The sequence below is a fragment of the Clarias gariepinus genome, chromosome 1, assembly GCF_024256425.1.
Source record: "Clarias gariepinus isolate MV-2021 ecotype Netherlands chromosome 1, CGAR_prim_01v2, whole genome shotgun sequence".
Lineage (NCBI taxonomy): Eukaryota > Metazoa > Chordata > Actinopteri > Siluriformes > Clariidae > Clarias > Clarias gariepinus.
The window spans coordinates 15,915,621-15,976,568 of record NC_071100.1 but is presented as its reverse complement, the minus strand read 5'-3'; the positions used below and the strand labels follow the sequence as shown (position 1 = coordinate 15,976,568).

General features: G+C 37.5%; 1 protein-coding gene and 1 pseudogene across 3 annotated transcripts; one reads left to right on the top strand and one right to left on the bottom strand.

The window, feature by feature from the left end:
* The first annotated feature begins 428 nt into the window (after positions 1 to 428).
* LOC128522377 (carcinoembryonic antigen-related cell adhesion molecule 5-like) lies at positions 429 to 23,620 on the top strand. Of its 3 annotated transcripts, XM_053495605.1 has the most exons (20): positions 429 to 555; positions 1,428 to 1,463; positions 6,966 to 7,259; positions 7,751 to 8,008; positions 9,165 to 9,428; positions 9,723 to 9,992; positions 10,742 to 11,035; positions 11,520 to 11,795; positions 11,889 to 12,206; positions 15,872 to 16,138; positions 17,210 to 17,458; positions 17,546 to 17,653; positions 17,774 to 17,827; positions 17,907 to 17,948; positions 20,161 to 20,229; positions 20,821 to 20,889; positions 21,260 to 21,337; positions 21,518 to 21,577; positions 21,900 to 21,969; positions 22,445 to 23,619. In XM_053495605.1, the coding sequence occupies exons 1-19, from the start codon at positions 525 to 527 to the stop codon at positions 21,962 to 21,964; spliced, it is 3,102 nt and encodes a 1,033-aa protein (XP_053351580.1). In that variant the 5' UTR covers positions 429 to 524; the 3' UTR covers positions 21,965 to 21,969; positions 22,445 to 23,619. The 3 variants fall into 3 exon arrangements, with proteins under 3 accessions (XP_053351580.1, XP_053351579.1, XP_053351578.1); XM_053495604.1 differs by lacking the exons at positions 429 to 555; positions 1,428 to 1,463 and adding an exon at positions 4,858 to 6,180 and having other exon boundaries at positions 22,775 to 23,620; XM_053495603.1 differs by lacking the exons at positions 429 to 555; positions 1,428 to 1,463 and adding an exon at positions 4,858 to 6,180 and having other exon boundaries at positions 22,445 to 23,620.
* Positions 23,621 to 29,380: 5,760 nt separating this feature from the next.
* LOC128522476 (NACHT, LRR and PYD domains-containing protein 12-like) lies at positions 29,381 to 44,840 on the bottom strand (annotated as a pseudogene).
* Between the last annotated feature and the right edge of the window lie 16,108 nt (positions 44,841 to 60,948).

Below are 60,948 nucleotides of genomic sequence, written 5' to 3'. Positions count from 1 at the left end.
AGCATACCAGCACCATAACACAACATATGCTGGTATAATTACTGGTCTATGCTATGTCTATTTTTATTATTATTACAGTATATATATATATATATATATATATATATATATATATATATTTTTTTTTTTGTAGGGTAGTGAACCTTAGATTCCTCATTTGTTTGTTTGTTTGTTTTGTTTGCCCATGTTATTTGGATTATGGATCTGCTTACTTTGCTGATCAGATGTTATTTTTAGTCTAAGCAGAATCTTTACGTTCCTGTACAGGAACCACAATAGCTCAGTCTCACAACACTTTCTTAGTCTCTACTTCCTGTTTTCACATTTTTCATTTTAAGAATAACACTGTAGTTGTTTTTAGCTTAAAATCCCCATTTTACACTTGAATTCACATGATTTCACTTCCTTTTTTTTTCTCTTTCTCTCTCTTTGTCTCTCATGGGTTTTGAGAAGCGAAGTTTTGTAGTAAGTGTTAAAGCTTTAACACAGACCCTCCTCGTTCTGTCAGTCATCAGTAGGACAGGATGGAGCTCCATCCACTCAGTGTGATGCTCTGTGAGTAAATGTTCTCTGTCTTCATTACAGTGGTTTGTGGTGACTTACATTTATAAATAATAGGCTGAGAGTCCAGAGATTGTGCTATTATTTAATTTACCTGTAGCTAATGTTTAATGCTAAGTTTAGCAGTGTGTTCTGTTTTTGTCTGTCTGTTGTGTTTATATCAGTTGTATCATGGGGTCCCTCACTCATATATGACATTAAAGCTGATTATTTTAACTTCTGTTATACATTATGTATTAACATGTAACATTTTGTACTATATTTCACATTTGTTAGATTTATTTATTTATTTATTTATTTTTATTATTTTTATTTTTTGGCAATCATCTGTAAGGTGAAAAAACTTGCTCTTGTAGATAGCCTGTATACTGTATCTCTGCAGGGGTCTGTGCCGAGCAGACAGGAAATCAAATTTCTAAATGAGAGGTGCTTCTATTTAAAGAGCCATGGTACGGATCTATTAGTGGGTGTAAGATCATTATGGGATCGTAGGTGTGAAACAGACACAGCTTGATTGGAGAACACTAGTTTATAGTCTCTTTAACATACAGTGATCATAACAATCAACTTGAAAAGTTAGAAGTAATGGGGGGAAAACAACTAATTATACTGAAGTTCATTAATAAACTTAAACATTGTAATTGTTGGTGATCTATTCTGGTATTAAACAGAGGAATAAAAAAACTACAGGCTGGATAGATATACAGTATATACAGTACTGTAGGTAATAGATTTATCATGATAAAAGTTAGCTTACTTCACAGTTGTCCACGTCAGACCTTCTTGATTATTTTCCCATAACAGCATTGTGTTTTATACCTTAATAAATCTGTCAATCATTCTTGTTTTACGTTTACTGCCTTTAGTGATGACTGGACTCATTCATTCTACACAAACAGAAGGTGAGTATGTTTAGTGCATTTACTGGAGTTTTACTTATTGTTTTACTTTAATATACAATATGCATGTAAAACATGTTAATTTAATAGATGATCCTGACAGGTTTATAGATAATAAAATTAACTAGAAAAATCACACATGCATTCTTGATTTATGACCAGAGGAAAGTAATTAATCTTTCTAAGGTGTACCAATTGTGTAAATCAGAGATAATTTTTAGTTTTGGGTTCTTACACAAGAGCTAAATCCCACACTCTGTGAAGTCTGGTTGGACAGATGACCAAAACTTAAATTTAAATATTTACATACAGTTAAACCTTGAATTGCAAATAACATATGGTTTACGAGTGTTCCACAAGATGAGCAAAGATCTTTAATAAATTTTGACTTGAAAAACGAGCAAGGCTTGGTTTACGAGTACGGAGTATCATGTATTACCCATGCGCTTCTTATTTTGACGCCGAGCGTCACGTGATCACAACTGAGCCAACTTTTTTTTCTCTCTCTTGTGCTGTGGAATTGTGGGTAATTGTCTCCCTTTCTGGGTCTTAGTGCGTGTCTCTTACTGGCATAATCAACATCCATGCACGCGTGTACTGTTTACTATGCATTCTTAATTTATAACCAGAGAAAAATAATTAAAGCAAAAAAAAAGTCTCATTAGTGAGGTTAAAAATAAATTTTCTCCCTCAGCCTCTTGTTATGTGTGTGCATTATGTGTGTGCGCGCGCGTAATTTGGCACCATGCCGGGTCACACACTTTCTCATCTTTAGTATGTGTGAAGCACCTCCTCTCTGCTTCACACACACACAGACACACACAAACACACACACTGTGCTCTTCACAAAAACTCTGCTCTGTCGTGATTCTTTTTAAAGGTAAAGTGCAGGTTTGTTTGTTTGTTTTACTTTACAGCAGTTATTCCGTTATTAAGCGCTTACATGAGTGTCATTAGCGATGTTCCTTGCTAAATTTTCAGACAAAACAGTCCTTCCGTTAATGTGTTTATGTGAAATTTAAATAAGAGTGGAGAAAAGTTTACTGTGTAAGAAAGTCTTATTAAAATGTTAAAAATCAATTTTTACCCTCAGCCTCTCTTATGTGTGCTTGTGTGTGTGTGTGTGTGTGTGTGTGTGTGTGTGTTTGTGTGCGTGCACGTAATTTGACACCCTGCTGGTGTTTTGCTCTAAAATATCCCCGCTGCCACAGATTGCCCCCCTACATAATCTCTATCAAATATTATATTAGAACATTCATAGATTTAATATTATCAAATATATTATTACTAATATAATGAACCCTAGGCATGTGACAGCCGTCAAGACCATTTATACAAATTCTCATATAATGTTTTTTTTTTATAGTATTTATTTTGCAAGGGTTTGTCATGGTACTGTATACAAAAATAACACTTTATTAAAAATAATCACAAATTACTAAATAATTATTGTTTATGATAAAAAATTATACGAAACGATTTTATTATAAAATAACCAATATAAAAAATAAACATGTTGTATATGAAAAAATATATAATTTAAATTTTTTCCACTATACAACATGTTTTTTATACTGTTTTTTATGATCAAATTTGTTTTTGTAATTTGTAAAACATATACCTATGAATTTATGTATTCATAATACATAATGGGGGGGGGGGGGGGGGCAATCCGTGGCAGGGGGGCATTTAAAAGCATAACAACAGTTCACACACTCTCTCTCGGGACGGGAGGGGCTTCACACACACACACACACACATACACAGAGAGCGCCTGCACGCACAGACGGAAACACTGGAAAATCTGTCTGGATTTATTATTATTATTATTTTAAAAACTTTTTAAAGGTAAAGTGCTGGTTAATTTGTTTTTTTTTTTACGTTATATTTTGTGTTAATTATTTTTATGTATTAATTTTTTTGGGTTGTCGAACGAATATTTTGAGTTTACATTATTTCTTATAAGAAAAGTGTGTTGGAATACGACCCCACTTTCAGAGCAAATTATGCTCGTTATTCAAGGTTCCACTGTATTTTTCAATCAGTCAGTTTTATATGTGTATAGATTCAATAGACTGTTTTAACTGTTGTTTCAACTTCGATATGTTAACATGGTTTATTTAAATAGCTGTAACTTGGTGTATTTTATATTTTCAGCCGGTGAATCTCATTTTACAGGTTATAGATGCATTGATGGGTGTGTGTTAGGGTGTGTGTAAAAGATCTTACAGAATAGACACAGAACATTACTTCACTAACAATAAAGGCAGTGTCATTAAAAATGGTGCTTGGTTTGTTGTGCAGATGAAGCTGAGTTGTCATTAATTCCTGTCTCAGTGAGAGCAATGGTGTCTCTATCTCGTTTTACATGTGTTTTTGTTTTGGTTTCAGTCTTGTCCCTGTCTTGTCATTGGTTGATTCCTCTAATGTGTTCTGTGTTGCACGTTGATTAATTTGCCTATTTATATTCCTGCGTCTTTTTTTTTTTAACCATAAGTTATTACCATGTAGGTTGTTTAGTGATGGCTGGCCAAGATACAGTGCCTTGCAAAAGTACAGTATTTATACCCTTTGAACTTTTGCACATTTTGTCACATTACAACCACAAACATAAATATATTTTATTTTGATTGTATGTGATAGACCAATACAGAGTGGCACATAATTATGAAGTGAAAGAAAAAAATTAAAATGTTGTCATGCGTTTGTATTTAGCCCCCCTGAATTACAGCTGCAAGTCTTTTGCGGTATGTCTCTACCAGCTGTAAACATCTAAAGAGTGAAATTTTTGCCCATTCTTGTTTGAAAAGTAGCTCAACCTCAGTCAGATTGAATTGAAAGCATTTGGGAACAGCAATTTGCAGGCATAAAATTCAAAATGAGTGAATACTTGCAAAAGACAATTAAGTTTATCAGTTTAAACATTGCATATCTTATCTTTGTAGTGTTTTTAGTTAAATATGGGTCAATAATAATAATAATAATAATAATAATAATAACCTGGTCAATTACATGGTTGAGGTTATTGCTGCCAAGGGGGTTAACCAGTTATTAATTCACTTACTTTTTCTACTTCCATTTTAAATGTTAAATCAGTGTGTTTAATAAAAACATTAGGATTTTTTTTGTGTGATATTTTTTTTGGTACATTATATTTGTCAACACTCTTGACTCAGATCCCATTTTATAATAAATTAATGCAGAAAACCATGAAATTCTAAAAGGTTTACACACTTTTGGCTATAGGCTGCTGGTTAATTTTTACTAATGGATTTCGTGCTTCTCCCTGCACTATACAACATTGTGGGGAGTGTAGCTCAAGGTTCTGTCTTTTTGTCTGGATCTGGAAAGCGATGGAGAAACAAAGACCTGGTTGCACAGCGAATGCTAAAAGGACGAGTAGCATGAGAGAGGCGCATTGCTATGCGCACGGGAATTCAAAAGGTCCAAATAAAATGATGTCTTTCAGCTAATGAGCCATACAATGAAGCTGTGGGAAAGAGTAGTGGAAGCTAGATTAAGGGCAGAGGTAAGCACTTGTGAGCAGCAATATGGTTTCTGGCCTAGAAAGAGTACATTAGATGCAGTATTTGTTTTGAGGATGCTGGTGGAGAAGTACAGAGAAGGTAATAAAGAGTTGCATTGTGTCTTTGTGCTGTAGATCTAGAGAAACCATACGACAGGGTGCCGAGAGAGGAGCTGTGGTGATGTATGAAAAGGCCTGGAGTGGCAGAGAAGTATGTTAGAGTGGTGCAGGACATGTATGAGAGCTGTAAGACAGTGGTGAGATGTGCTGTAGATGTGACAGAAGAGTTCAAGGTGGAGGTGGGTCTGCATCGGCTCTGAGCCCCTTTTTGTTTGCTTTGGTGATGGACAGGTTGACAGATGAGGTAAGACAGGAGTCTTCATGGACTATGATGTTTGCAGATGACATTGTGCTCTGTAGCGAGAGCAGGGAACAGGTGGAGGAAAATTTGGAGAGGTTGAGGTACGGCTCTGGAAAGCAGAGGAATGAAGGTTAGCCGCAGCAAGACGGAATACATGTGTGTGAATGAGAGGAACCCAGGAGGAACAGTGAGGATACAGGGAGCAAAGGTAAAGAAGGTGCAGGACTTTAAGTACTTAGGGTCAACGGTCCAGAGCAATGGAGAGTGTGGAATGAAGGTAAAGAGGCGGGTACAGGCAGGTGGGACAAGGTGGAGAAAAGTCTCAGGTGTGTTGTGAGATAAAAGAGTATCAGCGAGAATTAAAGAAAAGGTGTACAGGACAGTGGTGAGACCAGCGATGCTCTACGGCTTAAAGACAGTGGGCACTGAAGAAAAGACAGGAGGCAGAGCTGGAGGTAGCAGAGCTGAAGATGTTAAGGTTCTCCTTGGGAGTAACAAAAATGGATAGGGTCAAGAATGAGTTCATCAGAGGGACAACCCACGTTAGATGTTTTGGAGAAAAAGTCAGAGAGGCCAGATTGAGGTGGTTTAGACATGTTCAGAGGAGAGATTGTGAATATATTGGTAGAAGGATGCTGAGGTTGGAACTGCCAGGCAGGAGGTCTAGAGGAAGACCACAGAGGAGATTTATGGATGCAGTGAGAGAGGACATGAAGTTAGTTGGTGTGAGAGAAGAGGATGCAGAGGATAGGGTTAGATGGAGGTAGATGATTCGCTGTGGCGACCCCTGAAAGGGAACAGCCGAAAGACAAAGAAGAGGAACTTAGAACCAGGTAGGTGTGGACACATTTTTTTCCCTAAATGAAATGAATAAATGAAAATAACAATTTAAAAACTGCATTTTGTGCAGTATTTAGGATATTTTTGTGTAATACATTTCTTTTAATGACCTTAAGCATTTAAATGTGACAAATGTGCAAAAAAGGGGAAAAAATCAGAAATGGGCAAATTTCCATGGCACTGTATGTAGTAAGAGAGTTTCAGTAGGCGTTTTAAATGCAAGAAAAATATCTTTTGAAAATTATTGCTTGATTGGCAACTACAGTATTTCATTTAGCAATATCTATTTACACCTAATATAATGTACAGCTTACATAATGCTGCACTTACATAAAGGAAGGACTGGTGCACTTTTATGTGATTAAGGTTCACTGGAAAATATAAACCTTTATTTAGACCCTCTACTGAGTGTACGGAATTTTCTACTGTGTTCATGTAATTTTAGTAGTATGTTTGCATGTGTAGTGGTGCATGTTGTGGTTCCTCATTTTTCATGTCCAACAAAATGAATTAATGTGCAGGTGGAAGAGAGACTGATAATCTGCAAAACCATGTAACATTTATTGTACACTATATTAAATATGGTGAAGATTTACATTTAATATCGCAATTTTCATTCTTATCATTTGTCAAGTGAAAAAAATTGCACAATCAATGCAAAGCAGTTGAAGATCTAAAAGAAATATCATTACAGACACAGTAATACTGTTATACTATTAATTAATTAGTACGGTTTAAAACTACTTCTTTATCTTTAACTGAGTTTCACTTCTAACAGAAAATAAACCTGAGCTCACATCAAACCCTAAAGGAGCTGCGCTGACTGGAGACTCAGTGACTCTGTACTGTACACTGAAGCCGCAGTCTGATGGTTGGACGTTTAACTGGCTCAAACAGACAAAGAAATCTGAGAAAGAAGCAGACTACCGTTCCTTCACCACCAAACATGACCATTCCTACACCATCAGATCAGTTAGAGTCTCTGATGGAGGTCAGTACAGGTGCAGAGCTGAAAGAGGAAACCCAGTCAACTTCACAGACTACAGTAATGCACTCTGGGTAAATGTTATTGGTGAGTAAGAGACTTTCTGTTAAGTGATTCTGTATAACACTGAACAAATAAAGAACATGTGATCAGGGTCAAAATATAATAGGTTTTACACTGCTTTCTACGAACTCTTTTAGCTAAATTATCAAGAAACTTAAAGTAAAAAGGTGATCAAATTGTACTCAGTCAGTGTTTTACTAGCACAGCTCTGTATATATTATAGTCAATTTCTTTTCCCCTTGCTGACATTCAGCATTTATATAGATCTTATGAAGAATACACATAATAGGCAACACATTGTAATTGAGACATGAATAAATAGTGTAGAACATGTGAATTTTCAGTACAGGAACCTGATTATTTTTAGTGGTGTGTCTTTTTTTAAAATTGTGATCTTCATTTATTTCATCAGTAGGAACTGTTGTCTGACAAAGTTTAATCATTTACATGTGAGCAAACTATATTTATACTTTAAAAATTTAATAAATTCTGTATTAAATTTAAAAATCTTACAGAGAGTCCTAAACCTGTGGTGATTATAAACCCTGATACACGGGTAATCAGAGGAGAGAGCGTGACTTTCAGATGTAACATGCAGACAGGAGGAGACACCGAGTGGACGTACAGCTGGTATAAGAATAACACACAGCTACAGAACACAGCACAGGAGTTTACAGACACAATTGATTCCAGTGGTGAATACACCTGCAAAGGGAGGCAAGGTGACTCTAAGAGCTCACAGATGAGTGATCCTGTTATGCTCTTTGTATCAGGTGAGTGTGTGAGTTTATCTTCCTACTCATGTACACTATAGTGCCAAAAACATTTGCTTGTTGCTGTCACATGTATATGAACTTAAGTAAAATCCAATTCTTAATCCATAGAGTTTAATAGGATGTTGGCCCCTCCTTTGCAGTTGTTTTGTGCACTGTTGCACGGTCATGATGGTACAGGAGGGGGTCGTCCCCAAACGGTTCCCACAATGTTGTGAGCATTGTATAAAATGTCTAAAATGACCTGGTATACTGAAGCATTAAGAGTTCCTTTCACTGGAGGTAAAAACAACCCCACACCAGTTCCAATATGACTGCGCACCAGTGCACGAAGCAACGGTCTATAAAGAGTTTGGTGCGGAAGAACTTGACTGACCTCAACTTGATACAAAAACTTTGAGATGAGTTAGAGCGCAGACTGTGAGCCAGGCCTTCTCGACCAATAACAGTTTTTGACCTCACAAATGCGTGTCTCACACTCCTAAACCTTGTGGAAAGCCTTTCCAGAAAAGTTGATGGTGTTATAGCTAAAAAGGGGGTGGGACCAACATCATATTAAACCCTATAAATTAAAAATTGGATGTTACAGAAGTTCATAAGCATGCTAATATTATTATAATATTTTCTGTAGATTCTTTTCTGTTTATTTACTTTTTCACCTTCCTATTTTAAACTAACCAAATCATTTGGTTGTAATGAATGATTACTATTTACAAGATTTTCTAATTGATGTGACAAATTATTTTCAACTATTCATTTTATTGTTAGAAAATAATTGACCTTTATAATAAACACATTCTTTTACCCCCAAAAACAAAACTATGTTACTATGTTAGAAAAAAATAAATAAATGAATGAACAAGTTTTAAAGTATTAAAAGAATTAGAAATAATAAAAAACAACACTAATGAATAGACGATTCGGTAAACATGAATCAGAATTTATAAAGCATCATATGGAAAAGTTACTTCACGGGATTATTACAGTGATCTATACACTTGTGTAGGCAATTTTAAAATATAAAATGAATTTCATCACTGTAACCTCTTACAGCAAATTCTGTACAGAAATGATAAATTATGCACAAATACTAAACTACTGTTTATGCTGTAAAGGTAAAAGCAGCTCTAATACCTTTATAATTTCACATCAACAGAAAAACCCAAACCGACTATGAAAGTGAATCCTAAGAGCATCTACACTGGAGACACAGTTACTCTGAGCTGTGATCTACAGTCTATTGGATGGACTTTTTCCTGGTATGATCATTGGGAAGCAAAATATCTGACCCCTGGAGATTCACACAGTAACACACTCGATGTGATAATCTCTAATGAAGGACAAACAAAATACTACTGTAAAGCACACAAGGGAGACTACGAGTCAAAGTTCAGTGATCCAGTTACAGTTACAGTGAGAGGTACGTTATGATTTCTCCTTTTTCATTACAGATTTTAAATTAGGACTACTGCACAGTAAAATCCTCAGTCATGATTTAACACATTGAAGTCTAGCTGGAGCTATAGAAACACTCCAAGGAGTTAATTTATCATTGAGAATTTTACTGTCTAAAAAAAAGGTTTTTCATTAATAAAGACATTTAAATAACTTTTAATGAATTTTAATAAAATCACAGCGGTGTTTTTACATAAAAATTTTCAATGAAGTTGAGATGCAATATATTTTTACAAGATTTTTTATTATACTTCTCTAGCCAGACCGCAGCCTGTAGTGAAAGTCCATCCAGCTGAGAGTGTGTTCATTGGGGAAAGCGTCACTCTCACATGTGAGATACAGACTGGAGGATCCTGGCAGTACCACTGGTATAGAGATAATACAGAACTCAGTGATGCTGCAGGAAAGGAAACATACAGAATAGCTGACGTTAAAGAGTCTAATAAAGGTGATTATACATGTAAAGGAACACAATCATCAGACCCAAAATACACAGAGACCAGTGCTGCTGTTACACTGACAGTATCAGGTGAGTGGGTTTTATTTCACATATTGGCTGTATTAACAGTGTAGAGAAAAGTGTAGATGTGTATTTTGAATGAAATTCAGAAATTCAGCTCCACTGCTGTCAGTGAGCTCGCTTTTGGAAACACTGGCTGCAGAAATAAAGACCCACAACTTATTATAATACATTTTAGGGAAAAAAATATACAATAATTAAGTGTATAATTGTTAAACATAAAAGACGTTTTCTGCATATATATACATAAGTAGGTAAATAAGTAACCTCTTTTTATTTTAGACAGACAATACTGTATAAAGCATAAACTGAGAATTTTCTTTGTCAACTAACAATTTAAAATAATTTAATAATTGAACAAGATATTTTTGTCATATTTTTATATTTTTATTCACTATAAGATAGATGTGTATGAACCACATACACAAGACTATAGGGCCATCTGAGCACTATTTAAAGAGAAAGTCATTCATTTATGTAAACATTTTTTTAATTATGATTTACTTAAAATAAACTTATCACAATGAAAATGAACAGAATGATCATGTAGAGATGTGTCTTTGGGCTCTTCTTCTTTTATTAGTAAATAATTGTGAATATTGTAACTTTATATCTTATACTGAAAAAGTAATAAAGAAGAAGATACCAGCCTGAAACCCCAGACAACATGGAGATATTAATAAGATGTTTTCCTCTGTAGAGGTGATTAGTGTAGTTAAGAGTAATTCACATCCTGAACTGTGTTTCATTTGTAACAGAAAAACCCAAACCTGAACTCACATCAAACCTTAAAGGAGCTGTACTGACGGGAAACTCAGTGACTCTGACCTGTATACTGAAGCTACCGTCTGCTGGATGGAAGTTTTACTGGATTAAAGACACACAGAGCACTGAGACTAAAACTCACGACCACTATGACTACTACTCCTCCTTTCACTACACCATCACACCAGTTAATGTCTCTAATGGAGGTCAGTACAGGTGCATAGCTGGAAGAGGAAACCCAGTCTACTACACACACTACAGTGATGCACTCTGGGTAAATGTTATTGGTGAGTAAGAGACTTTCTGTCAAGTGAAAGAGACCTACCTTAGTCCACAACCTTCTATCTACTAAAGAAAATGCTAAACAAGTATAAATCCTACACAAACATATTCATAACTGGCACACTGTTTAAGATGTACAGTACTATTACACTTGTCAATATACTTAACATGTAATATATCCGAATACTCTATAGGGCATGATAATAGGTCACATTTGCATGTGTGCATTAAGGATCCACAAACTATAGCATATGAAACTCATTATTATTACATTTACACATTTGCTCCTTTTTTTAATTGTTTTATATTTAAATGAAAAAGTAACATTACCCTGTAGGAAATAAACTGTTATATCAGCATCACGCTGTTCATATACATGTGATTTATATGCTCTGAATGGTGTCTAATCTTAAATCCAAATCCTGTAAATGCTGCTTTTGAGTGCTGAAATATATTTTCTGTATAACAGTAGGTTGAATTTTATTGCAGTGAGTCCTAAAGCTGTGGTGAGCATAAACCCTGATAAACATGTGTTCAGAGGAGAGAGAGTGACTATTAGATGTGAAATACAGGAAAGAGGAGACACTAAGTGGACATACAACTGGTATAAGAATAATAACACACTCGACCCAAACCGCACAACACAGGAGTTCAACCTCAGCCCAGTTACAATTGATAACGGGGGTAAATACACCTGCAGAGGGAGGAGAAGCAGTGACTCTCAGAGCTCAGAGATCAGTGATGCTCTTACACTCACTGTATCAGGTGTGTGTGCGTTTTCATTTATTTATAATATAACAAAATTTGCCAACCTGTGTGTATTCATATTGATTAATTTTTTCCTGTATTGTCCATCAGACCCAGCAGAGACAGTAGTGAGTGTGTCTCCACTGAGCTGGCTGACTGAAGGAGACTCAGTGACTCTAAGCTGTGAGGTTAAACACTCCTCTACAGGCTGGACATTCAGCTGGTACACAGATGTTCCCTACAGAGACAGTCAGGGTTCCCTCAGGTACAGGACAGCGCTCCTCTCAGACAGCAGCAGAGGATCTGGAGGCTCCTACACTCTCAGTCCTGTTACTCTGAATCACACAGGAGTTTATATGTGCAGAGCAGAGAGAGGAGAACCAGTCTTTCACACACACTACAGTGAACCACGGCCACTGTGTGTCACTGGTGAGGAAATACATCAACAATAATTTTGTGTGTGTGTGTGTGTGTGTGTGTGTGCGTGTGTGTGTGTGTGTGTTGATGAAGAGAGAGTAGATCAACTGGTAGCATATTTTAATGATGAAACATTTTATCATGGATTCTCTTGTGATGGGCGTGCACCCAAATCTTTTTTCTGCTCGTCCCTCACTCCCGAGGGGTCACTTGGCATGTGGGCTCACCTTCAGCAGGTGTTAAGGGGCGTGGATTGCTGGCACAGCAACCGTGTCATTGTAGAGGCTGCAAGGGCCACTTTCTATGTGAGTCCACAAAGGAGAGTAGCATGTGAAAGAGGCCACCCCATGCACCCCAGGAACTCTAAATGTACAGTACAGTATATGGATTGTATACTGCTCTTTAATCAGGTGCTGAAGGACTGCACTGAGTTTCACTGAGGCAAGCCATCAGGATCCAGTCACTTAAAGGAAAGGGCTGCTGACTCAATGTTTAGGCTTCCCTCCCCAGTCAGCATTTACACTGCAGCCACTAGAGAAGTGTCAGCCACGCTGGCCAAAGTTGTGTACCAGTGGCCACACCGAAGGAGGATTGGGTGGGGTCAGCAGGCCACGACTCTAAACGTGGTGCTGAGAAGCCGGCCAGAGTCACCGTCTAATAATGTCAACTTTGCCTCTCTGTTGCCACCATCGCCTGCCAGCCATGTGCCTACATGCCAGCTGGGCACTGCTAATGATTTCTTCCTTTCCTCCCTCCTTAAATTTCTTTCCTTTTCCCAATTTTATAATAAAAAATACCCTTTTCTAGACCTCGCCTTGTGTCTGTGGTGTGAGTTAAAGATCTTACACATTCAGAAAAAGCTATAGCTGTGTTAATTATAACTATACAATAGAATATATATATACTATAACCAGGAAATCTGATTGGTTGCGAGGCTTTACATGAATTGTGATAATAGACAGTGACATCACTGGGATGCTTAACTATACGTATCACATCCCAAGTGTTTTAATAACCATTTTTTACCCCAATTGTCGGTCGCAGACAGGGTGAAAGTAGGTTGGTACAGTCCACAATATTGAGGAGAGAGCGGCTGCCTGCCAAAACCCACATTTAAAACCAGCCACAGAATCACTTTCAGCAAGGAAAACATATCTAATAATGTTATGTCTCCCTAAACAACACTTTGTCTACTTAGTAATTGCTTCTAAGTCAAATCAAATCATATGAATCATATCTGAACTATCTGTGTTTACACATGTGGACAAAATTGTTGGTACCCTTCGGTCATAGAAAGAAAAACTCACAATGGTCACAGAAATAACTTTAACCTGACAAAAGTAATAATAAATAAAAAAATGTATAAATGTTAACCAATGTAAGTCAGACATTGCTTTTCAACCATGCTTCAACAGAAATATTTAAAAGAATAAACTCATGGAACAGACCTAGACAAAAATGATGGTACTCCTAGAAAAGACTGAAAATAATGTGACCAAAGGGACATGTGGATTCAAGGTGCGTCCACTAATTAGCATCACAGGTGTCTACAATCTTGTAATCAGTCAGTGGGCCTACAGTATTTATATATATATATATATATATATATATATATATATATATATATATTTATATGTATATCAGTCAGTGGGCCTACAGTGTATATATATATATATATATATATATATATATATATATATATATGGCTCCAGGTAGTCACCGTGTTGTTTGGTGACATGGTGTGTACCACCACACTCAACATAGACCAGAAGAAGCCAAGGAAAGAGTCGTCTCAGGAGATTTGAAAGACAATTATAGACAATTATAGACAAGCATGTTAAAGGTAAAGGCTATAAGACCATCTCCAAGCAGCTACTGTAGAATTTACAGGTGCACATATTATTCAGATCCATGGGACTGAATGACAAATCAAAGAGACAGATAATCCGAATGGTAACAAAAGAGGCCAGAAAGACTTCTTAAGAGATCCAAGGTGAACTTTAGGCTCAAGGAACATCAGTGTCAGATCGCACCATCTGTCGTTGTTTGAGCCAAAGTGGACTACATGGGAGACGACCAAGAAGGACACAATTGTTGAAAACAAATCATAAAAATGCCAGACTGGAATATGCCAAACTACACATTGACAAGCCACAAAGCCTCTGGGAGAATATCCTATGGACAGATGAGACAAAAATAGAACTTTTGGCCAAGGCACATCAGCTCTATGTTCACAGAATGAAAAATGAAGCATATCAAGAAAAGAACACTGTCCCTAATGTGAAACACGGAGGAAGCTCTGTTATGTTCTGGGGCTGCTTTGCTGCATCTGGCACAGGGTGTCTTGAATCTGTGCAGGGTAAAATTAAATCTCAAAACTATCAAGGGATTTTAGAGAGAAATGTGCTGGCCAGTGTCAGAAAGCTTGGTCTCAGCCGCAGGTCATGGGTCTTGCAACAGGACATGGACCCAAAACACACAGCTAAAATTACCCAAGAATGGCTAAGAGGAAAACATTGGACTATTCTAAAGTGGCCTTTATGAGCCCTGACCTCAACCCTATTGAGCATCTTTGGAAGGAACTGAAACATGCCGTCTAGAAAAGGTGCCCTTCAAACCGAAAACAACTGGAGCAGCTTGCCCATGAGGAGTGGGCCAAAATACCTGCTGAGAGATACAGTACCTGCTGAGAAGTCTCATTAACAGTTACAGAAATTTTTTGATTGCAGTGATTGCCTTAAAAAGTTGTGCTTCTGTTGAAGCATGATTAAAAAGAAATGTCTGACTTTCATTGGTTAACATTCATACAATTTTTATTTATTACTTTAAATTTATTTTTCTGACAATTGTTTTTTGGTTTTTCCTTCATTTCTGTGTGTGACAATGGATTGTAGACCCTACTGTACATATCTCACTTTCCATTTGAAGTCATTTAAGATTAACCTTAACCCGCTAGTTAATGAAGCTGACATTATAAAACAGATCTAGTGTAAATATAAAGAGAACATTTTGGCTACATAGTTCCAGTAAAAATTTAAAACTACTTGTTAATTACACTAACTATCGATTGCTATCTGTCAGTCTCAAGCTCTGTTAGTGGCAGTTAGTTTGTCCCACCAAATGCTGTGGGATATGTGTTGGCACATCAAAATAACTTGTTAAATAAACAAAATTTTCATAATCTTTTCACAATAAATGCTGTTTGTGGAACTGTTGTATAAAAGCAGCATTGCACTACATTGTGCTATATCCAAAAGTAAAGCACTCATTCTCATGTGAAATTGCTTAATTACATGATAGCAATGTTACATGAGCATATAATAAGCTGAAGTAATGATCAATGAAATAGAAAATCTAATTTATTTTGAATGTTAGTCGGACAAAAAAAGAGTTAGGTAATTCTGAATGTATAGTTTTGTTTTGTTTTATCATCAATAATATATTCATTAATTAAATACATCACCAGATTTAATCCTTTTGGTTGCATTCATAATTATATATTGTCTGTGTTTCCTGGTGAATCTCTACCTTCTCTATGTGTAGTTTAATCTGCTATCTTAGCTAAATAATGCCCCAAACCCATTTTAATGGCTTTTTGTTTTTTCTTACATTTTTACCAAAATTAAATACTAGTGACATAAATGTAAATATATTAATATTAATATAACTGTTAACAGGTGAATCTCCTCCAGTGTCTCTGATCATCAGTCCCAGCAGAACTCAACACTTTACTGCTGACTCTCTCTCACTGAGCTGTGAGGACCAGAGAGTCTCTACTGGATGGACAGTGAGAGGACACACACACAGCGAGACACTGTTCAATTGTTCATCAGTTTTAGGATCTACATGCAACATCCAAAGCCTCTCTATATCACACACTGGAGTTTACTGGTGTCAGTCTGAATCTAAAGGATGCAGTAATCTTCTCAACATCATAGTGCACGGTGAGTTATTTTATCAGTTCTCACAAGCAGACAGCATATACTGTAGGACTATATGACCGAAATATTATCTTTAAAACCTTGATATATTCCACTACATGGATAAAATAATCATTTTTTATTTAGTATATTCTGTTTATAAGTTTTCGTTTCATTTCCATATAAGTATGTTTTGATTAAAAACATAAGCATTAAGTCCACCAATAAAATAGAAATCTAGAAAAAAGTAAAAAAAATAATAATAATAAAAGTACCTGTTATAATCCACTTACAGGAAACTTATATGGCTCAACATGTTAAATAGCTTTTAACAACAGCGACACTGTACATGCATTCTTCAAAATATGAGAAATGCATCAAAGTATGTATGTATGTAAAGTAATGCCTGTCAAAAGAAAAATGTTGAACTTGCCAAAATTTTATGTACCACCTTTAGCTTTGATTATGGTTCAGTGTGGTGAATTCATGTGTTGCGATATAAACAGCGTAAATGATTTAATCCCGTAAATGATTTCATCTTGCACCCAAAACCATTCTGTCGCAATTTGAATCCTGGAATATGCCCGTGCCATTAGGAAAGAAAAAGTCCATAGATGTGATAACCTGGTCATTCAGTACATTTAAGTTATCAGTTGTCTTTATTTTATTGTTATAACATTGTTAAGACTAGCCCTGAGCAACCAGATCATAGCACTGCCTCTAGAGGTTTGTACAGTTTGTAAGTGTTTAACTGATTTCCATTATTTTTTCTGACCATATTTGTCTTATGAAGTCCTTACAGGTTTGCACAGTTCCTAACCTAATTTAATTTATTTCAAATATCTTTAAATTGACTCTTCATAATGTAAATGGTGACTTTTCACTATTGGTGGCACGGGTGGCTGTGTATAACATCTCAGTGGCAAGGAGGGTTAGAGTTCAGTACTAGAGTTCAGACAGTGCAACAATAATACAAAATACTGCATTTTTTTTTCAGGTCTTATGAAGTTTAGCATGTTATAGTAATAATAGAATTATTGCTTTATTTTGCATAATTTATGTTTTTAGTGAATTCTTTCTTTCTCTTTCCTACAGGTGGTGATGTGATCCTGGAGAGTCCTGTCCATCCTGTAACTGAGGGAAATCCTCTGACTTTACGCTGTTTATATCGCAACACAAAGATCTCAGACTCTGGTGTCAATTTCTATAAAAATGATTCAGTTCTCCAGGAGCAGACTAAAGAAGAGATGACCATCAGTAGTGTCTCAAAGTCACATGAAGGTTTCTACCACTGTACACACCCAGAGAGAGGAGAGTCACCGAAAAGCTGGGTTTCAGTCAAATGTGAGGAAATCAGGTCTTCTTGCTTTAGTTATATTTGTAATAAGATAAGTTCAATAAATGGATACTTAGGTTCTTGTTTTTCGTTAGTTTCAGCTTCTGGGTCCTCTGGTGTAGTTGTAGGACTGAGTTTGGCCTTTGTGTTTATCATCTTAATCATCTTATTGATCATTTTGCTACGCCACAAGGAAACAAAAGGTTTGATAGAAGACTCCATGGTGTATTTGCTTTTTCAGTTATTGTCTTGTATTTTACTGCAAATATACCATGTGAAGGCAATTTCTTAACTTTGCTTTATTGTTTTACTATGTTAAAAAGGTATAGGATATCATATTCCTTCCACAGTAAATCAGAGCAACAATCATCCTGCAGGTCAGTCTCCATTAACAATAAACACATCAGCATTTCTTTTTATTCATGATTTAATCTTTAGTGTTTTTTTTCTTTTTAGATGGTCACCCTATCTATGAAAATTCTGCTTTGAGATCTAGAGGTGTAGTTTATTTGTGTTTAAAATATAGACAAAGAATAAAATATACAGTGGTGTGAAAAACTATTTGCCCCCTTCCTGATTTCTTATTCTTTTGCATGTTTGTCACACTTAAATGTTTCTGATCATCAAACACATTTAACTGTTAGTCAAAGATAACACAAGTAAACACAAAATGCAGTTTTTAAACGATGGTTTTTATTATTTAGGGAGAAAAAAAATCCCAACCTACATCGCTCTGGAGGAATTTTGGCCCACTCATCTTTGCAGAATTGTTGTAATTCTGCTTTATTTGAGGGTTTTCTAGCATGAACCGCCTTTTTAAGGTTATGCCACAACATCTCAATAGGATTCAGGTCAGGACTTTGACTAGGCCACTCCAAAGTCTTCATTTTGTTTTTCTTCAGCCATTCAGAGGTGGATTTGCTGGTGTGTTTTGGGTCATTGTCCTGCTGCAGCACCCAAGATCGCTTCAGCTTGAGTTGACGAACAGATGGCCGGACATTCTCCTTCAGGATTTTTTGGTAGACAGTAGAATTCATCTATCACAGCAAGCCTTCCAGGTCCTGAAGCAGCAAAACAACCCCAGACCATCACACTACCACCACCATATTTTACTGTTGGTATGATGTTCTTTTTCTGAAATGCTGTGTTACTTTTACGCCAGATGTAACGGGACACACACCTTTTCAAAAAGTTCAACAATTGTCTCGTCGGTCCACAAGGTATTTTCCCAAAAGTCTTGGCAATCATTGAGATGTTTTTTAGCAAAATTGAGCCTTGCCTTAATGTTCTTTTTGCTTAAAAGTGGTTTGCGCCTTGGAAATCTGCCAGGCAGGCCGTTTTTGCCCAGTCTCTTTCTTATGGTGGAGTCGTGAACACTGACCTTAATTGAGGCAGTTCTTTAGCTGTTGTCTTTTGTGGCCCCTCGGATGAGTTGTCTCTGCGCTCTTGGGGTAATTTTGGTCGGCCGGCCACTCCTGGAAAGGTTCACCACTGTTCCATGTTTTTGCCATTTGTGGATAATGGCTCTCACTGCTTTAGAAATGGCTTTATAACCTTTACCAGACTGATAGATCTCAATTACTTTTGTTCTCATTTGTTCCTGAATTTCTTTGGATCTTGGCACACTGTAAACCCTAATGCTCAAAGTAATTAAACATATTGAGTACTGTTAACTTAAATAATTACAATTAGTTCAAATAAATAGACCTTTATGAGTATTTAGAACTTTTTGGTATTTATGAGTTTGTAAAAATGACACTTTTCAAGTTAGCTGAACCAATTTTATTTTAAGTATCTTTTAAGTACTTAAGTAACAGTAACTGTCACCTTAAAGTTCCACCAACTTAAAATCTTTCAGACTAGCGATTTTGTGTCTGACGTCATCAGGGCAATGGGGCACTGGTGGCTCAGTCGTAGATGTTTTGCCCGGCATGTGAAAGGCCCGGGTTCGATTCCCAACAACTGGATGAAGTGCCTGTCCCAAGCCCAGATAAAATGGAAGGGTTACGTCAGGAAGGGCATCTGGTGTAAAACTTGTGCCAAGCTTGTGTGCGGGACGGATTGTCTGCTGTAGTAACCGATTACCAGGAGCAGCCGAAAGACCAACAACAATTAATTTGATTTGCAACAACTAAAAAAAATGAGTACAACAAACTCAAAAACTCATAGTTCCATTTACTTAAAACTGGAAAAATCATTACTTAAAAAAATTGATGTAACTGATTACCTCAAATTTTTTGAGTTTTGCCAACTTATTCGGGTTTACAGTGCATGATGTCTAGCTTTTGAGGTGCTTTTGGTCTACTTCTCTGTGTCAGGTAGCTCCTATTTAAGTGATTTCTTGATTGAAAGAGGTGTGGCAGTAATCAGGCCTGGGGGTGACTACAGAAATTAAACTCAGGTGTGATAAACCACAGTTAAGTTATTTTTTAACTAGGGGGGCAATCACTTTTTCACACAGGGCCATGTAGATTTGGAGTTTTTTTCTCCCTTAATAACGTAAACCTTCATTTAAAAACTGCATTTTGTGTTCAATTATGTTATCTTTGACTAATAGTTAACGGTTTTTGATGACCAGAAACATTTAAGTGTGACAAACATGCAAAAGAATAAGAAATCAGGAAGGGGGCAAATAGTTTTTCACACCACTGTAGATAAAGCTATCAACATAACATTAGCTTTCTAAAGCCTTAATTTTATTTTGTTTTAGTTGATTATGCAGCTGGTTCCAGCAATACAATGTACTCACAGGTTGTAACTTGGAAAAAGTATCATAAAGGTAACAACACAGCATCAACCATTAACCTTTATTTTTACTTTGCCTTCGCATTATTCAGAATTGATTTCTATAGTAGATAATGCACTGACAGAACCAGATAATAAGATGTATTCACAAATTGAGATTTAGAAAATTTACATTTCATGGTAAAGGTGATTGCCTGCACAGTGTATTAAAACAACAAACAAACAAAGTGTTTAATATGTCAACTTTTTTCAAGCTTACAATTCCCGAAAAGTTGATTAAGAAGGAGAGGTGACCGTGCTTTTTCTGTGTCCGGGCCCACCCTTTGAAACAAGCGCCCTTTACATCTCCATTCAGCTCACAGTGTTGAAATTTTTTAATCGAACTTAAAAACGTACATATCTGTTTAACAAAGCTTTTAAACATGTCTTATAGTGGTTTTGTATCAGTAATTTAATGGTTTTGGTGTTTTTGAAAGATTTTTTTTTTTTTGGCTTTGTTATATAAAGCACTTTGGTCAACTATCGGTTGTTTTAAATGTGCTATATAAATAAATTAACTTCATTTAAATTAAATTAACTATCTACAGCTCTTTATTATGCAATCAGACTTTTTTGTTCTTATCAGATGACTCTGCATTGGGACAAAATCATACAGTTTACTCCATGATTGAAATGAAAAACATGAATTCTAAAGGTAACTATAATGAAGATCATAATGTTTTTTGTTGTACTGAGTGATTTTTTTTATAAGAGGATACAGAGCTGCACTTTATATTTAGCTTACTACAATTTCAAAAAACAAAGTAAAGAGAACTTCATGACATGAGCACAAACTGAAAATAGTGTCAATATGAGGATTGGATCTTTAAAGGAAGAAAATTAACTTGTATAACAAAAAAATTGGCCAGTGCCATTGGAATGTATGTGTGAATGTTAAACAGCATTGAGCGTGGATGATATTCTAAAAATTTTTTGTAATGTTTTATTAATTATTGTTTTATTATTATAATGTTATGCAAGCATGAAAAGTAAAAATAGAAAGCTGTGTCTATTCTTCTTTATAGATTCTGCCACCGACCTGAGTGATGTGACTTATGTCGAACTTGACCTGACAAACCAAAAGAGGCCAAAAAGAAAACAAGGTTAGACTAAAATTTTTTCATTTGTATTTGTGGATTTCTTTTAATACTAATTTTTTTTAAAAATCCGTAAACTTTTTAAAATATTTAGCAGTTGTTGATCTTAAACATATTCTTTTAAAACTAAAATACATTGGATGGGTTAATATGGCGAGTTTTAAATCTATGAATGTTGCTTACTAGAAAAGCGCAGTGAGGAAGCAGACACTGTTTACTCAGAACTGAACCAGAACACAGATCAAGGTAAGATGAGTTTAAAGAGTATGTGTAATTTCTCCAGACCACATAACGCCTATTTCTCAGACAAACAAAGGGCACCGGCCCTTTCCTGCACACACAGAAGCTGTCAAATGATCTACGGGACCTTGTGTTGGGTTTGAGCACAGAGTTGTCTGATGTATTCTGGTCCTTACTTTTAGCCCACTTTCACAAGTTGCTCTTTTTTAAATTTACAAATTTAAGTTTATAGCTCAGAAATAATATAAAAATTGCCAAAACACCAACCCTTTCTGTAATTCAGTTTCAATGCTCTCCATCATTTCCATGTCTCTATTTAATTCTTCAGGATATTTCAGTGAAACTGCGGGTGCAGCTTATGGCCAGGTTAACAAAAAGGGCAAAAGGGGATAATGCAGGTAGGAGCAATTCACTGGCTTTCCATATCCATGTTAATAAATCACAGCTTATGCGTGTATAAAAATAATACAAATAATAACTTGTTTTCAGTTATTGTGGTTGTGGATGTGAATTAAACTGTAAAAAATAGACAACAGTTTATTTAATTAAGAAACACAGTCGTATACAATATATTAATTATATTGATAAAAGTAAATTGAAACAAATCCATAAAAATAATAAAAATTTCAATAATGACTCACTTAAAACACAAAATCAAGGATAAAGATACAACATAAATATTGGGTTGAGATTTTCCCCTGATTGATGGTTACAAAACCTAATACAAAGGCAGCGAGGATTTATAAAACTATTATAATAAGTTTTCATTTGGTTTGCATCAAACTAAACAAACAAAAATATTAAATCAAACTTAATAGCAATTTGTATCATTAGTGTATAAATTTCATAATATGTCTTTTCTTTTTACTCTAGGTTCATAAAGAAAGTCCAAAGTGTCCTAAATGTACATTATAAATGTTGTTTTAGAATTTACTATTATTCACTTTAAGGTGTGTTTATGTACTTACTATAGTTTACTCATGCTGTTTATCTTTTAGTAAAATGTAAAAAAAAAAAATTGATAAGCTTTTTTTTATCTCACTGCTTTAAACAGTGAGTGAGTGATGGCGTATTGTCTGTCAGACAACCTTGCCAGAAGCTGTACTCTCTTGTTATGGAAAAGATGTTTCTGTTTGAGCTGATGTTTCCTTTATAGCACCCACTGTATATGCTTTGGTGTTATAATCTTCAATTACTATACAGGTGCAATAAAATGAAGTCATCTGACTACCCGAATGTACTGAATGACCAGGTCATCACATCAATTCTTTTTTTTTTCTTTACTGATGGCATGAACATATTCCAGGATGACGATGCCAGAATTCTGGCTCCTGTATGGTTTCTAATTAGAATGTGTATTGATACTAAGTTTATACTTCTTCCAACTCCTTTTTGAACTTTTTTGTTTGTTATATTGTTTTATGTTCCAAATAAAATATTCAAATATTTAAAGTAAAAATCAAATTAATCAATATTCAATTTAATCTTGCAATCAATTAGTCACCCTAGTTTAATGTTAAAAAAAAGTCACTCAGCTGTTCAGTATCGTATACCTCACTGAACATGAACAACACCAGAGAAAGCTAATGAGGGAGTCATTTGAGAAGATCAGAATGAAAATATTGACTAGCATATTAAAGGCTAAGGTAGTAATATACCATTGACAACAGTTGGAATTATTATTAAACGTTTAGGGTCCAGGGTTCAGTTGTTATTATTATCATTAGTATTATTATCATTATTATTATTAGGACCTTTGTTTTTTGCTTTCCTGCTTTAGTAGTTTTTATCACTAGTGTCACTTTGTTTAATTGCACAGTTAAATGTTTGTATATATGTATTTTTTTATCTATTTATTTTTCATGTTATGACTTGATTCTAAGCGTTGGCAATGTGAGTGTATGCAGGAATCAAACACATATTATTGTGTGTGTTCTGTAGGATTCCATCTAAAGTGTGTGTTATCCCATGTTCTGATAAATATACTGTAAATAGTGATATACTGTTTTGTGTGTGATTAAACTCGATGCAGATATTGTAATTTTATCTGGCTTCTTAAAATATGCACAATCCAAGGCATGCAGGGTAAAGTATATGGTGTATGCACACTGGGGGCATCAAGTACGTATGTGCACAAAAGCCATGCCTTTATTTTTAAAGTCTTACTTCAAACTTTTCTAAAAAGTTGCCAGCTATATCACATATATTGTAGGAATAAAAATTATATGGTAAATTTGTCATCAGACTTTACAGTGGAACCTCGGATTATGAGCATAATTCATCCTGGAAGTGGGCGTGTATTCAAAAACACTCGTAAACCAAATTTAATTTTCATATAAGAAATAATGGAAACTTAAATTATTCGTATATAAAAATAATTAACACAAAATTAAATTTGTACAAAAATAAAACAAATTAACCTGCATTTTACCTTTAAAAAAAGTACAAATAAATACTGACAGACAAGTGTTTGTTTGTGCACGCAGGCACTGTGTGTGTGTGATGTGCGTGCAACTGTTTTATCGGCAAAAATAGCGAGGAACATCGCTAGTCACACTCGCGTTAACACATACTAACGGAATCAATGCTGTAAAGTAAAAAAAATAATTAACACGCATTTTACCTTTAAAAATAATTGCGACAGAGGGGAGTTTCTGTGTAAGGCAGAGTGTGTGTGGTGTTGGTGTAAGTGAAGGAGCATGGTGTCAAATTACGTGCGCGTGCACACAAACACACACACACACACACACACACACACACACTCCCACCTTTAAAGCCCCCCTACAACCCCCTCCTCCTCTCGGCTTCCCACACACACACACTCTGCCTTACACAAAAACTCTGCTCTGTCGCAATTCTTTTTAAAGATAAAATGAAACACGACAGGCTGATACAGAGAGGAAGGGGAAAAAATAATCTTTACCCTCTAATGAGACTTGCTTTTGTTTTATACGCGTGCACACACATGCACGCTGTACAAACACACTTACAAACACAAAATAAAATATGTTTCACACAAACACACACACACACACGTGGTCACAGTCTTATAGTAAACAGTACACGTGTGCACAGATGTTGATTATATTAGTAAGAGACGAGCACTAAGACCCAGCAGGGGAGATGATTACCCACAATTCTACAGAGCAAGAGAGAAAAAAAAAATTGGCTCAGTTGTGATCATGTGACGCTTGGCGTCAAAACAAAAAGCGCATGCGTAATACATGATACTTAGTACTTGTAAACCAAGACAATGCTCGTTTTTCAAGTCAAAATTTATTAAAAATCTTTGCTCGTCTTGCGGAACACTCGTAAACCGTGTTACTCATAATCCGAGGTTCCACTGTATTATGAAATGTTCCTCCTAATATTCCTTTGATTTTCCCCTTGATCTTATGCCACTGACAAAAATGACAAAATTTATACAGAGCCCAAAAGGGGCTGTAAGCAGGTGTTACCATCATCTACCACAGTCTCCAGTGATCATACTGAATTTGCATTGGTATACATTTGTGATAAAATTTGGCTCACAAGGGGCCCATATTTCATTATTAAGTCTATTGTGATTTAAGTTATTATAGAATTCAGTTGCATAAGGAAGGAAAATGAAGTTAAGTCTAGAACATATAAAGATATACCTCAATTTGATCTCTATTCTAGTAGAGCTGTGCGGCTTCATTCAGTAAAAAATGAGGAAATGTTCCATTCTTCACTCTCTTAAGAAAAGCTAAAATTAAATCCACCACACATACAGTAAATGTTTTCACTACTACTGGTTACTGTGACATGAGGCATGGTTTCAACCACAAGCACTGCCAGCACACAACAAAAAGAGCTAATTAAATAAAATAGAAAACTTGCAGTAAGAAATTATTGCTATTACACAAGTTGGATGTGTTACCGGTTTAATGCATGGGTGGCACCACAGACACATAGGCACAATGCGAGGTACTGCGGGAAAAAAGGGTGATTTTATTTGGAGGCAATGTTGGCATTGTGTTGGCAGAGTGACAGGATTGTCCTGTGTGGGCAGTGGCTCCTGCATGTTCCCTTAAACAGCGTCTTTTTGCTGATTGGCCAATTGGCTGCCCTCCCAGCTTTCCTTGGGCACAGCCACAGTCCTTTGTGACATCAGACAACTGGGTGGCTTTCCCGGCTGAGAACGGGGACCTTAATGTGAAGATGCAGTGGCCCAGCCCTTTCCCCGGCAGCATCACGATAGCTGTCTCTGTGTGAAAGTAAAAGTGCTGTTGGAGCTCGTGCAGTCTTTTCATGGCTGTTTACCACATCGAGATCAAATGACCGCATTCAGTTTCATGCCTTGAAGTCCCAGAAGCACATTACATCACTCCAATTGCATTTCTTCCACATTCAGTGTTTGCCATGCAAATATGTTTATTAGATCTCCAGGACCTCCAAGACCTCAACCAAAATGACCTGCCTTGTTTTATAATGCAAAGAAAGCCTAAAATACATTAAATATGATCATTAGACAGCCATGCACAGCTATGTTTCCAGTGGCCCCACCCCTTTACACACCTGCGAAAGGGGAGCCTGCCTACTTAGTAAGCCTACAGAGTGAACGAGGAGTGACAAAAGATTGAGGCACATCACCGGTGCACAATGTGGTGGTGGTGGTGGTGGTGGTGGGGGGGGTTTAGGGGCGTGAGAAATGTGAAGGGGGCATTATGTGTACACATCATGTTCGAGCACTGTTTTCCCCCTGTGCTTATAGTAACAGTATTATCCTTGTTGAATTGTGTTGTTAGCTGCATCCAAAGGCTGGAGAAGTGGATTGCACTTTGTCAGGCCTCTACCTTCAGACCTGTCCAACTTGGGTGTCCCACTTGAAGACTAAGCTCCTGCTGGTATAGATCTTACTGTCACTGAGGCACGCAAACCCCCTGACCACAATAAGGTGGCAATTTCTCAGGGGGAAAACTAAAAAGAAATTAAATATAAAAATAAAAACAAAATAAAATAAAATATCCTTAATCCAGATTTTATCAATCAACATCATAACATTTATCTTAGCTGGATGGCCAAATTCTCAAAAACGTTTAACCTAAAGTAAGACTTAACACACTATAACTAGAATATTTACAAAACTGAAAGGTTGTCTTATGAATAATAAAAAAACTAAGTTAAAGCAGATGAGCTATAGAACAGATTATATGTTTTTTTATATTTTTTAATGTTTTGTTATTTTTTTATACAACAGTCTCCTATTTCCCTTTGGAAAAACTTTCACAAATTCATAAACTACAGTGCATACAGTACAGTGTGTGTGTGTGTGTGTGTGTGTCCATTTTATCATAGGTCTGTCATGTAATGTTTACACTCCAGTGCAAAACTGAGCATTATTTCCTGTGTAATTTTAATTCTCAAAGTCTTTCCACTTAAAAAATTTAAATTAGATTGAAAATAAATTTTAACACTTGAAAATATTTTTGAACAGCAGTTAGTAAGGTCAATATTTTTGCATTGACGTTTTAAATGTTTGAATTCAATTACATCAAATATTTGAAATATACAACCACAATAAACTGCAATGCCGAAAATTTCACGAATTACAAATGCTGTAAGGATTTTTTCCATTTATAATAAATTATAATGCAGAAAAAATAAAAAATTTTGCAAAAAGCTTTCGCTCAGTTCATGTACTTCAAAATTTTATTTGCTTTGAGGAATTTTAGCAGTGTTATATTTCCATATGTGGGAGAAAACAGGAGAAAACCCACTAAGCTAAGGGAGAATGTGCAAATTATACATACTGTACAAAGAACAAAGGTGGAAATCTAACCTTTTACACCGAGATGCAGGGCCACAGTGTTAACCACTATGCCACCATGCTGCAGAAAATAAATTTTAAAACCCTCAGCAGCACCAGAAACCTGTGGGGCACAGACAAAAATTTCCTCACTGTCATGTTTTTTTTGTTTGTTTTACTTCTCCATTTTATCATAGGTCTGTCATGTAATGTTTACACTTCAGTGCAAAACTGAGCATTATTTCCTGTGCAATTTTAATTCTTACTTGGTTGGAAGACTTTTTGCTATTTTTTACCTTTGCAGCTCACTGGGTTCCAACAAGTTGTTTAATTATGCAGTTTCAGCCACATTTCAGCACAAACTGGGTGGGTTTAACGAGACTCTCAGGCCATGCACCTACAATAGAGCCTTTCTGCCTGATGCCTAAAGTACGACAGGCCCACCACAGTCCTGTTTAATGCCAGCAATGAAGCCCCTATGCTTCTGCTCCTTTCATTTATCTTATCCCCTTTCCCATTGTCTCATCAGCTTCTACATTAAACAGACATATAACACACATACAGCAGACCATTAGATTGTGAATTAAATATTATATTTGCTCTCTACTACACACAGCGTAAAATTGTCCTATTGCAGTTTATTTACTATCAACTCTAAGCCCTAGATTTTTTAAAGCACACAAAAAAACTAAATATAACACCATGTGAAAGATTACATGTTGATTTGTTGCTCTTATTAGTCTCAGGAACACCAAATGTTTTTAGCACCACAGAAATAAACCACAACCCCTTTCCATCTCTGTACTTCCTCTTTCCTTCTTTATATACAGATATTGTTTTATGATGCCAAATATAATGTGCAGTCATATGAGTTCAGTCATGGTTATTACAGCTGGTAAGAGCAGATGCTGCTTTGAATAAATCTATTAGAAGATTATGGATCGTATTTGTACAAAGTGTGATGTTCATTTAGAACAGACACAGATTGATTTAAATTGTTAAACAACTTTCACGTTGAAGAACACATTTAAATTGTATGTGATAGCTGTTATTTATATATAAGTATATATGTGTATATTACATTATATATACAGTATATATATATGGGGCGTGATGGGTGTTAGTAAGTACTGGAGAAACAGATATGTCCTGAGTCGTCGTTTAAAGATCGTCAAAGTCTCTGCTGTACGAACATCTAGAGGAAGTTCGTTCCACAACACATTTTGGTCGGTCATCTGATAGAGTTAATACAAGGTATGCTGCTGATTTCAACTTTATAGTGTCAGACTTGATTGAGCTGGATAGGTTTATTGAACAGAACAACACCGTGTGTACTTTTTCATACCAAATCCTACTGTTGATTGAATATAGGGTAAAATAAATAGACATAATGACAGCTGGGATAGGCTCCACCCCCTGAGACCCTCAACAGGATAAGCAGTTCAGATAATGGATAGATGGATAAATAACCAAAGTACTAGATTAACAAGATAAAGTCACATTTGTTTGATTTTTTTAATATACTTCGCTTAAATTTATATTATATTTATTTCATTTATATTAATCACAAAAAATCATGGATGTTTAGTTAATAAAAACTCAGTACATTTATCAAACATTCACCATAATTCATGAATGCTCTTCTCATTTTCCGACCTGCCGTAACCAGTGTCTTTTCTTCCTTAATTTTATGTTCCACTGCTGCCATCTACAGTATCATTCACTACATGTTACATAACATCCACTTTTCTTCATGTTATAATAAAGAAACATTTAAACTCCATAAGAACAGTTATGATAACCCTTGTTTGGTGTTCATGTTCTTTTTACTCAGCCAGTGTTCACAGGTTTAATGGACCCACCACATTTTTATGTTTTTAAATCCTATTTACCCCTGTTAGATCACATTTATCAATAAAAGTGCTATTCATTTTATAATAACATGAAGTAAACAAAACTCTCAACACATTTATGTCGGTCTAATTGTAGCTGAGTCAATTTTATTAGGCTTATTTTGGGTGAACATCCTCGAAACTGCCTGTTTTTGTTATGAAAATGTTCTTATGTTGTATATTGTTCATTTTAATTTAGGGTGAATGTGATATACCTATTATTGTACAATAGTTCCAGACTACCTGTTGTATCAGGGGGCCATTAACTACAGTAATACACGTTAAACACACATGTGGTGTAATAGTGAACGCCTGGCAGAAGCAGGAAGGCGCTGTTACAGTTAAGATGTGTCCTGATGCTCTCAATTAATCGTGCAGCTCCACTGGACATAATGTTTTGTATTATAATTTTATGGCTGATAGGTGCACACTGCCCAAGAAATGATATAAATATTACTGCTCTGGTAATTCAAGTTGATTTCTTTTAGATTGTGCATTTTTACAAACAACTAGAGAAGTAAAAGTCCTGACATGTTGTAGACCATCTGATTATTACTGAATGAGAAAAGGAAGACATCAGTTTCAGCTCTCACAGCTGTTCTTTAAAAGCTTTGAGAGTTTATTCGCATCATTCTCTGTGTGTGAGACTCGCATCAGATCAGAACTAAAACCTCCTGAATCTGTAAAGAAAGAGAAAAGGACAAGATGATCTAAATTAATTAGAATCCGTCATCAGATTCCTTACAAGAAACATTAGTGTCACACAACATACGAACAATAACAGATTAAAGAGCACAAACTTAAATATCTGAGTAAATTAGGGGGCCATTATTTATGAGTGAAACATGGTGGCCTGATACAGTTACCAGGTTTATTACTGTACAAACATATTAAGATACCGAATCTCCTCTGAAGTGTTTAAAAAGATATTAAACCCCCAAATCACTTTTACTGTGTGCGTGTGTGTGTGTGTGTGCGTGTGTGTGTGTGTGTGTGTGTGTGTCAGTAACTCACTCTAGTTTCTCCAGTGTACAGTGTGGATCCTTCAGTAGATCAGAGAGCAGCTTCACTCCTGATTCTCCTGGTTGATTGTCGTTCAGATTCAGTTCTCTCAGGTGTGATGAGGGGTTTGACCTCAGAGCTGAAACCAGAGCAGCACAACCTTCACCTGTAATACTGCAGCGTATCAGCCTGTAGAGAGATCAACACACACCCTGGTGTATTACTGTATATGTTCTGTGTGTGTTAGTCCCAGTCTATATTAAACATTTATGTCCTGATGGTCGTTACAGTGTCGATCCTGTATCTGTTTTTCAGATTCCTGCTCCTGTCTCACCCTGATGATGGTGTTTGCTGATCACCCGAACCTGACCTGTTTTTTTTTTTTAATCATCTATGTGATGATTACAGGCAGAAATATACTTGATTTTAATTACGCATACATGGTGGCTGTTTCACATATCTTGTGTTAGTTTAGTGTGTAGCTCGTGAACGCCCTCAGAAATTAACATGACGTGTCCACAAAGATGCAATATGGATGTAAACAGTAGGGGGCAGTGTAGTCAGCAGGCAGGTCAAAAATGTTGAACAGAAGTCATGTGACCAGGTATATAATTACCCACCTGTGTGATGTAGCTGTACCGCTGCACACTGACTAATATTCGGGTCAAACCGGTCCAGATGGAAACTTATCTCCTTCGTGTCACCTTGTTTGTTTACTATATGCAAAACTGTCTGATTGAATTCTCCATTTCCACCCTTAGAAGTTCTCTAAGTTGTACAAGTGTATAATTTAATTTAAAAACAACCCACAATCCACCTGTAGGGGGCGTAAAACATGCTCTAATTGATCTACTGTACCCAGAATGCATTTGAAAGTAAAATAAATGAAACATTTTAATTTTTTTGTTCAGTTTATCCTTTTTAATAACCGTCCTAACATTAGTATAGAGCAGGAGTCGGCATCCCTCGGCTCCGGAGCTGCATGTGTCTCTTTTCATCCCTTTGCTGCGGCTCCCTGTGGCTTTGGAAAATAAATTATGAGTATTTCATTTAAATCAAGTTTATTTTAGTTTGTTAGATTTTTAAATGTAATTCTAAATTTGAAGATTATGATGATCTTGTAACATTAAAATAAAAAGTATTAAATGTTTTGTCACTCAATATGCGTCACAACCACCGATGTGTGACACCCGCCAATACATGATTTAGTGAGCTTTTCGAGTCTAGATTTTATTCAGATTGACACTGACTGCACACTCCAGTACATGCCATAAAAACAATGACGGCACACGGACACAAATGGAATTTTTGATTAGTTGATAATTTAAGTTTGACTTTTTATTTCATAAATACGAGGAGGACAAATAGGCATTCAATATATATTTTGAAAGTAACCTTTAACGCAGCGTCTTTTTTTCGGAGTTCAAAAGGTTTTTGTTGCAGGCGTATTCAGAGAAATGCACAGTCTATTAATCCACGCGCTCAGTTTAATAATCGTGTGCAGTTTAATAGTGTGCGCGGTTTGTTATTTATTTTACCACATGACCCCTGGGGGGCTTAATACAAAAGGGTTTTGTGGCTTCCAGTGTTTTCTTTTCATTTATCAACCCCTGGTATAGAGTGAAATGTATCACTGATAATTTCTATGAATTTATGAGTTTTCTATAGTGTTTATCCTGTACAGGGTCATGAGAAGCCTGGAGTCTATTACAGGAGACTTGGGGCAGGACGTGGAGTACACACTGGACAGGGTGCCAATCCACCACATGGCACACACACACACACGCACACGCACACACACACACACGATGGGCAAAATTGGGAATGCTAATTATCCTGATCTGCATATTTTTGGGAGGAAACCAGAGTACTTAAAAGGTTTAAATCATATTTAAAAAGTTTAAATAATTAAGTATTTGATATTATCTCAGTCTCTTGTTATACATCAGACTTCCCGCTCTACATTTTACTATTATTAGGTTTATACCATAATAATGACAATCAGATAAACAGAATGTGAAAGTGATGATCTGACCTCAGTGTTTCCAGTGTACAGTGTGGATCCTCCAGTCCAGCAGAGAGCAGCTTCACTCCTGAATCCTGCAGGTTATTGTAACTCAGGTCCAGTTCTCTCAGACTGGAGGAGTTGGAGCAGATGAGGACAGAACTCTATAGCTTTCATCTGTGAGATCACACCCACACAGCCTGGAGGAGAAATTATGATACATCAGAACACTGACATACCCCCCCCCACCCCCCCACCCCCCCACCCCTCTCTCCCTCTCTCACACACACACACACACACACACACACACATACAAAACACATAGGAAGGGAGGGAGCGCTGTGACATAGTATATCATTAAAAAAAAAGAAATTATTAAAAGGGAAAATTCTGACCTTACATTTATATCCATGATCTTTCTCCCCTTTCTCTCGCTCCCTTTCTCTGTCTCTAAGTTTGTGTGTGTGTGCGTGTGTGTGTGTGTGTGTGTGTGTAAACGTCATGGGACAACATTATCATTATTTAATGATAATCTAAAATAACAAATGATTGTCCTTGAGTTAAAGGAGGACAATCAATTGTACACACACACACGTGGTGGTCACAAGGTCACAATATGTACGTATATATATGCAACATGCATCAGTGCAATAATACCAACTATTTTAAATAAAAAATAACATTAAATAAAATTGTTTTTGTACCAGTTGTGCAAAAAGATCCACAATTATCTGTAAAATTGCACACAAACAGAACGGTAGTGGACCTCTATTCTGCTGCTGCATGTAAGCAATTATTTATATACATTTTAATTTGCTGTGCAAAACAACAGTGCAAAAACAGCAATAGACCTTAACTCAAGACTGTAAACAACACAGCCTATGTAGCTACTGTATGTAGTTGTGCAGTTCTACACAGATTTTTATGTTACTGCCAAACGTGGCAGGGTTCTCTTTAAGAACAAGTACTGCTCAGCTTTTTGTCTGGAGAGTCGGTTCCTCTTCTCATTAAGAACATGAGACACTGCACTGAATAGTCTCTCACTGTCTGTGCTGGTGCTTGGGGCAGATACGGTAAATACCTGCCTGAAAGATTTCAACACACTGAGCAGACCTTATGTGAGCAGGTAAATCATTCCACAACTTCGGTCCCACCACTGAAAAAGCTCGGTCATCTTTATTTTTCAATCTGGCTCTTGCAACATCCAGGAGCAACTGATTAGACGACCTCAGTGCTTTAACGGGAGTAAAGCTAAGACCGGGGGCAATGTGCTCACGGATGGTAGGGCTTGACTTTCGCCAACAGTCTCAGTTAAAAAAAAACTGGCTTTTATAACGGAACTAATTTGTTTATCAAGTTTAAAAGCACCATCAAAAATCACACAGAGATTCCTGGAAAATGGACAAATATACATTCCTAAATCATCAAGTGCATCTATACAAACACCCAGATCACCAGGACGACCAAACATAACAATATCAGTTATATTTTTGTTAAGACAAAAAAAATTCCGATCCAATCATATTTTTAATTCTCTCAGGCAATTACGTAATGACAAAAATAAAGCTTTGTCATTTGTTTTGACAGGCAAATAAATTTGTAGATCATCCGTATAACAATGAAAGGATATGTTGGGAGTATATACAAAGACAACAACATAGGGCCCAATATGGCCCCTTGGGGAATGCCACAAAAAAGAGGGGCAGTAGATGAAAAGAATTCACATAAATGAAGAGAAAAACTTCTGCCTGTTAAACATGACTGAAACCATTTATGGGCTATGCCCTTAATTCTGTTTCCTGTACATAACCTACAAAGATTTTTTTTGAAGATTTGCGCATGTGCGCCCAGTAGAAAACGAACAAATCACTTTCCAAGACCACTCGTTCTTCTGAGTCACGTTAAAGGCTTGTTCAAAAAGAACAAATTATTCATGAGCGACCCCACATTATTATAAATACACAGACTCCTGTGGTGAAGCAGCAGCTCCGTGTGTTGCGTGTTTTTTCAATAATATCTCCCCTCATCAGGCGGTGAGTGTGCTACATTTACACACACTCTTACTCAAACCTATGCGTGCGCACACACATACACAGGTGCACATACACAAGCACACACACAAAATGCTGGGTGAAGAAACTAAGTAGTGTGTATATAACAGTGAAAAATGATAAATAACACACAGCAGAAGTCTAAGTCCGCTCTAAAAATTATTCTGTGGTCTTGTAAATTTCACAGTAATAAAAAGGTTATGTTCCCTTAATAAGATCTCTGAAAATCACATACCTGATTGTTTGAGTGTGACATATCTAAATGCCAAAAAAACTATTAATTTTGTCTTAAATTTTAGTTGTAGTCTAAAAAACTACAATCATCACTCATTCCAACTCAATATTCTTTATGTTTAACAACAAAAACTTAAAACATTCAGTAAATTGCCCCGTGCAAAAAGCAAGTGCTCATGGCAAGTATGTAACATCAGAGACAAGTAATGAGGACACACTGCTGTGGGATCGGACAAGAATCACATTCCTTATAAATCCGGATAAGTAAGTAGCTAGTACAAATAAGTAAAATAATGACTGCATACACAACTTTATGGTAGTGATGGGTCGTTCATGAACAATTCGTTCTTTATGAATGAAGTAAAAGAACGAAACAGAACAAAAGAACGAGTAGTCTCGAAAAGTGATTCATTCATTTTTTATGGGTGTGCATGTGCAAAGCATCTCAAAACCTCTGTAGGTAAACAGAAAACAGAAATGAGTAATAACCTCTCAAGTCTTTTTTTTTTGTCGTGTGACTCTTATAGACGCTATGCAGTGCAATAGATTCAAAAGAACGAACGATTCGGACTAGAAGACTCATGAGAAGAACCGCTTAATTCTGTTTCCTGTGTAATGCACTGCACAGTGTCTATGGGAGTCACATGACAAAAGAACAAACAATTCGGACCAGAAGATATGAGAAGTGAGCTGCTCATTCTGTTTATTGTAATATGTCCTTAGCTGCACTGTAATATTTTCAGTACTGGAACTAGAGCCAAAGTTTATGTATGTAGATGTGTTGGGGGTCTGTTTATTGAAAATGTAACATTTAATTATTTATATATATCATACATTTTTCTCACGCAAGAACAAAATGCCTTTGGTGATCAAATAAGTCAGTTTTTCCTAAGATTATTCCATTGAAATGTTCACTGGAATGACTTCAGTGGGCTCCGATCTATTCCAGCCATGATCGTCATTCACAGACAGTCTTCTTTATAAAGTTTACACCATTCAAATGTTTTATTGTGTGTATGAGTCTCATCACTGTACTTTGCTTGAAGTCTGCTGTAAATGTCAAAATCAAATCGGTTTTACTATGTTCTATGTATATTAGTCCAAAAAGTATGCATTTTAATGGAAATACTATTTTACCAGTCTGCTAGACTTTACAGTAACAGTCACACTTGTACTTACCTGCACACTTTCGTTCCTCTTTTAGGTGCCAGCTTATGGCAGTGTAAGCTCTGCACATTTGTCATCAAAAGAAATTTCAAGCATTATCACATAAAGCATGGTACCTTTGGTCATGAATATTCACTGTCCTGTCTTCATTTAGACTGTCATTCCTCCTTTAAGACCTGAGAAGGCCAGTACACACACTTGTATGGATTCCACAGTTTGCAGCAAACTGAGTGTGACGGTGTGCAATCTTTCAGTTGTAAAATGTGACTCAGTAGATTCTAATACAAAAGTCTACATTCCACATATTAACTGTATAATGTCTGTGGGAGAGTATTGATTAAGAGGCTGTTTACTAATAAGATCAATTTAGCTCACTGTTTTTATGATCTTGTTATGCGTTATTTGCAAAGTAAACCAGATTGAGTTTAGACTTCATGTCTTGTTAAATTTAAATGGTAACGTGTGTATCTAGTCCTGAACTATTGAGCGACTGCAGTCACAAATCCTCAAGGACAGATAACCAACTACACAAACTAACCAGATACACAACCAACAAAGAGCACACACACACACACACACACACACACACACACACACACACACACACACACACTTTACATAAATAAAGCTTTGCCTCCCCCAATGTGTTTCCTGAGAATTGGAATTCTCTTGATGAGACATTACACATAAGGGCCTGACCGTTGGTTTCTGATTTTAAGTATTTACAGTATTTGAGGATTTAGTATTTTTCACCAGAGTGTATGAAATAATCTAAAGACATCCCACAATGCACCCGTAGGGTGCGTACATGCACTCTACTTGATCTTCTATATCCAGAATGCATTTTCAGATAAAATGAATAAAGGATGTGAGTTTATTGTGTAGGCTAACCTGATTATTAACCATTAGAACATTAGAACAGAGTTAAATATATAATTGATCATTAAAAATCATATTTAAAAGGTTTAAATAGTAAAATGTTTATTACTTTCTCAGTCTCTTGTTATACATCAGGTTTGTTGCATAAAGTGGTATCGAAGGTGGGTGAGTGAAGTTTATACTATAATAATGACAATCAGATAAACAGAATGTGAAAGTGATGATCTGACCTCAGTGTCTCCAGTGTACAGTGTGGATCCTCCAGTCCAGCAGAGAGCAGCTTCACTCCTGAATCCTGCAGGTTATTGAGACTCAGGTCCAGTTCTCTCAGACTGGAGGAGTTGGAGCTAAGAACTGAGGACAGAACTCTACAGCTTTCATCTGTGAGATCACACCGACACAGCCTGGAAGAGAAATGATGATACCACCCCCCACCCCCACCACACACACAGTTTTATATCATACAGTTTAAATAAATAGAAAATCAGACAAATTATCACAAGATTTAGTTTATTTTGGACAGGCTTAAAGAAATCTTTAAAAGGGAAAATTTGGGGGCAGTGTTCATGGTCAAGATGTGAACCTCTGACTGCAACTTTGTGTGTGTGTGTGTGTGTGTGTGTGTGTGTGTGTGTGTGTGTGTGTGTGTGTACAGTTTTAAAGTTTCGTAATTAAATAAACGAGTCTCTCGATCTGTCCGCTGTGCTCGATAATCTTACTGACTCCAGGAGAGACACAGTCATTTACATACAAACACACACACACACACACACACACACGCACACACACTACAGGCAATTCGGTAATTCCAATTATCCTAATCTGCATGTCTTTGGGAGGAAACTGGAGTACCTGGAGGAAACCCACCAAGAACATACAAACTCCACACACACAGACCTGAGGCGGAAATTGAACCCTCAAACCTAGAGGTACAAGACCACAGTTCTAACCACTACATCACCATACTGCATTCAAAATTTAATTAGTATTTAAAAGGTTGAAATACTTAAAGTGCCCCATTATGCCATTTTAAAGGTTGCTAATGTTGCTTTATGAGTCTCTTAAAACAGGTATACATGTATGCAATGTCAAAAAACACTTTAGTTTTCTCCAAAAATAGATTTAATTTTACATTATGCAAATATGTTACTTAGTGACGTGGATCCGTAACAGAAAATTTTTTTAATCGCTAACGACTCGTTCAGGCATATGTGAGCCGACTCTTTTTTTTAATAGACAAACACTTTATTTATCGTGCACTGTCGGTGTCACAACTTTGCAGATAGTTTATGTTTACATACAGCTACAGTAGATGACACACTGCATGAAAGATCATATTTGAAAACGCATAATAGGGGTACTTTAAGTGTTTAATATTATCTCAAACAATCAGATAAACAGAATGTGAAAGTGATGATCTGACCTCAGTGTTTCCAGTATACAGTGTGGATCCTCCAGTCCAGCAGAGAGCAGCTTCACTCCTGAATCCTGCAGGTTATTGTAACTCAGGTCCAGTTCTCTCAGACTGGAGGAGTTTGAGCTGAGAACTGAGGACAGAACTCTACAGCTGTCCTCTGTGAGATCACACCAATACAGCCTGAAGGAGGAATTATGATACATCATACCACTGACATCCCTCTCTCTTTCTCTCACACACACACACACACACACACACACACACACACACACACACCATGTAGTCCAAATCTGCAGTTAAACATCTGAATATTTGTGTTTGTAATAATTAAATCAACTGTAAATATTGTCTAATTATGTTTTAACATGTTTAATGGATAGAAAAACAATCTGAAATCTGACTTTTCTTATATATTTTCATTTACATTTATGCACATTTTATCGTGTGTGTGTGTGTGTGTGTGTGTGTGTGTTTAGGTGTGTGTCTTTAAATTAATATCATAGAGTGTGGAATAATTTGCAAGTTACCGAAACTTAATTTCACCAAATTTGAAATTTAAATGTAAAAACGTAGAAACACTAAAAACAGAAACTTATTTAATAAATAAGAAAAAAATTAGAATATTTAAGAAACACATGAATAAATAAATGAATAAAGTTTATGTAGTTAGTAATACAGTTATTAAATAATTTAAAAATGTGATTTTTATAAATGATTATAAAATGACTCACTCAGCTTTTCTGGAGGCTTTAACCACTGGCAGCAGCCTTAGAAGAAATTTCTCTGATGGGTAATATTTATTCAAATTAAACACATCCAGATTCTCTTCTGAGTTCAGCAACACAAACACCAGAGCTGACCACTGAGCAGGAGAAAATTTGACTCCACTGAGACACCAGGAATTTCCTCTTTTCAGGTAATGTTGTACTTCCTGCACTAGAGAATGATCATTCAGTTCATTTAGACAGTGGAACAGATTGATGGATTTCTCTGGAGATGGATTCTCCCTGATCTTCGTCTTGATGTACTCGACTGTTTCCTGTTTGGTGTGAGAGCTGCTTCCTGTCTGGGGCAGTAGGTCTCGTAAGAGAGTCTGATTGGACTCCAGTGAGAGACCCAGAAGGGAGCGGAGGAAAAGGTCCAGGTGTCCATTCTCACTCTGTAAGGCCTTGTCCACTGCACTCTTCAGGAAATCAGACATGTTTGATTTGGTGAAAAGATCAGACAGATCAGTTGTTTGTTGTTTTGTAGTCTTTTTGTTGATGAAGGAAAGAAATGTGTATAAAGCAGCCAGAAACTCCTGGACACTCAGATGTACAAAGCTAAACACCTTCCCCAGGCGAAGCCCAAACTCCTCTCTGAAGATTTGGGTACAAACTCCTGAGTACACTGATGCTTCTCTGACATCAATGCCACACTCTTTTAGGTCTTCCTCATAGAAGATCAGGTTTCCTTTCTCCAGCTGTTGGAAAGCCAGTTTTCCCAGTGCCAGGATACTCTCTCTGGTCTGCTGAGAATCAGAGTCACATTTCCAATGGTACGTTTGGTCCTTGTGTTTGATCTGAAAGATCAGGAAGTGTATGAACATTTGAGTTAGAGTCTTGGGGATCTCTTCACTCTCTGCTTCACCCAACATTCTCTCTAGAACAGTGGCTGAGATCCAGCAGAAGACTGGGATGTGGCACATGATGTAGAGGCTTCTTGAAGACTTCATGTGTGAGATAATTTTATTGGCCAGTCTCTGATCATTGATTCTCTTCCTGAAGTACTCCTCTTTCTGAGGATCACTGAACCCTCGTACCTCTGTTACCTGGTCTACACATTCAGGAGGGATCTGATCGGCTGCTCCTGGTCGAGAGGTGATCCAGAAGAGCGCAGAGGGAAGCAGGTTCCCCTTGATGAGGTTTGTCAGCAGCACATCCACTGAGGCTGACTCGGTCACATCGCACAATCTCTCATTCTTCTGGAAATTTAGAGGAAGTCGAGACTCATCCAGACCATCCAAGATGAACAGAACTTTGTTGATCTCACAGTCTGTTAATTTTAATCCTTTGATTTCAGGGAAAAAGTGATGAAGAAGGTCCATCAAACTGAGATTTTCCTGCTTAATCAGATTCAGCTGTCTAAAGGGAAGTGGAAACATGAAGGTCACATTCTGATTTGCTTTTCCTTTAGCCCAGTCTAGAATGAACTTCTGCACAGAGACTGTTTTTCCAATTCCAGCAACTCCTTTAGTCAGCACACTTCTGATGGACTCGTCTTTAAAGAGATCATTACATTTGATGGGTGTCTCCTGTGTTGCTGGTCTCCTGGACGCTGTCTCAATCTGTCTCACCTCATGTTCGTTATTGACGTCTCCACTCCAACCCTCTGTGATGTAGAGCTCTGTGTAGATCTCATTCAGAAGTGCTGAGCTTCCATGCTGTGAAATTCCTTCATTAATTCTATTACATTTTTTACTCAGTTTGGATTTGAGGTTTCGCCGGTACACAGAGATGAGTTCTGATAAAAAGAAGAATAAAATGTAAACTCTATTGTGAGGGATCACCACTAGAGGGCACTGTGTGCCCGGAGTCTTGGTATTGTAGTTTTTGTTTGCAGACTCATTTTCCCAGAAGGCACCTCGGTCAGGTGATGAGAGTGCTCACCTAAACCGAGGTAGCTTATTAGACCTCTTATAAATAGCCATTTGTTCAGGGGAACTGGATTGAGCATTATTTATATTTAATAATACAATGTCATGTGGGCATTTTGGTTTAGTTTAGTTTAGTTTGTATTTTGGTTTAAATTTTGTTATGTAACATCTGTGATTTTAAGAAGGCTATAAGAACCAACTTAACCGGATCGTGATTAGCACGATGATCTCATCTTAGATGTGTTGATTCATCTCGCATGTGTCAAGCGACGTACAAAGAACGGACCCCTGTTCTGTGTGTTCCCAGTGTTTGTTTGCCTCTTGTTTAAGTCAATGTATGTTTAGGTCATAGTAGGTTCCGTTATCTGTCTGTTCAGCCACTTTTAGCAGTTCAGCTACTAACCCGATTAGATACTAACACATTTACATTTAGGCATTTGGCAGACGCTCACAGACATTTTTATCTCATTACACATCTGAGCAGTTGAGGGTTAAGGGCCGCCCTCAAGGTTTACCACCACCCATTTAGGTCACCACCCATGTCTACAATAACCAGACCAACAACTAACCCGTTCAATCAGTAGTCTCCCTCATCTCCAGTCTAGTCTTGTCCCCGGTCTCGTCTCGTCCCTGGCCTCGTCTTGTCCCTGGTCTTGTCACTTGTCTGGTCTTGTCCTGTCTAGCTTCAGTTCCAGGTTTAGTTTGTTTGTTAGCTCTAACCCTTCTTCGCTCAAGAGCCTATGTCACGCTAAAGAGCCTTTGTTTAGCTCTAGATCTTGTGTTTATAGTTTGAGTTGTTTGTTTTGTTTAGTTACGTTTGTTAAAGACTGTTTACCATCATATCCTCCGCGCCCATGCCTGCCCTTTAAGCCCACGACAGTAACATCAGCCATTATACTACCAGATCATGACATCTATAATTATCTCTGACTATAGACATTTTCATAGTTGTATATCATATGTAATGTCAGTACTGATCTGTTATTATATTCTGTCAATAAAAGCACATCACTCTGATGAGATTTGTTGAATAAATTCACAGCAGTTTCCTTCCTCCAAAGTTAAAGTAATGTTATAAGCCCATAAGCTCTTACTGTTCTGCAGTGTGTTAGCAAGATCTGTGTGGTTCATGTTCTTAAGAACATGCAGTGTGATCTTCAGCGCTGACACTCTGACACTGCTCTGATCCTCCTCATCTTCCACCTCCCCATCAGAGCATGCTGGGTAATCTGGACTCAAGAGCTTCTTAAATCTCTTTAGCTCATTCTTTAACATAGTGATGACTTTGTGCTCCAGCTCCTGTTTAGAAACATGTAATAAGAGTGCGTGTTTATTACTGTGAATGTAAAACTTCTTTGTTGTCTGTTTAAGCACTGGAATTTTTAAATATTGTATTTTATTCTAATCCTGTACAGTACAGTAGGTGTCCAGCTCCAGATTAGGGCATACATATTCAATTTAATTTTATTTGCATAGCGCTTTTAACAATTGTCATTGTTGCAAAGCAGCTTTACACAATCAAAAGAATTACTGTATTTAAGTCTGTATGGAATGTGAATGTGTATGAATCAAAATGGTCAAATAGTCCCTGATGAGCAAGCCGAGGGCGACAGTGGCAAGGAAAAAACCCTGAGATGGTAATAGGAAGAAACCTTGAGAGGAACCAGACTCAACAGAGAACCCATCCTCATCTGAGTAAAACTGAGAGCAGGGAATTGATCTGCATTCATACTGTGTGTTAGGTGGCAGGGAGTTCAGTAAAACAGTTGATGGTAATTGATGTAAATATGGAGTCCAGGTAGTTATTGGAGGCTCAGGTAAACTCGTAGGAAATTTTAGTCCTGACTATTGAGCAACTGCAGCCAAGTCCTTGGAGAAACAGCTGTCAGCAGTCGGGGCGAGTGAAACCATCTCCAGACACCAGATGCATCCCAAAGACACACATGGGGCAACCATATGATGAGATCTCCACCCAGAAGCGGGGTACCACGATGGGTCAGACAGGTCCGGAGGGCAGAGGGAGTCTGGATAAATGGCAGCTCAGGAACGACATGTGTCGTTTGACAAAAAGAAGGAAAGAGAGAGGGGGGAGAGAGAGAACAGGAGAGGGGAGAGCAGAAGAGGAGAGATGGCAGTTAGGTCTGGTCACAGTCACATAATGTATAATGTGATTGTATATTTAGTGTAAAGTGCAAGCAGGGAGTCCGGCAGGACTATCTATAGCAGCATAACTAAGGGAGAGCCAGAAGGAAACACAGACATGAGGGCTCCCTGAGATGTAAGGCAACCAATCACTCCACCGTCAACAAACCTGAGTGATCAATGAGAGTGAGGAAGACAGCACCTAAACATACCAGGTCACCTTAATACTCTACGTCCATGAGTCCCCCAGATCTGCTCCTTAACCCAAGACAAATCTACTTACAAAAATGCTTGATTAAGTCTAGGCTAAAAACCTATTTATTTAAACACTGAGACTATGTCTGATTCCTGAATACTATTTGGAAGACTATTCCATAATTTTGGGGCTTATAAGAAAAAACTTTCTTGTAAGAAAAAGCTCTGCCCCCTGCTGTAGTTTCCATAATACGCGGTACTGACAAGCAGCCTGCATCCTTTGATCGAAGTAGGCGTGGCGGATCGTAAGACACTAGCAGTTCGCTCAGATACTGCGGCACGAGACCATTTAATGCTTTATATGTCAAAAGTGGTATTTTAAAATTAATGCAAAATTTCACAGGGAGCCAATAAAGTAAGGATAAGATAGGGGTAATGTGCTCATATCTTCTGGTTCGAGTGAGGACTCTCGCTACTGCATTCTGGACTAACTGAAGCTTGTTTATGCTATTTCTAGCTGAACAACCAGACAGTAAGGCATTACAGTAGTCCAACCTAGAAGTGATAAAAGCATGAACTAGTTTTTCTGCATATTTTAGTGACAATATATTTCTTATCTTGGCAATATTTCTGAGGTGAAAGAATGCTATCCTGGTAATATTATCTACATGAGCTTTAAATGAAAGGCTGGAGTCTATAATCACACTGAGGCCACTTACTGTTGCATTTGATGGAACAGAAAGGTCATCTAAAGTTACAGTGTGATCTAACATTTTACTCCTAGTTGTATGCGGTAAAAATGACTAGAACTTCTGTCTTATCTAGGATTAAGCAGAAGAAAGTTAATTAGCATCCAGTCTCTTATAACCTTTGCTCAACTTTAGTAAGCTGTTTTTTTCATCTGGTTTTGCTGAGACGTATAACTTTGTGTCGTCAGCATAACAATGAAAACTAATACCATGCTTACGGATTATGTTGCCCAGAGGAAGCATGTAAAGAGAAAAAAAAAAGAGTCAGTGAGCATTTCTGTGTGTTTGAACCCAATGAATACACTTGTGATCTCTCTTAGTGTTCTGTCACATTACAGTAAGAGTGGAATAGATTGTGATTGCTCACATCTCAGGCAGCTGACAGGTAGCAATATTACTCACACACACACACACACATACACACACCTTAAATATCTGCTCTAACTGACTCTTCTCATTGAAATTTGGTTTATCCTTCTGTGATCTATGAACAAACAAAACACTGGTTAAAAGTTTAACAAGGACCATAAATCATATTCATAACTACAAACACACACCCATTAACACACAGATATCTGAGAGATGTTTGATTAGTGAGAGTGTGAGTGAAAACACTGCACTCATACATTAATCTGTACTCACCTCAGATCAGTAGCACAGTCAGTGTCTTTAAAGGATATTATCTGATCCATTGACACGTCACTCCTCATAGACACACAGCTGAGTTCAGGTGAGTCTGATCTCTTACCCTGAATCAGACTAAACACACACAACCACTGCATCATTACTACTGTTCTGTAGCAATACTGAATAATTAAACTAAGAAGCATATTTAGTACTGATTTTTTCAAAACTCTTTACACAGCGAGTAAACAGAATTCTGTGAACTAAACTGTGAACACTTTTGCATTTCTATTGTCACAAATTATGATCATGATGCACAAACACACACAAGCATGATTCTTATACACGTGTAAAAATGTTTACAAGTGACTTTTCACAGATACACACCAGAATCTGATCTGGTTAGTTTTTCACATGACTCACCTCTCGTCTTTCTTTGTGTCCTGTTCCCCAGACACACTCATTTTGAGGTATTATCCCCCCAGGATTACACTGTAAGTTACACACACAGGGAAAGTGAGACAAGAGAGGAAACAACAAATGGGTTAATCAGATATAATTTAGAAAGTTTTATTTTATTATAATTATTTATAAATAAATAAAGGTTTTGTCTGTACATTGGTCAGAACTCATTCATACACCAGTGTCAGAAAAATCTCTTTGTCCGTATGTCTGTCCAGACAGATTTTGTCACAGCATCATACAAAACTGTCTGGACAGAATTTAATTAAACTTTTGCAATACTTAGATATCTGCCTAAAGTTTAACCTGCACCATTACTAAATGATGATGAAACTCAACCAATTTACTTGTTGGCTGTAAACATGTCAGCTGTACCATTTTGACAGCTGTGGACACATCTGTACCTGAAAAGCAGAGGTTTAAAGAGTAGTGTTTTGGCTGCTATAATGAACAGATTCAAAATAATAAAACATAGCTAATTAATTTTTGTTGCATAAACAAGTGAGCAGTAACAGTTTGTCAGATGTGGGAACACCTGTACTTGAGCATATAAACATATATAACATATAAACATATATAAACATGTATACATACAAAAAAAAACAAGCGCCTCAACGTAAATATAATTTAGTAACAAGTTGCACAGTTTTTCAATGTTTACTCAACTTTTAGAGAAATTTGCTGGCCAAACCAAATATTTCTCATTGTGTACCTAGTTCAAAATCTTAAGTTGACTCAAGTCAAGTTAAGTAGCAACTCAAGTTGTAATTCAAATATTTAAGCCAGCTCAAGTATTATTGGTTGTGGCCTCAATTAATTCTATTTTTCTAGAGTTGTCTTAATCCAACTCAATCACGTAAGTTTTCTCCCATTTATGTAGTTAATCAAAGTGAATGTTCTTCTATAAAAAAAAAAACTTGGTCTAACAATACTCTGACAAATGAAACACACAAACAATACTTAAAAAAAAAACTTTATTCTTCCAAAACTAGTCAAAGTCAAAACAGTTCAAAGGTAAAAAAAAATAAAAAATACCTGGAGACCACCAGATTCTTATCATCTTACTAATTATTTTATATTACAATATTGTAGGGTTTACATCGCATTCTCCACCAATAAATGTAAACATTTTAATGTGGACACGATGCCCAACGCATTTTTCACCATTAATAAGTAATGTTTAGCTCTGGGTCAGAGTTGTATCATATCTTTAATGATTCGGGTTAATTTGATTAACTGGATCAAAATTTATAATGTACACTTTATCGACTACCCGTCCAGCGTTTAGCACAATTTATCTTATGTATCTTACCAGTTCTGCTTATTACGTGGCCAACGATGATAACACAAAATCTAGTATTTAGCAATTATGAGCGAGCTAACAAGATCTGGGCAAATGTTTAGACTTAAAATACATGACCAAGACAACAGTTCTTTATAAAGAGATGAGAATTTATTTCACTAAATACTACAGTACATGAAACTACCCTACCTAAATGCACACACACACACACACACACACACACACACATATACAAACAGTTTGTAAGGTGAAAATGAATTAAGTTATTCTAATACTGTTTACTAGATCAATGAAAGTCACAAGAGCAGAGTCTTGGGTTTAATCTTACAGTAGATTAAAATCTTACAAGGTATGCAGCTTTGTTTACTTGCATTATGTTTCGTTCTTATCCGTGGGTTCGCCTCCAGCGAAGGGAATCATGGCGTTGTTAATTAGTTTGTGCGCTGTTGTAGAGATGACATCTTTCAAAAAAGCCCTTATGTGAGGCGTTGGTTGCCTGGTTACAGACGGTTGCGCTCTGGAATTTCTCCTGAGGACTTCTTCGTTGCGGGGCTTTGGAGTTCTGGCACAAAGTCTCGTAGAGAGTTCTTGAAGAGCGGATGACGCCCGCAGCAGCAGTGTAGCGCCCGCAAGGGCGGAAGCCTGAGCTGCTTGAAAGATGTTGTAGGTTGCAGTAGTAGATGTTAACTTGACTCGATTTACACCTGGGTTTTAGGGTTTACTTCGAGGCACCTGGTCTTATGCCTTTGTAAAGTTTCCTGCAGCTTCGTTATACAGACGCTCTTTTATGATCTCAGGTCAGATAAGATTGCAGCTTCGTTTTACAGGCGCTTCTTTATGATCGGGATCAGATAAGATTATCGGGATGGCGACATGCACGCTGGGAGAGGGACTCTGGAATGTGATCAATTGACTGTTCTCTCTGTTATCTAGGGTTGGGTTGTTTCACTTGATTGACAACAGCTTTTTACCATGATTTAGGTTTACTCTTGTTGACCTAATTTTGGAGCTGGACTTAAGCTCGTTTAAGGTAGTTCCCTGATGAAAAAAAAAAGAAAGGGAAAAACGCAGAGAAAAAGAAAAACACAAAGAGAAAGGGACTCAAGGACACAAAAAGGTTAAGACATCTAAACCAGTGTTATGTGTGAAGCAACTCCTCTCTACTAGAGGTAGGGCCTAGCAGTGCAGCCAGAGGAGGGTGATGAGGTGTTTTGTTTCCAAAAGTAAATAAAATAACTGTATATACCTTCCTAGAAATACCGAACTATGTTAGTGTGGTGAAAGGTATAGGACAGTTGATCTGTGTCAGTCGTCTGTTCTTCCCCCTTTTCCTATCAGTTTGAAAAAAACACTTCAATCATCCTTCTCATCTCATCTTGAAAGTCTTGAAGTTGGTGATGTCTTCAACTCATTTGTGGCTTTAGCTCGAGCTGGGTAAGCTTGGAATTTTGACGAGTTTCTTTGTCGAATCCGTGGGCTGGCTGCTCCAAGATGTGTTTGTTTTTGGAGGTTCCGTTGGACTCCTATACTGTATGCTTTTCCCTTTTGCCAATTTCGTGATTTCTTTTACTGTTTTTTATGAGATCTGGATGAAGGTTATCGTCCACGCGATCCATCCCAGTAGCATCTCCGCTGTTTAGGTCGGGAACCAGCAAAGGAGTCTCATTTTTTGTTGAATGAGGGTGTATTCCACTCTTTAGGTGGCGGCTTGGCATTTCTCTTGATGTTGGGTCCCCTCCATAGCCAGCCCTGAGTCACGAACTGCGGTGGTTTTGACACGCTTTTCTGAAGCCATATTCTGTAGGCTCATGGGTATGCAAGAATGCCGAGGTGGTGGTTTACTCCAGGATGGAGGTTTTGTAGGAAAAGAGTTTACAGTTCAGGTTTTCTTCCATGTCTGTATGAGTCATCTGTAGTAGGCCTGTGAAGGATACCGGTCTAGGAAGACACACACGTCAGTGCTGGATGTTGTTCAGAGCAAGTAGAGTTTACCTTAGTCAGAGATGTGGGGTCTCATTTCTAGATGGAAATTCCCTTATCGTACATAAGTTTGAAAATCTTGGCTGCCTGGCACATGCAGTGTGAGTTTATCAATGTTACTGGCAAGCTTGCCAATGTCTTTAAGGTCTACACCGTGCGATGCTCAGTGGTTGGAGGGAGCAGGTTCCCGGTGTTTTGTCGTGAGGTAGGGTTCTTCGGAGGAAGCTGGTGGATGCGTCAGCCCCATCCCATAACTTCTTCCACTACATGTCGATCCCAGAACTCCTGCTCAGCAGAGGTGAGATGCATGCACGTCGTTACCTTGATGGATCGTGGCACCATTCATAGGTTGCTTGAGTTCCTCTGTGACGCTCTCGGACTCTTCTTTGCTATGGTCCAGCTGACGCATGAGGTGGGTGATCTCGTTCCTTGCCTTGTCCAGGTGAGTTTTGAGGGCTTTAATTCTGCAATTTTTTTTCCCCTGGAGTCAGACTTGGCCTTTTCTAGTAGCCGTTCTGCATACTGCAGCATGTCGGAGAGATCATCGTAGTTTGCCCTGCCTTGTCCCCTTTCATGTGTAGTAGTTGCCAGGGTTTCTTGCAGCATGGTGATTTCCACTTTGTCCTGCTCTACCTCGTCACCCCCTTTCTGTTGCTCCTAAACTTCCAGTTCCAGCTGCTTGATGCATTGTTGTGTGTTCAGCTCCTGCTGGAGATAGGCAGCGTGCCTGTTGCTCAGCTTAAGGGCTACGATGAGTGCGTGGCGAAAGGAGCCGGTGATGTTGGACAGTTCATTGACTCTGTAGCATTGACTTGGGTTTTGTCTCATATGGCTTGTTAAGTTGTCATCCAGCTGGTCCTGTGTCTGGTACTTTAGTGTTTCGGTGGCCTTAGGTAGGAGACTGTTGGTTGCAACACTTGGCCACGTCTTTAGATCTTTTTAGCGACTGACAGGTCTGTGGTGCGAGACATGTTTTGATGGGGTTCTAGAACCACGACTAACACAGATTTGAGAGGAAGCAATAAAACAGGAAAGATAAGAGAATAAAAAAAAAAAACGCAAACGGATGTGTAGATGTGCTGATGCCGAGTGTGGTTCTCTGTGACTGTGGCCCTCTGGTGGGCATGCTATTAACTCGGAGTCTCTGTGGAAAGAGCTAGTGAACACACAGTTAGCACAGCTAGAGAACAGATGCAAAAAAGAAGAACAACACACAGAGAATGGATAGAGTAGTAATGGTAAGCTTCCACTTTTCTTTTAAAGGGAGGTGTTCTTTTTTTTGTAGGGAAAGGTTAGAGCTATTGTTAAGCTGAGGGAAAACAAGTTTAATTTAGAAGGGTGCACCTAAATAAAGGGGATTTTTTTTATTACCAGGACTGTGATTGTTATTTAAAATTTCCTCTAGGTGAAACAAAACAATAAAAATGACAGTATTGGTATACACAGCATTAGGGTAGACAACCATACACAAATTGAAACATTTCTAGATGCGTCTTCAAATTTTTTTTGGACAGTTTCCTAGTTGACCTGCTTTAACCTTGGCTTGGTAGGATCCCAGCACGAAAAGGGAAGGTATGGTGAGAATCGGACGCCTTTGAACCTAAGAATTCACATTTCATTAATATGTTATGTTTCTATGGTTCTCTGCTTTTGTGACTTTGACAGGTTTTAACTCTTAAAAACTAGCAAAGATTTGCCTTGTAAAGACTTTTTTCCCAATGTGTCAGACACAAAAAAGAGCCCCTATGGCAATAAGAGATTGCTTCTCAACATGTGAATTTGAGGGGAGCATGTCTCTCCAAGTCCAATAATAATGGTTCAGATGGCTTCATAGGTGTCCATCCGGTCCTTTTGGAATTCAATGTTTAGAGCACAGAAGTGACCAAACATCACTCCTAAAGCTGCTGCATTGTCACCCAGACCCTCAAAGACTACAGTTCCCTCCAGCAGCTTGTTCACGCTCCTCCATTAGCTCCAAAAGGCCAGCCGTCACCCCTCTGACCCCAATCCTCCATCGCAGAGCTCTGGTTAAAGATACAAGAGGAGTCTTGTAAAGACAAAGATGATCAATTTTACTGAATATCTAGTTATGATAAAAAAAAATGTATATATTAAAATGTAAAAGACTCAATGGTCAAATTCTAATGGTGGGTTAAAGCTACGTGTTGTTTCATATTTAAAAGGGTTTGATATTTTTAAGGGTTTTATTTTGTCATTCTCAGGAGTAACTACATATTTGGAGTGCTGTTTTAAATTAACTGGGTAGTTACTCAATTCAGTTTTCAAACAGATAAGTGAACCGATATAACACTTGTAGATTAGCATTAGCGACCAAACTAACATGGACTTTTTTATATCCCTTAACTTACAGATTACTGAAGCACAGCTACTCCTTAACTGTTAAACACTTCTGGGTTTTCTTAAACTTTTGTTAGCTGAGTGCTTGTGCGGCCGTGTGTTCTGGGTGGATAAGCGTTAGCTAAGCTAACCTCAGTAATGTCAGGGTGCCTCAGTATAACGATACGCGGAAACACATCTGCCTCATGTATATAACGCTAACTGTCTAAAATACGTGTAAGCTAACTAAAACATATTTTATAAATTAAAAAAATATATATATACTCAATAAATACTTACCAAAAAAATAGAGTCCACAAAACATCCATCCTCACCCCTTTAGTACAGTTTAATAGCGTCAGTCTGGCAGGAGGGTTAGAGGTGGCGGTTTTCTAAAATCATGTGATTCCTTTTCAGTAAAGGTAAAATGCTAGCACAACTTAATTTTTTAGTATATTCAGTCTGCGTCTTTAAAGTTTTCAAGAATACAACATTACCTGTTGTCTCAACGAATACCACTGTAAGCCAACAATACAGTAATAATTCATTCAACACATATCTAGTTAGGATTTTTTACAGTGTATTTAGTGTTAGAATGATAAAACTCACAGAGCCACAGTAACAGTGACACTTGTGGGAATTTATTTACTTAGAAAGCAGAGGGGAGACAGTATCTGACAGTGACAATTCTACCCTTCGGGATGTGTTTCCCTTGCTATAATGAACATACTTATAATGAAAACACTTAGCTAATTCACATGTGGTGTGGAAACAAATCAGTAGCAACAGTCTGATAGATGTGGGAATTTCTTAACTTAAAAAATATAAGGGAAACAGTATCTGACAGAGAAAACGCACAGACTTTGCCTTCAGTAACACTGGAGAGTTTCAGTCTGATATTTTTTCTAAAACAGATGGTGGAGAAGAACCATATGTGCCATAATAGACTCATCAGATATAGTCTCAAGACATTAACAAACTTAATTCTTTTGATTGTGTAAAGCTGCTTTGTGATGATGTAAATCGTTAAAAGCGCTATACAAATAAAATTGAATTGAATTAATAATAATAATAATAATAATAATAATAATAATGCAAGATCATTTATATTTGTGTGTGATATCAACTCAGAAGGTTATAAAATTACATCTATCTGAATAAACCCAAAATGAGTATAAAAGTAATCAGCACTGGTACTGGTCCATTTTTTTTATATATATATATATAAAATATTAAATTAAAATTTTCTATCAAAATGTACCAAAGAAAATGATTCCATTTATAAAATATAATAAATAAATCATGGGTTGTGTATAAAGTGATTAAAATAAAACAACACAACGCATGTTATGAGTTTGGTTTTCCAGGCGCGTGAATATCTCCGTCTCTTCCACTTCAGAGATTAAAAACAGTAACGATGTAACTTTTAGTATCAGTAGAGTCTCAGTGGTGCGCGCACAACCTCTCGGGGGCGAGCCTTTTTCTGAATGTGCGCTTCACGCGCCGGGGGTAAAAGAAACACATCTCGATGGGGGAACCAACTTCGACACAACACACAGCTCTAATGCGCGCGCTCACACGCACCATGTCCACGGTTCCTGTTAGACAATAAAGGCGATATGGAGCGGATTTCTCCTGTAAGCCATGATGTGCTTTACTGACGCTGTTACAGCTCAATCATGACTCAAACAACATTTATTATCGTCGTATTTATCACAATTCCACTTACTAACAGCTGATTAACGAGGTTTAGCGTTAGATTTAGATACTCACTGTGTTCCTCTCCTGTAGACGCGCTGCTCCCCGCCTTTATAAAAAGAGGCCTAAGTTTCACTTTCAGTGTTAAGGTAGTCGAGCGCCACCTGTGGGCAGAGAGGGGCAGGTGAAACCAGCGGTTCACTTTACACCTGTGCCTCATTACTCACTTTTCACTTGTGTGTGTGTTTTTATAGATTTCTTTTAGTAGACAGAGTGTGAGAGACTGTAAACAACACCTCACTGTCACAGCCAGTTTATTATCTCTTAGTTTTATACTCACATGTTCGGATTTCAGGTGTTTCAGGTGTTTTGCTCTGAATTGGATTACTCCCCGCTACATAATCTCTTTCAAATATTATATTAGAACACAAATTCATAGGTTTATGGTTTATAAATTAGACGAAACAAATTAGATTATAAAATAAGCAAAATATAAAAAATATACAACAGTCATATAAGTCATTTGGTGTATTTTATTATCATAAACAATAATTATTTAGTGTAATTTTTGATGAATAAAAGTGTTAGTTTTGTATTACATAACAAACCCCTGCAAAATAAATGTGCCATAAAATAAATATTATATGAGAATTTTAATCAATTGTCTCAATGGCTATCACGTGCCTAAGGTTAATTATAATAGTAATAATATATTTGATAATAATAAACGTATGAATTTGTGTCCTAATATAATACTTGATAGAGATTATGTAGGGGGGCAATCCGTGGCAGGGGGGGCATTTTAGAGCATAACAGCCCCGGCATGACGCAGACAGACACGGGGAAAGCACAACCATTTAACCTAAACAGATGCAAGACAAAAGGCCAACTAAACACTGTACTTTATTAGCATTCTTTAGATGAGCAAGGCTGGTAGACATACTACAAAAGACTTAATTACAAAGCTGTAATTGCAGCAAAAGGTGTATTCAGGGGCGCTGAATACAAATGCATGTCACACTTTATTTTACTAATTTATTTGTAAGAAGTTTTGTGAAAACATTTATAATTTTCTTTTAATCCACAATTATGTGCCTCTTTGTGCTGGTCTATCACATGAAATTCAAATAAAATAAATTGGTCGTTGTTGTAGCGTGATAAACACTATCACTGAAACACAGGAAAGAGAAAAAAACCTAAAACAACTTTTGATCAAGAGAAGGAATATGTTGAAACAACAGACATAAGCACATCTGAAAGCCCAGAGTGATATACAGAGAATAATAAGGTTTCTACAAAAAAAAATGATTATGTTCTAGACAAAGAGACTGTTAAATAAGATACAAAGATAGGCCTATTTGTATATCCCCTCACTCCCCACTGAAACACACACAAAAATGACCTCAGTTAATCAAAATTGGCAACAAATATTATTGAAAAACTATTGACATTTTGAGCTGCTAATTTTTTATGGACTTACAATGACAGTGTATATAGAGATCTGAATCAGCTTAAAGAAAAATTAATTGACCAAGTCTTCTTACATTTTAATTATAGAAGATTTCCACAACCAAAAAAAAAAAAAAAAAAATAGAAATGGTTGGTGATAGGGCCTCCGAGTTCAGCAGTGGTAAAGTGCTCGCCCTATCATCCGGAGAATGCTGGTTCGATGCTGTTACCTCTCACAGCTGGAAGTCTAGAGAGAGAGCCGAGCTCTCTCAGAGGGGAGGGATGAGGGGTACTTTGTGGTCCCACATTAATCACTGCTCTACAGCCAATCAGGGGCGTCTGTGAGCTAGTGCACGTGGAAGGAGCGGCTAGCACTTTCCTCCGAGTGTGTTACTCCACCCCTCACCCCTAGCGGTGCGTGAGCGAGCAGTTCAAAAAGATGCGGTCGGCTGACGTCACACGGTTCGGAGGAAACACGTGATAGTCTTCAGGCCCCTTCCGCTAAATGGTAGTAGTAGCCTTAATGTGGGAGCCCCCTAGTAACGGGGAGGAATTGGCCACGACTAAATTAGGGAGAAAATCAGAAAAAATACCCCCCCCCCCCCAAAAAAAAAGGAATGGTTGGTGCCAGATTACAGAACCTGCTGGTATGATGAGAAGGAGTAGCGCTGACCTTTTTATGTTGCGGAAGCGTCACCTAAGCTGTAAAGAAAGAAAAGCAGAGAACAACACAAACATTTTCCTACAATAATAAGATGCCCGTCAAAATAACCATCAGGTTTTACTCAAGATGAGTGACCAAAATAAATATTAAAATGTGATTGAAATGTGAGATTTTGACTTATTACTAAATGAGTTTAAAATTTAGGATTTGCAGCATCTTTAAACATCTTTCCCAACCAAGTCCTTCGATTTTTACCTGGTTAAAAAATAATGTCCCACCTTAGGTCTGTGTGTAAAGTGCATGTTCGTCCTATTCTTGTTGGGTTTCCTCTGGGTACACCAGTTTCCTCCCACAGTCCTCCAAAGTCCCACATTGCATAAGCTTATGAACATGATGCCATGGCTGTCATCAAAGCTAAATGTGGTCTAATAAAATATTAATGTGTGTTACATTTTTTGGCAGTGTATATATGGATCATAAAGCTGACCTTTAATTTAAACTTTAAATATTTGCCTGGAAACGTAAATCTTTTTTTAGAGTTTTGATCAAGATCTCATCCTGGGTAACAAACTTAAAGTGGTTCAAGGTCTCTCATATGTCCTTGTTGCTCTAGTGTTAGTCAACCCAAAGGACATGGACAAGAATTCATAGTGGCCTGAGGGCATGATGATAAAAGTTTTCTATCCATTCTGTCTTCTTGTTCTTTGTCTTTCGACTATTTCCTTTCAGGTGTCACCACAGCGAATCATATTTGGTGTATTCTTTTGATTGTTATGTGAACAAGTGATAATATCTGTTGAGACAATATTTTGTGCAATTTACTGTAAAGTGTTGCTCATCATTTGTTGATGTATAAAGGGTAGGCACAATAAGCAAGGCTTCAGCCTACTACCTTTTTCAGTGTTGAACTGAAAGAACCATATTTATCATTCATTCATTCATTTATTCATTCATTCATTCATTCATTTATTCATCTGCCTCCATCTAACTCTATCCTCTGCATCCTCTTCTCTCACCCCAACTAACTTCATGTCCTCTCTCACTGCATCCATAAATCTCCTCTTTGGTCTTTCTCTAGACCTCCTGCCTGGCAGTTCCAACCTCAGCATCCTTTTACCAATTTGCTTACAATCTCTCCTCTAAACATGTCCAAACCACCTCAATCAGGCCTCTTTGACTTTATCTCCAAAACATCTAACATGTAAGTTTTGTAACAGTTAGAACATCTATGTAATTGTTTTTACCCACAAGCCATCCGTCTCCTCAACACAAAGGGACTGGACTGATAAACATACACACACACACACACACACAGCCATATACTGTAAGTGTACTAAGTATACTTAAAGTTGTGCTACTTTAGCACACAAAAGTATACTTAATACACATAAAATTGTGCTTTTGTACAATTTAATTACAACTTAAATACACTTAGTACAAAATTAGTTGTTCCAAAATAGCAAACTTCAAGTATACTAGTCATTAGTTTGGAGCATGTACATTTAAGTATGCTTTGGCATACATTTTATTTACTTGGGTGGAAAAAGGAGATGATTTTCAATATCAGACATTTCACAGTGGATTTTGTCCTGTCTCATTTCAGATTGAATAAAATGGCGTAGCTGGAGAAATTCGAAAAAAAAATCTGTTCATTAATTTTTATTGTGTTAATTCTTTTTACAAAAGAAATTGGAAGTTTTGTCGTTAAGGGTGAATAATTTTTGGAGAACAAATCCTTTAAATCAGGGGTTATGTGTATGCCCAAACAAAGAAACCCAGAGTCAGTGATGTGAAAGGGACACTGTAATTGAACATTCTGTGGGGCATTTAAAAAATATGGACAGGATCCCAAGGATTTCCCTAAGTTTATTTTGTATCCACTAGTCTGGCTATACTGACTAATCATCTCCAACACACAAGGAACTGATGATTGTGGCTGCCTCAGATAAAGAAGGATGTCATCTGCATATAATGATAGGGTAACATTATAATGATGTTTCATCCCACCTGCCTCCATGCCCTGAATGCTCCCATGCATGTGGATACCTTCTGCCAAGGGTTCAATGAACAAGGCAAACAGAAGTGTTGACAGGGGGCATCCCTGACGGCAGCCTCTATGAATTGAAATTTATCTGATAATAAGCCATAAGTGTTAACCACAGCTGTTGAATCAGAGTAAAGAAGTTCGACTAGTCTGATGTAGTTAGAGCTCAAATTGAATTTGTCCAATATTTGAAACAAAAACCTCCACTCAACACTGTTGAATGCTTTTTCTGCATCCAGAGATATTATAGTGGCCGGGTCACCATCTGTATTTAACTGATGTATTATATTTAAGAGACGACGGACGTTGTCTATCCCATAGCGAGATTTAACAAATCCAGTTTGATCAGGTTTAATGATCTTAGGCAGAATTCTCTCCAGATGACGAGCTAAGGCTTTGGCCATAATTTTTACATCTACATTAAGTCAACTGTTAAGGTTTAATCCTGCAAACTGAACTTCATTGGAGAGCTGCATCACCTTTAAAAAGCTATTTATTCACAAATTATTTCAATTAAATAAATGCCCTCAATTTGTTTAAAGAAAGAAAAACACCACAGAAACTGTCTTAAAGGGTACGGCAATTAAACAGAGAAGCTCACTTGTCCGGAACTTCCAGGAATTTAGTGGCTGATTCAACATTATACGCAGAAAAGTCCGAAAAGAAGCGTAATGGTGCACCTTTATAATTCACTGTCATTTTCTTAGCTGCTTGCAAAACTGACTCCTTTATCGTGAAATGTGGGAAACGCACAATAACACTCCTCAGCGGTGCGTTCAGCATAGACTGGGATGGAAGCGGGGCCTTGTGAGCTCTCCCAATCTCAACAGCAGGGAAATCTTTGGGAAGTTCTAAGCACACTGGCAACATTTTTTGTAGGAATGTAGTCAGAGGCTCGTTGCCCTCCACTTTCTCAGGAAGCTCAAAAATCTTTAAATTTTTGCGGCGACCACGGTTATCCAAGTAAACCACTTTCGTTTGGAGTTGTTCCACGGTCGCGCGCAGAATCTGTCATCTGAGTGCCGTGTGCATTTCCCGAGTCCTCTACCGCAGAAATCCACTGTTCAGCTATACAGTTACAGTTAGCCGAGTTTCAGTGTCAATAACTTTAGTGGTGAAAGCAGTGAATAAGTTCTCGACAACTGTAACTTAGGTAGCTATTTTCCCCAGCTGTCCCTCAATACCATCTAAACGAGCACCAACAGCCAAGCTGAGAGAGTAAGAACAATCTTTCCCTAGGTGGGGTCATACTGGAGTATATTGACCAATCAGTTTGTGGGTTATGTTGTTGTGACCATGGAAACCCTAGGTCCTATTGGAGCTTGAGGAGCTGAGGTACTGTATATAGAATGATCATTTCTCCATCTGCTGGTCAAGTTGTCAGAAGACAGGTTCTGTCTTACTCATTATAGATCCACCTCCTCTTAACTGGCCATCTGTTGATGCTACTGGAAAGGGATATGTCTCACTAAGCCTTTACAGTTAAATTGCTAGCTGCTCTGGCCTGTTTGCCCTCTTTTAGAAGTGAAAAATATTAAACCAGACAGTATGCTACATAAGGGAAGGGGTATATGTACAGAACTTCAGTGCAAATCAAATTGTATGCAAATTAAGTATAGCACTATTTGGAGACTGTAAGGGTCCTCCACTAGAGGTCACTGTTTTTATTTTGTAGTTTTTGTTGGCCGACTCAGTTTCCCAGCAGGACCTCGGTCAGGTGATGCAGTGCACACCTGAACTGAGGTAGCCATCAATCAATCTATAAATAGCTGTTTAGACTGGGAAACTGGGTCGAGCATTTTTGGTACCACCACTGTCAGTTATGTGGGCATTTTGGTTTGTTCTGTTTTGTTATCTGTTTAATTTGTACTTTGATTTTAGTTGTGTTGACTAGGGCTCTCTTATTGGCAATGTCTCTGTGTATCTTGTGTGTGTCTGTGTTAGTGGAGCTGATTCAGTCCTGTCCTCCTGTGTTCTTGTGGTTAGCTAGAGCAGGTAAGTAGTTAGGTGTGTGTTTGGCTAGAAGCGTGTTTAGCTAAGATCTATATTGGGTTACAGTAACTAGCATGCTTCTAGCCATAGCCCCTTTGTGTCTCTAGCTGTCCTGTGTTTCCTACCTCCCTAGTTGCCCAGTGAGCCTAGCCTTTGACGTGATCTCAGCCTAGCCTTTGACGTGATCTCAGCCTAGCCTTTGACGTGATCTCAGCCTAGCCTTTGACGTGATCTCAGCCTAGCCTTTTGATGGTCCCCTAGCCTAGTCTTTTGATGGTCCCCTAGCCTAGTCTTTTGATGGTCCCCTAGCCTAGTCTTTTGATGGTCCCCTAGCCTAGCCACTGGGTATCCTTTATCTGTGTTTCTGTGCCCCCATTCCCTAGTGTGTGTTAAGCTATTAGGTAAGTGTAGCTTAGTGCATGTTGGGGCTAAAGACATGCTTAGCTAGGTGTATGTGTAGCTGACTGCCATGGTTAAGCTTAGCTTAACCATGTTTAGCTAAAAGCCATGCCTAGCTGATTGCCATGTCTTTAGCCCTCGTCCCGTCCCTCTCTTGGTCTCTCGTCTCTAGTCTTTACGTGTCTCCCGTTCCTCTCTAGTGTCTCCCGTTCCTCTCTAGTGTCTCCCGTTCCTCTCTAGTGTCCAGTTTCAGCTCCACGCCTCGTTTGTGTCCTGTTAGGTGTTTGTCCCCCTGCCTGTGTCTCGCCACAGGACGTGTTACGTGTCTCCCTTTGCCTGTGTCTCGCCACAGGGCGTGTTACGTGTCTCCCTTTGCCTGTGTCTCGCCACAGGGCGTGTTACGTGTCTCCCTTTGCCTGTGTCTCGCCACAGGGCGTGTTACGTGTCTCCCTTTGCCTGTGTCTCGCCACAGGGTGTGTGTTGTGTCTCCCCCTGCCTGTGTCTCGCCACAGGGCGTGTTACGTGTCTCCCTTTGCCTGTGTCTCGCCACAGGGCGTGTTACGTGTCTCCCTTTGCCTGTGTCTCGCCACAGGGCGTGTTACGTGTCTCCCTTTGCCTGTGTCTCGCCACAGGGCGTGTTACGTGTCTCCCTTTGCCTGTGTCTCGCCACAGGGCGTGTTACGTGTCTCCCTTTGCCTGTGTCTCGCCACAGGGCGTGTTACGTGTCTCCCTTTGCCTGTGTCTCGCCACAGGGCGTGTTACGTGTCTCCCTTTGCCTGTGTCTCGCCACAGGGCGTGTGTTGTGTCTCCCCCTGCCTGTGTCTCGCCACAGGGCGTGTGTTTGTTCCCCTGTCTGTGTCTTGCCAGAGAGCCCCTGCACTGTAAAAAACTACCTATAGAATCTACCCAAAAAATGTGAGGTAACAATTTGCATTTAATTTGTTTGGGTACATTTCACCCCATATTTTTCGTAAAAAGTACCAAAATAAATTAGCTATAACATGAAAATTAAAATTAGGTAAAGCCTACCCATTGCATCACATGATGAATTACTTACTAAAATTAAGTAACATTATGTTTATGCAATGAGTAGGCTTTACCTATTTTAAATTAGCATGTTATAGCTAATTTATTTTGGTACTTTTTACGAAAAATATGGGGTGAAATGTACCCAAACAAATTAAATGCAAATTGTTACCTCACATTTTTTGGGTAGATTCTATAGGTAGTTTATGACTAACTAGCCATAATTTAATCAGAAAAGTTTAACTTCATTTAAAAAGTTCACCCGGCACAGTAGATTATGATTATATATATATTTTTTTTATTAAACAATCAAATAACAAAGAAACGAGGTACAAAACTATCTTTTATAAAAATACCAGAATAAGAGAATAACACTGAATGACCGTACTTAGACTTGTGTAACTGTCCCCAACATAAAGCAAGGAAGCACTCTATTCCATTCAGTGTGGAGTTTAGCCAAGTTTACCTAAACAGTCAAAGGCACACAAATGCACCCCATGCAGACAAATGAGTCCAATTCATACAGACAGGAAAATCCAAATCCTACAGACAGACATATGCACACTTTTATAAACATTTCAAATTGTCATTGAACATAGGATTATAACAATTCTTTATTTTTAACACATATATGGCATTGACCTAATCATAGCTCATAAAAGCACATCTTAAAGTCAGTTATATTTATGTAACAAAAGGACAATGTTGTGTGACTGTCCTAATTTTAAGTAGTTTGTATCAAACCTTTTCATTTTAATGAAGAAATGGATTGAAGACATAATTTAGAAAACAAGTGTTCTAGATTTCAACACTATGTTAAACTTAATATCAACAACAGCACTGTTAGCATCATATACTGGACAATTGTATTTTTAATTTATGCACGCTTGCTGAAGTAAAAATTTATCTACAATTAAGTTAATATGTCTATCATTTTTCCAACACAAAAATAACATTTATTTGAGTGACAAACATTCTTAAACACATCTTTAATATCAGGCAAGTGCATATTTTAAATGCTGTTGCTAAAGCTTAACTCCAAACTTCTTGTTTTACCAGCAAAAAACACAAATACTTATATTTAAACTTTAGCTTTCTGTAATTAAAGTTATTTCTATCTTTTTCGTTAACTTTATCTGTTAGCCTAGACTTTGGATAAGGCAGCCAGTAGCTAGCTACTGTATAAGAGTTGGCAATCTTACTAGCTATTGTTTCAGTAACTTAAAACGGATTGTGCTTTATTACTTTACAGGCATAAAAT

Coding starts and splice junctions, on each gene's coding strand:
- LOC128522377 (XM_053495604.1), top strand. CDS start 6,105: ATGGAGGTAGATGATTCGCTGTGGCGACCCCTGAAAGGGAACAGCCGA. Junction 16,139..17,209: donor TCTCAACATCATAGTGCACG/GTGAGTTATTTT, acceptor TCTTTCCTACAG/GTGGTGATGTGATCCTGGAG. Junction 20,230..20,820: donor TTGGAAAAAGTATCATAAAG/GTAACAACACAG, acceptor TGTTCTTATCAG/ATGACTCTGCATTGGGACAA.